Source organism: Coturnix japonica, chromosome 1, assembly GCF_054131305.1.
Source record: "Coturnix japonica strain WE chromosome 1, WE-NBRP24, whole genome shotgun sequence".
NCBI lineage: Eukaryota > Metazoa > Chordata > Aves > Galliformes > Phasianidae > Coturnix > Coturnix japonica.
Window position 1 is genome coordinate 173375881 of NC_140663.1, and position 71172 is coordinate 173447052.

Genomic DNA, 71172 nt, shown 5'->3' on the forward strand with positions numbered 1-71172 from the left:
AAATACCTGAGGGACAGGATACCATTCAGGGAGACCTAGACAGGCTCCAGCAGTAGGCCCAGGAGAACATCATGAGATTCAACAAATTCAAGTGCAATGTCTGCACCTGGGTCATGGCAACCTCCACTATCAGCATAAACTGGGAGATGTAGGGACAGAGCACAGCCATGCTGATAAGCCCATGGGGGTACTGGTGGATGGCAAGCTGGACATGAGCTAGCAATCTACCATTGCAGCCCAGAAAGCCAACTGTATCCTGGGCTGCATCAAAAGAAATGGGGCCAGTAGGATAAGGGAGATGATCCTGACCCTCTGCTCTGTGCCGGTGAGACCTCAACTGTAGCACTGCATCCAGATGTGGAGTCCTCAGTACAGGAGAGATATGGAGCTGTTGTAGTGCATCCAGAGGAGGGGCACAAAAATGATCCAAGGGATGGAACACCTCTCCTATGAGGACAGGCTGAGAGAGCTGGGCAGTTCAGCCTGGAGAAAGAAGGCTCCAGAGAGATCTGAGAGTGGGCTTTCAGTATCTAAAGGGGGACTTTTCTTGTCTTATGAACTTCATCAGAGCACAAACTGAAGCCAACCCTCTGAGCTTTCAAGCCAGTATTTAACCACAAACCAATTCTTTAAATAGAAGCTGGATGAAGTGTACTATGACTGTTGGAAACTCATCTTCCCTGGTGTACTGGCCCTTCATATCTTCTGAAATTGGAAAGGCAAGTGGTTTGGACTAAGAACTAGACAGAGGGAGCATGAGGTCTGTCATGTTGAGAAAGAAGTCCTCCAGAAACTCAAACAAGGGAAGGCAAAGACCAGTTTGGCCCAGCAAATTGATGGAGACTGAAGGGTTTTCCTGACTGATTCTGGTGTGGGTGGGAAACCTTCCTGTGTGCAGGCCAAAAAGCACAAGCTGTCTGGGGCCCTCACTTTCCTTGTGTTTGGGATGAGCTAGTGAAACGTGGCGGAGCTGAATGTGTAGCTGGCCATCTGGAGGATGTCAGGTGACAGCTGCAAAATGAAGGGGAGCTGTCTTCTCTCCATTAGCTCAAGGTCACTCGTGATGAGAAGTTAAGAACACTCACTGCTGAAAACTCCGTGCCCGCCCTTCATTTCTAAATCACAGTCATGATTTAGTCTTAATTAAGATGCCAATCTAAAAATATCCCGTCATATTTTAAGAACAAGTCAGTTCATTCTCCGTGTATGTCCTCACAAAGGTGTAAAATGCTTTTATCACAGCCTTGATCTTAGTGCACGAATTTGGGCAGCTGCAAGTTCCCAGAGCTTTTATTAATTGTGATCTACAGCCTTTTGGTCTGTATTATACACTGCACCAGCGGAGCCTACAGGAGGGACTGTTCCTAAAAACACTACAGTGCATGCACCAGCTTAAGCACCTCTCCTCCCCCTTATCTCTGAAGTTCATGCCAGATTAAATTGTAGATACAAAGGCAAGGTTCACTTCTGCCACTGCCCTCCAAGAAATCACTTTGCAAGGCTGGAATGCCTCCTCCAGGGAGGAAAGCTTTGGTTTTTCTTCTCTGAGAGAAGCAGATAAGGCACTGTGCCTGTGGGCAGATTACTTCCCCTATTTATCAGATATATATATATATACATACATACATATATATATATATATGTTTATATATAGGTTTTGTTTTTGTTTTTATTTTTTGGTTTATTTTTGTTTGTTTTGGTTTTTGTTTGTTTGTTTTTCCTCTGTTCGTTATTATTATGACTCTGGGACATGTGATTTTAGGAAAATAAATAAATAAATATCATCTGGCAACTGCAGTATTTTATTTACAGTCTGCAAGTGATAGGAACTTGCCATGGGGCATTGGAACGGGCCATTTTTCTTCTCTACCAACAGCATTTTTTAGATGTACTTTTTTTTCCCCCTCATTCCAGCCCTGCCTGGGTGACAGGGCAGGGAACAGACACCTCATTTCTCTATAGAGCATTTTGGAGAGCAAAAGAACCAAAAACGACTTTGTGGATGAGGAACTTTGTGCTCCTCACAGGACACGGGAGCTGTGGTAACCAGAACCTCGGGCTACTTTATATCCCATGAACGTGCTCGAAAGTGCTGGTCCAGGCCACAGATAACGGTATAAAGTGTCATTATGCTTTATTATGTTCATACATTCGATTATAAATAATAATAATAATAAGAGTAATTAATAGTTGAGTTAATAGATGGGCGACACCGCCCGCGCGACGCGGGAAGGAGGATTTTTCAGCAGTGTGGCAGCTGAGGGACAGCCAAGCGCGGTGCTGCTTTACGGCAAAGCATTGCGACGCCCCCCTGCCGCGCTTTACGGCTGCGTGGCGGTGGGCGGTGGGCGGGGAAGATGTCTGAGCGGGGAGAAACCCCGGCGGCGGCGGCTGCATCGACGGGAGAGATGCCGGCTAAGAAGCAAAAGCTGAGCAGCGATGAGAACAGCAACCCCGGGGATCTGTCTGGAGATGAGAACGTGAGGCTGAGTTGGGGTGTAAGCGGGAAGGTGGCGGTGGCGAGGCGGGAGCATGAGGCAGAGGGGCCGCGCTTTACCCCGCGTGCGTGAGGGAGAATTGGAGGCCCTGAGGTGTGAGCGGTTTTCAATGTCACTTTTTAAGTGGTTTTTATTGCGATGTAGCGAACGAAAATCTGCATTTTAGGTATATCTGTCGTTTTTCATCGCTGCCTCGGTGTGGGGTGTTCATTAACACGTTGTTCGGTGTTAATTTGTGCACACAGGGTTTTGGGGAAATGAAGGAATAGGGGGGAATCATAACGTTGTAGGGGTTGGAAGGATCCTTTGGAAACCATCCAGACAGACCCCTCTGCTAATTCAGGTTCCATGCACTTGTGTTCTCGTAAGTTGCTGTCAGCAGGAATTGGCTGTAAGGGATGAAGGCTGTTACCTCTCAACTGCACTAAATCAGAGTATTTAAACCAAAGGTCGTGAGATTGATTCCAAGTAACTTAACAGCTGAAAAGATCAACTGATTTGGGTCTGTACTGAGTCCGGTCTTGTTCAACATCTTCATCAACAACCTTGATGAGGGGATAGTGACCACCCTCAGCAAGTTTGCTGATGACACGAAGTTGGGAGGATTGGCTGACACGCCTGAAGGCTGTGCTGCCATTCAGCGAGACCTGGACAGGCTGGAGAGCTGGGCAGTAAGAAACTGGATGAGGTTTAACAAAAGCAAGTGTAGAGTATTGCACCTGGGTAGAAATAATTGCATGCACCAGTACAGGTTGGGGGAAGACCTGCTGGAGAGGAGCTCTGCAGAGAGGGACCTGGGCGTCCTGGTGGACGACAGATTGACCATGAGCCAGCAGTGTGCCCTTGTAGCCAAAAAAGCCAATGGCATACTGGGGTGTATTAAAAAGAGCGTGTCCAGCAGGTTGAAGGAGGTGATCCTCCCCCTCTACTCTGCCCTGGTGAGGCCTCATCTGGAATATTATGTCCAGTTCTGGGCTCCCCAGTACAAAAAAGACAGGGATCTCTTGGAAAGAGTCCAGTGAAGGGCCACAAAGATGGTGAAGGGCCTGGAGCATCTCCCCTCTGAGGAGAGACTTAGGGAACTGTGTCTGTTTAGCCTTGAGAAAAGAAGGCTGAGAGGGGACTTGATCCAGGTTTATAAATACCTGAGGTGTGGGAGCCATAGTGGTGAGGCTGGTCTCTTTTCAGTAGTGCGTGGGGACAGGACTAGGGGTAATGGGATGAAAGTACAGCATAGGAAGTTCCACACAAATGTGCGGAAGAACTTCTTTACAGTGAGGGTGACGGAGCACTGGAACAGGCTGCCCAGGGAGGTGGTGGAGTCTCCTTCTCTGGAGATATTTAAGACCCGCCTGGACGCCTTCCTGTGTGACATGGTGTAGGGTGCCTGCTTTGGCAGGGGGGTTGGACTCAATGATCTCTAGAGGTCCCTTCCAACCCCTACAATTCTGTGATTCTTTGTGATCGTCTGAGCAATCTGGTAGTCAGTTTATGCAGTTGGTGAACTGGGAGAGTTAATGACGTAGGAGTTCTGCATGATGTCTTTCTTGGTTAGAGCACTCAGTATGGGCGCTGGATCGCATTGCCCATAACCTGTGCAAGTGCTTCTGTTGAGGTGCTGTGTGCCACTGCTGCTGGGCCTTATTCACTGAACATCACTGGACATGCAGGCCACACGTTTGTCATTCAGCTTCTGCAGAACATTAAGATCATCAGAAGGGATAGAGAAGGAAGGAGGGGCTGTGTGGTAACTCTGGGTGTTAGGGATTGTTTCGGTGTTTGGCACAGACTGCCCAGGGAGGTCATGGAGTCACTGTCCCTCAAGGTCTTCAAGAAGAGTAGATCTGGCACCGAAGGATGTGGTTAGTGGGCATGGTGGTGGTGGGTTGATAGTTGAACTAGATGATCTTAAATGATTTTTCTAACAGAATCACAGAATTATCAAGGTTGGAAAAGACCTAGAAGATCATCTAGTCCAACCATTACCAATACTTCCCAGCTAAATCATATTCATCAACACCACATCCAAACGTTTCTTGAACACTCCCATGGTCGATGACTCCACCACCTCCCTGGGCAGTGCATTCCAATGCCTGACTACCCTTTCTGAGAAGTAATACTTCCTAATGTCCAGCCTGAATCTCCCCTGGCGCAGCTTAAAACCATTCCCTCTAGTTCTATCACTGATTACATGACAGAAGAGGCCAATCCCCAGCTCACTACAATCCCCCTTCAGGAAGTTATAGAGAGCTATAAGGTCTCCCCTGAGCCTCCTCTTCTCCAGGCTGAACAATCCTTAATGATTTGTGAATCTGGGTGTGATGTGGTGACAGAGGCTCTCAGGTTTGCTTTGGTGTCTGTTATAGGTTGTCTCAAAGGTGGAAAGTCTCCTTCTAAAACTTTGTTATGAGCTTTGCTGCTCCTGAAAGGCCTAAATTCTCCTTAAAAGTGGACATAACAGTGTTGATTTGCAAGAAGTCTCTTTTTTCATGGAATCATAGAGTAGTTAGGTAGGAAAAGACCTCAAAGTCATCTTGTTCCAACCCTTCTGCCATGGTCAGGGTTGCCAACCACTAAATCATGCTCTAGATCAGGCTGCCCAGGGCCCCATCCAGCCTCGCCTTGATCACCTCCAAGGATGGGGCATCCACAGCTTCTCTGGGCAGCAGTGCCAGCACTTCCCCAGGTACTCCACAGGTATCCTGAAGGCATGTTTGTTGGTCATGTTTTAGTTGTAGTTATGTGGTTGTATTTTATTATACCAATATAATGTGTTCTTGTATTGACTGCATCTGATTAGTCCAGAGGAAGCTTCAGTGCCGTGAAGTATTATGACTCTTGACAGCAAGTGCTCTTAGGAGACCAGTGTTTGGCAGGCTCTGAAACTGCTTAGGGTAAAGGAAAAGAAATAGCTAAATGTAAAGATTGCAAAACCTGGTTATGCTTGTTAGGGGGAAGTTAGCTCTGCTAGGATGCGGTATGAAGGAAATGACTGACCTTATTCCATATTCCTAGCGGAGTTCGTGATGCAGCTTCCTGTTATACTTCATGTCTCGGAATGACAGGCTGTTTGTTGTCTGCCTCTGTCTCCCCAAATTTGGGTCTTGTCATCATGTGGCTGTGAAATGAGTTTGTTGGAAGAAAAAGTTAGTTAATTTAATAAGCTGAACTTTTTCCTGTGGGTTTACTCCCCATAGCCCTCCTAATAGTTTTGTGTCCTTATATTATGGTTCCCAAACCTGTCTTGCACTACTGGAGATGAGAATCAGTTAGAAAGAGTGGGAGGAAGGGGTGAAAGTTCCTCTTCCAGTGGCACTGCTGACTTATTGCAGAACTGTGCTATTCCTGATGCTGCTGAGGGCCTACAGAGGACTTCAAGAGAGGTTAGATTCCTGACATGGGTAAATATATTTTTAAACAAACATTGTCTTGATTCATTAGTTCAGAAGTATTCATTCCGTGTACGTCAAAGATACTTTCTAGGAAGGCAATTACTTTGTATTCAGATATTTCTTAAGAAGAGCTTCCTGTATTCCAAAGAAGTTTCACTGTATCACAGTTCACGTATGACCCTTTTGGGTTAGTCCTTGTGTGATTCATGTTCTGTTTCCAGGGAGAAATGCTATTATGTTAGTAACAGGTTTAAGTATGTGAAGCTAAATAAAAATCAAGTCCTGGGGGATCTTTTGTTCTTGTGGAGGAGGAAGAGGAAAGTGAAAGGGCCAAGTGCTGCAGTTAGCTAATGATTTTATCTATCAGTTAATTACATCTTCATTTCAATCTGTGTAATTGGAATGTTTTCAGGATGATGCTGTTAGTATTGAAAGTGGAACTAACACGGAACGCCCCGATACCCCAACAAACACTCCTAATGCACCGGGAAGAAAAAGCTGGGGAAAGGGAAAGTGGAAGTCAAAGAAGTGCAAATATTCCTTCAAATGTGTAAATAGCCTGAAGGTGGGTATATGTAAACTTCAGCATGGGAATGTGGGATACTGTTTGCTGTCAGTGATGTAAATGTAGACTGTGAGACAGTCAGGACAATTATATACATATAATTTAAAAATACCTGTGTTTGGTGTTCATTTAAGAAAGTGTTTTTCTCATTGAGAATTGACCAAGTTTTGAAGAAGAAAAATGCCTATGCCATTCCTATTTCTCAACATTGCTGCAATTAGTCCAATTGCTTTACAAAGTTGTGTTTGCTGTTTTATGATTATGTCATTTATCAAAGCTGTAGTTACTGATGTGGTAGATTAACTGAACAGAACTGAATGTGTGACAGCTTGCTGCAAAGCACAGATTCCATACAGATTTTTCTTCCTGATGAAATGTATTAGAGAAGAAAACCACAAACCAATCACAATATTGGGAATGATTTTCTCCTCACGCTTTCCTTGTCACCCTTTTTTTTCTGTCATCACCATTGTCATTAATCAGTTGTCATGAATCCCATCATGCGGTTTGATTAGTCAGGAGGGTTGAGTGTGTACCTGATGTGGGTCATGTTTATGTTTATATACAGTACCTGCTGCTAGGAAGGAATATGGGTTTCTGATTTTGACTCCCTGTTCTTGTGTTTATTGTAGTGTTTTCTTCTGCACTAAGCACAGGGCTGTGAGGAATTGAATGAGTTGTTTTCACTTTGATTCTTGCACAGTGTCAAGATATTCTTTCATTCCCCAGCTTCGTGTGGGATATTTATATGTTAAAAGCAGTAAATATGCCAGTGGGTTTGACTTTTTTTATAAGATTTCTAAAAAAAAAGGAACACTTAGATACTGAAAATGATGGGGGTTGTGTTAAACTTTCTGTCTATCTAACAAGAGGTTATGTGCAGCTCCATAGTGGGTGTTTTTCTCAGAATTTCTTTAACAGATTTGTGTCATTCTCCCACACTTCACTGCTGGGTTTTGCTGATGTTGCTGTTTCTGAATTTAGGCTTCAGACTGCCTCGCTGAAATGTTAGGGTAGCTAAGTGGGAGGGGATGAGAGATTTGGATCATGGAAACCTCCTGAATGAGCTTTGCTGTGCAAGAAATTGTGATATGAAGTTACTCTGACACAAGTGTCTGGGAAAGCAGTTGATCTTAATGTGCTTTTTGAGGTGTAAAATAATCTCTGGTTCTTTCAGAGTGGAGGAGTTCTTTCATTTTCAACCAGGTAGGCAGCAGCTCTATGGTTCACATGAATCACCCCCACAGATGGTGCTTTCTATGGCTTCAAGTCTTGCTTCAAATAGGGCTGTGGGCCTTTCAGCACCCAAACATTTAGCAGTATCTGAGTAATGCTGAGCATATTTGTGTTCTTTCCACGGACATCCCAAACTGGTTAGTACTTTTCAAGGGTACTCTGGAATAACAGGACATCTCTCATACCTACTCTGGGGTGACCCAAAAGATCGCCCTGTGTGGTTAATTCCCAGCTTCAAGGACTTGGATCAGGGCCTGGAAACAGGTTGCTGTGCAAGCAGAGTCAAACACAGAAAGTAAATGTAGCATTTCAACTAAGTAAGATATAATATTTCTAAGTCTTCCAGTTTCTCTTTGAACTGGTTTAAAGAACAAATAGTAGCCAGGTTAGGTAATTCTTTTTACTTCATTTTTGGGGAAGCCTCACTTCCTTTTTCTTATTCTTAATATTTCAGATGCTATTTAGATAAACTGTAACAATTGAATATTGTGTGTTGGTCCAGAGGGACGTTAAACTCATTGGATCTCACATAATGCATCTCATTCTGTCTTTGAACTGTGCTGTAAGATGGACATACTGATATAAATGAAAAGTCAATGTGATTTAAAGACATAGAAATTCATTTTAATATTCTTTAGAGATGTATTGATTTTTTTTCAATTTCCTATTCTTAGTTTTCCCTCTTTCCATTGTTTTTCTTCTTTCCTTCTGAAGACAAAGAAACATGGCCATTGCTGACTACTTTGAATGTCAGATGGTTATGATTCAGTCTGAAAAACACAGTGCTTGCTAAATATGCCTTTTAACCACTAGTGTGGAAGCTATTTTGGCTGAAATTTAAGCATCAGGCAAACAAATATATAACTTGGAAAATAACAGGAAAGCAAAAAGTGCTTTATTTTATTGCTTTTTACAGCACTACATTACTGGAAGGTATACTGAAAAAATCTTTGCTGTCCGTGGGCTGAGTGGCGACACAGTTTATAAATGAGCACATACAACTAACAAAGTACATCCTCACTTCTGCATATAATTTTTCTTCTAGATCTTCCAGCAAAGAGGAATTTTGCTTTGATGTGCTCCCTTCAGAACAATGCCAGTTTGCCCTACCCTTCCCTCTTGTTCAGGGTGTGGTTGAATAGCTGTTAACTGTTGAATGGAGTATCTCAGCTTTTACTTGCTGTCCCTGGACCTGGGAATTGGATTCTAGTTTGTTGTCGAGTAAGGGAGAAGTAGCTAAAACCACTGCCAGTGGTAGTTTGCTTCCCCTTCAGGAACCAGGAATGCATGTGTGGTCAGTTTGTGCCTCACTAGCAGTGTGGGTGATGGCATTTTAAAATGGGCTCATGTACTTGCAGGTGATTATTTTGTGTTGGCTTAGTGTTTATTTCGCTGCCTTCTGTCTAAAAATGGGCCTAACCTTATTTTGTCTGGCCGAAGTTGAGCTGCTATTTAGTGAGTGAGGGCAGAACCAACTGCTGATTATCTGTTTACCTTTATAGCAACTGTAGGATCTGTTTCTTTGCCTTCTTTCTGGTGCATGAAGAACCCAAGTACTTTGGGTCTGTGCCCTTTATTTATACAAGGGTCAAAGTGGCTTTTCACCATTCTACTGTTATATCTGGGTCAAACTGTCTATAAAGCCAGGAGTCAGGATGTTGTGACAGATCCAGCCTCTCAGGATAACTAACATGCAGCACCTAACAGTGTAATGTTTTGAAAACCTAGTAAGCAGCAGGTACAAAGATTAAAACAGTTATCAGTGTTATCAAAATAGCACGTGCTGTTTCTGACCAGTGAGGATGATGGTAGTTTAAATGAGGTAAGCATAACTTCAGGCAGATACCCTGGTGTTTTCCTAATTCTGTGTCTCTTAATTTAATTTTAACGCTGTACTAGTGATGAATACCTCCTCTTTTTTCTTCTGTGCTGGGGTTACTAATAACCTTGCTACTTTTCCCACGCTCCCCATCAAACAGCTACCTGTTCTTTAATGTTACAGTGGCTAATGCTTAGAGTTCAACTTCAAACATGCTTTCTTAATCCGTATTCAGCTTTGAAAATTGTACCTCTCCTTATGAGATGCAGGAGGGCCTTCACTCAAAGGTATTTTTTTCACTTGGCTCTTCTAGCTGTCCCCATTGAGGTAACAACAGATACTGCATTTCCCAGTAAATATGGCCTAGTTCAAATTCTTCCAGACTTCCTTTTTAGCAAGTCTTTTTGTTTTGTTTTGTTTTTGAGTAGAATTGAATTCCTTACCCATACCCCCTCCTCAAATTTGTTTTGTGGTTCCTGTATGGGTCAGAGCTGCCAGGGCTAATATTTCTCATGTTGTCTCTGAAGCACTGCCATTTGAAGGCTGCTTAACAGCCATCATGAGACACTTCCTTCCTGCCTGTACTGTCCCAGACAGTCCCCTGTGGGGAGGCACTTTAATGAACATTATTCTTGCTGAAAACATCCTGTCAGGACAGGCCAAAATACTGTTATCAATTAATAACAAGCACCACCATATTCATTGTGATTTGTAAACATATCTGCTTCTTTCCCCCCTCCCTCCCCCTTAAACTGATGTAAAATGTTATAAAAATAATACTTGACATTCTTCTGATAAATGTTTGTGAAGGAGATTTGAAAACATTTTGTAGACATGAGCTTTGCAGCAGCTTTGTGATATGCTGGAGTTAATTCATTGTGCCTGTGATAGAGTTGCAAGACCTAACTGTGCTGTAATAGTGAAACGTAACCCTTCTCCACCCTAACACCAGTATAATTCTTCTCAATCCTAACAGATCTCCTTTGTGATGTTGTAAATCCTTGTGTGAAAGTAACTACAGCAATATAAAGTGCTTATAGACGTGACCTTAGGAGGTTTCCTTGTTGAAAGATGCAAAGCAGAGTAAGCAGTAGTTGGGCCAACTTCTGTTCTCAGCTGTGAGGCAACAGTTCTTCCCTTAGAATTTAAAACTTTGTTGAGAGGAAAGAAATACTGCTTTATCCTCTGTGAAGACAGCCAAATTAAAATGTGATGTTACAAAACTGTTCTTCTTAACTGTTGGCTATATGAAATTATATTGGGTGTGAACCTAGTAGTTTGGGGGGAAAACATAACAATTTGTTTCCCATTACAGCTGAATTTCACAGAAATAATGTGTTTGTGAGCTTTATTTTTTTTCTAACCTTGCTTTACATCTGCAGGAGGACCATGGTCAGCCTTTGTTTGGAGTCCAGTTTAACTGGCACAGTAAAGAAGGCGATCCTCTTGTTTTTGCCACTGTAGGCAGCAACAGAGTAAGTAACTTGTTTTCAACCTCCTGTTGCTTTTCTTTGCATTCATTTTTTTCAATGAAACCCCTTACCTTGTATAGTACTAACATGTGGTGACTTGCATAGAATGCCATATTTATGAGGTATGTAGTGTCTGTTATCTTGGAGATGTTCTGCCTCTGAATTACAGTATGATGCCATGCCTTAGCTGCTTGGGAATTAGCCTCTGTGGTAATTAAAATTTTGCTAGTAACATGAACATTTGTTAAAGAAGACAGGTGCATAAATGTATCTTCTCACTGAAATTCTTCTTAGATGTTACTGTTTCTAAAAGGCTTAATTGATAGCCTGATTTTATAGGCTTTTTATGAACAAGACTCTACATTGTTTTAGTCTTCAAGTTCCTTCTATGGAAGTGTTCCACATAAACAAGAAGTCTCTCATTTCCAGGTTTGTCCAACCTGACAAAAGTGCTAAACTAAAATTAACTGTATATCAAATGCTCATGTAAAGACTAAGTCTGGTTAGAGGTGATGAAGTAACTAGTTATAAGTAGAGAATATTCAAAGAGTATATTTTAATATCTGGGAAGGGCTGCTAGCAAGTCCTGGAATGCTGCTTTACTAAAACTGTTGGGCACATTGTTTTATTAAACCCACTGTTAGATAAACAGGTGAGATGAGAGCTTTTTCTTTCCCTAGGTTACTTTATATGAATGCCACTCCCAAGGAGAAATCCGCCTGTTACAGTCCTATGTGGATGCTGATGTATCCTTTTAAGTAAAAAAACACTTGCTTGATTCCTCTTCATCATAATAGTGAAGGCTTTGTAGGAAAAAGAACACAGAGGCTTTTCTGTGATTTAATACCCTGCTCATGTGGCACATTCCTCCTGTTGGGTCTTAGCCTTCTTTCGTCTTTCCCACATCCTCGAGTCTTTCGTATTGAAATAATATCGGAAATGCAGACTCATGTAACGTGCTGCCTTAAAGTATTTGAAAACTGATTCTCTGTCAGTTCAGTCTTCCCAACACCAATATTTGTGCAGAGTTTCACATTCCATGTTCTACAGTGGTCTCAGCTCTCTGAATTGGAACTGGATTTCAAGCCTAAGAATTATGTTTCATGCTCTGAAGTGGTAATAACTTCTGTTGATCAGTTGCAGTTCACAGGTTACTGATTTCTGACTGGGTCTTGATTCATCCTCATTTTTATTCCCAGTCTTTTGATATTTTGGAGAAAGATTGAAAAGTGATGCCAAGAGAAAGGTGTCCTTATGTGTTTTATAAACAGAAGTGAGGAAATCTCTAGGAAAGTCAGTGCTGATTATTATTTGCAGTTGTATGATCAAATATTCTTTTTTTGTTTTTAATTATTGTTGGATCCATTTGTGGACACATGGACAACAAGTTTACTTGGAAAAGCACTTTAAAAATATATTTAAAGTTAATTTTGCTCAAAACCAAAACTCCAGTCTTTTCTTTGTTCCTTAACGTAAGATGCAGGCAGATGAAAACTTTTATACCTGTGCATGGACATATGATAGTAATACAAGCCATCCTCTCCTTGCTGTGGCAGGATCCAGGGGTATTATTAGGATAATTAATCCTATTACAATGCAGTGCATAAAGGTAAGTGCTCAGAACTTTGAAATGAAGCTTATGTTTCCGTAAGGCATGAAACATGTCTTCTAAGTACATGTAAACGTGAGGGGAGATTATAACTCGGTCTCTGAATTCTATCCCAGCACTACGTGGGTCATGGAAATGCAATCAATGAACTGAAATTCCATCCAAGAGATCCAAATCTCCTTTTATCTGTAAGCAAAGGTGAGGAAAAAAAAACCACTTATGTTGTTGTATAAATCAGGATACTTTTGATTGGATTTTTGATCTTGAAAATGGCCAAAATCTCTCAATTCTTTGAAAATTTTACTAGTGGGATTGAACAAGTTTACCTTGGAAGTCTAGAGCAAGCGTTGGTCTTCTTGGATATGTATTAGATACATTTTAAATCCATGGCCTACAATAAAAAAAATACCTGTGGTGCGAAGGGATTGTGTACACCACTGTTTTTTCAGGAAAGAAATGCAAGCACTGGAGTTGCTTTTTCTTCATTACTTGGTTTCAATTTCTTTCAATTGTTGAAGTCTGGTGCCATCTAGTGGGCGTATTTTAGTGTTGCAGATAGTATTCACCACTGCCTGCAAAGGGAAAACTTCCTTAGGACTTTGAGTGAAAAGGGCATTAGTGAAAAAAGAAGCAAGTTTATGCTGTGATGTCTCATAGACTTGTCCAGTCTAAACAATCACAGCTTCCTAATCTGGACTGTTTTGTTAAGTAAGGGGATATTTGATTTGCCTCAGGAGCAAGCCTTCAGGAATACTAGAGCTGGTAACATAAGGGGGCTTCTGACTGAAGTGTAATCAGTGTCACTGATTGTTTCTTTATTAGAGTTGGGAACTTCTCTGATTCTTCCAACCGTCAAGTTTGTGCTGTGGGCCTACTTTTGAATTTCAAGACTTCTGTGTATTTTGTCCTTTTGATACCATTTTGACATCAGCCAGTAGATTTATGAGGTTTAATCTGGACAATGTATATAATTAGACATGAAGCAAAAGAGTAGTGGAGTCTCAGAACTGCTTGATTGAGAGATGAGTAGAAATAGTAGAAAATATTTGGGACTGAGTGACCCTCCAATTGGTATTGCCATAATTCAGTGTAGTGTGTATTTGTAGAATCCAAATGGGAAATGCATTAGACGTTCCTATTTCTATATGGGGAATACAGTAGAAGTCCTTAATTAGCAACTGTCAGAATTGTCTTTAAATAAGCAGGCTTATCTGACTGACTTTGGAATACGTATTATTTATTGAAACAGTTCCTCCCATCCCTCCAGTCTGTGGCTCATAAAGAATAGCAGTTAAAAGAAAAAAAAATTAAGATTAAAAAAAACCAACCCTTATTGAATGCTGTTGTAAGAATGTCTGAAAGGAATTTTAACACTTCTTTATTTGAAATACAAATTGCTTTTGAGATAAAGCTGAACAAAGGCATACTTGTTCAAGATCTACTTTCAGGTGATCTGAAGACCTAAGTATATTTTGGTAGGGACTGTCACTAGGGGAGGGGGATGGGCACACTATCTCAATTACAATTATTCTGACAGCAGTTTAGTTTTAATGGCAATTTAGTTAATGCAGACCCATTGTTTCTAACAACTGAAGAAAAATGAAGTGCCTTTTTAAATGTTTACGTCAACACCTGTTATTGAAAGTGGTGAAGCTGAAATATATTATTCTTATGTACATATAAAAAGCAGCATGTAATTTTATTTGTTCTTTATAGATCATGCATTGAGACTGTGGAACATCCAGACAGACACGCTGGTTGCAATATTTGGAGGAGTAGAAGGGCACAGGGATGAGGTGTTAAGTGCAGTAAGTGGAAGACTGTGGGGCAGTGATTTAGATTTACAAAGGGTAGCAAGCCTATAACATGCAACTTTTTATCCTCCTGTGCACTGTTTTGATATTTTACCTGCTTTAAAAGAGAAGTGCATAAGTAAAGTTTAAATGTAGTGGTTTCATTGATCTGGCCACCTTTCCGTAGTCAGGACAGGTGTTCACTTTCTGTATCTGTTTCAGTAGCTGGTTTTCTCACGACGCAGCCTAGAACTAAATAAGATAGAGCTTCATGGGGCTAGAAAGAGTTTATTATAGTCCCACTTGTGAAGTTCTTGTGGTCTTATCAAGCCAAAGCAACAGATCTTTTAGAGGCATGGTAGTGAAGGAAAGAAGTTCTTTCAGGTAAGTTATGCTGCTTTTCAGTGGCTACAAACAGATGCTGGTACCCAGTAAATACTGACTAGAGCAGCTGACTTTTAGCACACTTTTCATAACAGTTGTTTTCTTTTCTGTTGTGGGATTTGAATGGTGAGATATATATTTATTCAAGACCTGATGCTGTGTTCTCTTGTAGTCATATCCATACAGTAGCTCTGGAGTAGTGTCAGGATTCCTCTATAAAATGAAACCTAGGGAACTGACTAAAAGGGAGCACTAGCAGTAGATTTGTTGTTTGTCAGTGCTGCTGAATATGCCTCTGTTGATAGGGAGTAACTGTGGTTATTAAGAGATCGTGTTTCTTTGTACTTAGTGAGATTAACTTATATGCAGTTTTTATTGCATTCTTTACACAGAAAAAGCTGTTTTGATGGAAATGTTTGCATAAAATCTGAGTTGATATAATGCAGCTTAGGCTGGGGGTGCTCAAAATCATTTCATACACATAGGATTATGATCTTCTTGGTGAAAAAATCATGTCTTGTGGAATGGATCACTCTCTCAAACTCTGGAGAATTAATTCCAAGAGAATGATAAATGCCATCAAAGAGTCTTATGAGTACAACCCAAATAAAACAAACAGGTATGTAGTCTTCATCTTCTTGGCTTTCTGGGGTTCTTTTTAAAGATTTTAAAATAAAAACTCTCACAAATGGCCCAGATTCATTACTGTAGGCATTGGAAGTTCTTGGAGATAGTGACCTGGGGATTGTGCTGGACATTGAATCTCTTTTGAAGATCTCTCTTCTTGTTGTTTGTTTCAGTAGAACTTCATTAAATTTCATTAACATTCCTACCACTTTTATTTTGGAATATCTTAATTACTTCTTAATTATTTACTTGACTAGAGAACGTCTGGGATTATCGTCTTTATCAGTCTTAAAGCTTGTATTACATCATGTTTTAAGATGCGTCACTGCCTTTTTTCTTCTCACTTCCAAATTTCTAGGAGGAAATCCAATTGTTAAACGTAGTAAGCAATTGAGTTTTATATTGTGTAGTTATCTCTAATTATTGTATTTGACTCCAGGGCTGGAAAAAGACAACTCCTTATGTAGTATTAACTTTAATTTTTGTCATTGTCCTATCTGACTTCAGATTCACATAAATTGTCAGTTAAATACAGTGGTTAGTTATATGATAGATAAATTTCTCCTGACGAAGTTCATCAACTCTTTAATCTTAACTTCCAGTTAAACCATTGAGAGAATTGAAGAGTCTAAAACACACTGAACGTGTTCAGCAATGAGACTAGCTGTGAAAATGCTCTCGCTTTTTTTGGTAATGTTACCAAATATTAAATGATGCTTAAAAGAAAAAAAAAGTAAAAATATTTCTTTTTTTTATTGTGCTTTTCTGTTTAACAGTCTAGATGTTGCAAAATAAGCATCAGGAAAGTGGAGCTTTAATTAGTTCTTGAGGTACTTAGCAATGGGAGCTGTGCGCAGCACCTGAAGGAGTGGTATTGCTTTGGTACAGTCTTTTATAATCAAGCATTTGGGAAAGTAAATTATTTCAGTAGGAATGAGATGAAAATGGACAGTTCCCATTTTAGGGGACAAAATCTACTTTGCAGCAAAACTGTTAAAAGAACAAAAAAGACAGACCTGTCCTTTTATCATTGAAATATATTAAAACTGGTCATTGAAAATTAGGCTTGTATTTCAGTGTTTCCCTGAATCTTACATGGCTGTTTTTTTTCCATAGACCTTTTATTTCCCAGAAAATCCACTTTCCTGACTTTTCTACAAGAGACATACATAGGAACTATGTTGACTGTGTACGATGGTTGGGTGACCTAATTCTTTCCAAGGTAAAGTGCAAGCTTTTTCAGCTACCTTGCTTTTATTTGCTTTTTTAGGCTCTTAAACAGTAGTAGTTTCACTAGAATACGAACTGTAGGTTAACTTATTATGCTGCATGAAATGATTTTATGTTAAAGATTTTGGTGTCTGTTTGCATGTGTAGATAAGCAACTTTTACTTCAAAAGTAAAACGAGTTCAGTGGTCAGAACTGTGCTAGAAGTAGCAACATGTCAACTACCCGTGTTCTGCATGAGGAGTACAGAAAGAGAATGAATATATAGTTACTCATGTGGGGTCCTGCAGCTGAAAGGAGAAATGAGGATTCACACAATGGAGTTCCTTGGATTTGTGTGATAACACTAGCACTGCTTACTTGGAGACATTAAACTACATGGTGGCATTGCATCTTTGGCAGAAATTGGTGCATGTGTGTTCTCCTACAACTGAATGTTGTGCACTTTTTGTTGTTGTTCACTGTTTGTTTTTTTTTCCCCCCAAGTCTTGTGAAAATGCCATTGTATGCTGGAAACCTGGCAAAATGGAAGATGATATAGATAAAATCAAGCCAAGTGAGTCAAATGTGACCATACTTGGGAGATTCGATTACAGCCAGTGTGATATATGGTACATGAGGTTTTCAATGGATTTCTGGCAAAAGGTATGTGTGAGCTTGGGCCTTGCTGTACCTGAAGGTGTGTAGCCCTTTATTTATTCTATATTTCTGTGTATGGGAAGTTTTGGTACCTGTGATGTGGTGTCTGAGAAGCAGAATGGTCTGCTACAAGGGGCTTTATGGGAAACTGTTATGTTTATTGGTATCTTACTCCTCTAGCTGCAGAGATAGATAACAATAATATGGGAGAAAGGAAGCAAATTATTTAGGATTTCCAACCACTTCATCAAACTTGTTAAGCAATTAATGTTCAAACATTTAAACATAACTGTAGAGTCTTCATTAAAGTTTGAGTTTTTATGAGTTTCATATCTTTTGAATAATACTGTAAGACTTCTCTATCCTCTGCTTTCTTTTTAAGATGCTTGCTCTTGGCAATCAGGTTGGCAAACTTTACGTTTGGGATTTAGAAATAGAGGATCCTCATAAAGCCAAGTGAGTACTTAATGCTCAGTTTTCTTTTTGTTGAGACAGGAATTTGGGGAACTTTCCTCTTTCTTTTACTGATAACTACTGATATTCTTAAACAGTGGTAGCCACTCTTACTACTAGGTAAATAAATGTTCTGAGCCCCTGGAGGTTACTTATTTACTCTTCCATTCTATTATTCACATTGCAATAGTGCCAAGAGGTACCAATCAAATTGTGTTGAGCAGTGTATGAAGATAAAGTGAAATGATGCATCTTCCTCCAGTTGCTTGCACACTGACTAGGTAGATTTATGGAGCAATTAGGAGGAATAGATGGAAGGACTAGAGTAATGAGGGTACAAAGGTTAGCTATGAGCACAACCTGAAGGAAACAATATGGCTTTTCAGTTTCTTGCCTGCATGGCCAGGTAATTTTATTGCATGTTTGAACACATGTACAGTATATTTGTGTACATCCAGTAATGTCTGTGTGCATATGTAAAAATACAGACACACATATACAAAATTGCTGAAAAATGCTGCAGTCTTGAATTGCCCAGTGGCCATATTTTACTCCAAACAACTGGAAAAGAACATTGATTACAAAGTCCTAAATAACACAGTTCAATAAGATTTTAATCAGTGCTTCTGTGAAAATTGGGTGGATGAGAATTGGCAGTGGGTGAACCAGACATCAGTGCTTTCCCAAGTCCAAATTTGGAATACAGAATACACTGTGATATAATCCTGCTACCTTCTGAATTCAAGGTCGCATAAGTATTTGGTGAAACAGCACTCCATAATGTAGTAGCAGCAAGTGCAGGTTTAACATTGCAGCTGAATAATTTTCTTTTATTTATAGGTGTACGACTCTTACTCATCCTAAATGTGTTGCTGCCATTCGACAAACCAGTTTTAGCAGGGATAGTAGTATCCTTATAGCTGTGTGTGATGATGCCAGTATCTGGCGCTGGGACAGACTACGATAAGTTACTTTTTCTTAATTCAAAGTAGAAAATATATATTTTCAGATTATAATATAGTCTGTTAACTTGCTAGTACGGTAGATGCGTTTAGCGTAGACTTTTCTCAAAGGTTCAGCAGGCTGGAGCTGAACTTAGTGATGTTTACATTCTGTGTATTGTTCTGCTTGAACTTTTGCTGCTTTCAATAAAAAGAAGTATTTTTGTAAAGTTTTCTGAATTGTCCATTTTAATTATTTACCTCAATAAGCTTTTGGTTATGGCCCATGGAATCGCTCTACGTACAGCTAGTGTGTAAATACGTAGTAACTTGCTTGACACTTTGTGTGTGTGCTTGAAGCTCTATTCATCCTTTTTTATGCTGACTAGAAACGTAGTGAAGCTATTGAATATCATCCAGGGATAAAACATTTGTGTGTGCATAATTGAAACGTTAATGCTTGTGTGCTGTGTAAGTAGTCTAAGATGTTGCAGAATAATTGTGTGAACAGTGGGACTGTTTAGTAACTGTATTTACTAAAGATTAACCACCTAGGGCTTCTTTTTCCTACTGTTCTCTTATCCTTTACCCTAACATTTTAATGGAAAAGAATACATTAGGGTATTATGTACATATAAGCACAGTCTTTGGCAACATATTAGTGCTTTTTTTTGATTGAATTAAGGAGATAAATAGTTCTGTCTCCTACTGACTTTTCAAGAATATACTGATCTGGATTTTATCTTTCAGGGTATTGCATTTGCCTCTTCGTTCCAGTTTGGGAAGCTCATAAATTCTCTGTGTAGGTGGCCTACCTGTTCAGCTTGAAATGGTATTGACTAAGCTTGTGCTTAGAAAGTGGCAGAACAATGAGACCTGGAGCTGGCAAGTAGTTTGCAAGCGTTAGTCTGTAACATATGATTAATTCCCCCTTATAGAAAAGAAAATATATATATATATTGTTCTTATTCCTGGAGAACAGCTGTAATACCTTTGTAGCAAAATAAACTGATGAGGGGAAAGATGACAAGTGAGATTGGAGGTTTTAACCTCAAGTTCATCTGAACTGCTAGCACAGCATGAACTAGCACTTAGGTGGCAGCAGCAGTGTGGGCCTGTGTATCTCATGTGTGTGGGCCTGGTAGTGTGAAAAGCTGTAGGAGAGGAGAATTGAGTTGGAGAGGACTCCAAAAAGGCTGTGGGAATACTCAGGCTTTCTCCGGATGAGCTAAACCCTATTCAGAACATAATGTTGGAAACTGATAGCACTGAGTGTTTGCAAATGTTGAAAGTGAAAAAGGACACAAAAGCAGTTGTGACTTTCAACGGTGGTTGTTTGTTATATTTTAAGTTGCATGTTCTTACCAATGAGCTATTCTGTTTTTGAGAGGAAGGAAAGGTGGTACTTAAATAAAGGCCTAAATACAATTAGGGGTGGCTTCAGCTTTAATCAACTCATAATATTCTGACAACTGTTCTCTTAAAATGGAGGAAAATGTTCCAAGAAGTTTCCTTTGGAATGTGATTTAGGGTTGGGTCCCGTTTGGTCGGGGCTCTTTGTTCTTTGAAGTGCAGCGTCAGTGCTATTGCTGTATTTACCATTTCTTCCCTGTAATGGGACTGGACTCAGTTTCTTTCAGAGTCATAGAGCTGCTCACTCTTGGGACACAGCAAACAAATGTCAGAGCTAATAAAAACATTGTAAACCTTGACTCTAAACTACAGGTGGTTATGGTATACAGCATCTGTCATGAGCAGCATTAGTCAGACTGATCTCCTTGTCACACAGAAATACTACAGAGGGGTACTTATGAATGAGGGTACCAGCTTCTCTCTGTATTTGTAGCTTGGGAGAAACAAGGTATAGGTGCTTGCAGCATAAATTACTGCAGTTTTCTCAAGCATCTTTACTGTCATTTAAAGAGCTTGTCTAGCTGATTTCAGAGTTAGGTTGCACAGGACTTTGAGCACCTAGAATTGTCTTAAATTTCCTGTTTTCCCTAAGCATCCCCCAGGCCATATTTTCAAATCTTGTACAGCCAGTGAAATTCAGTAACATACCATAACCAGTATTTCTTACAGGAGAGCAAGAAAAAGCCACAGTAGGTTGGAAAGAAGAGGAAAGTAGTTTACAGTGATGTCCTGAAGCACATGCCATAATGACTAAGCTTAGAGAGAGAGAGGATCTGGCTATAATATAATAATAATAAATTTTTAATGCACGCTGCTGAATTAAAACATGTATGATCACATATGTTCAGTTGCAGCCTGCAAGACTGGAGCCAAGGCAACTTGGGGAGACTTAACAGTCCCACCCGCTTGATCTAGTCTGGCTTTCTAAAACCCCAACAATAAAAGCTCAGGGCTGTGGAATAACATGAAGGCAGTACTGATCTCATCAGAACAGAAGCAGCTTGTTACTATAGCTGTAGAAGAGAAGGCAGAGCAGCAGAGTGACTTCCTCTGCTGGTACAAATTGCCAAAATGAGGCCATTGCAGTTTTATCTATCTGCCTTTAGGTTATAAAACTCAGTTGTCACTAAGTCACATAGCAAGACTACAGAAAAATGCAAGAAGGAGCAAACGGATAACAGCGTACAGGAAGGCTTCAGCCAAACAGGGGAACTCTATATAATAACCTCCCCCTTGTTTTTTTCCCCCTATTCTTTCATTTTTAATTAAAAATATCCTTGGCTCCTTTATTAATTGGCTGACTTAGAGAGGCCATTAGGTCATGCTGACATGCAGTTCTTCATTAGTTGAGGCCTCCAGAGGCCTGTGAGGTGTTAATTTTACTTCCACAGAGGGCAGGCACTTGCACAGTAGTGTGAAAACGTGAGCAATCACCACCACCCGGCTTTCAGTGCTGTGCCATAACAACTTTTACTCCAGTCTCCATTTGTCTCCTCCATCTTCTTCCACTACCACCTGTGATGTTGTCAGCTGTATGTGGTATCTGCCATCTGCATAACAAAATCTGCCACATCCTATAGGAGGATTTGATGGGTCATGCAGAATGATTGCTATGATCCATTCCAGCAGTTCAGCTGCCTTCATTGCTGCTTCTCCACAAACGGACATCTTAAAGAAAACCAAGCAAGAGTTTGAGGGTTTGGGTCTCTCCCGAGGCTTCTGAAAAACAACTCTGGGCTGTGCCCAGTAAGTTCCCAAAAGCTACAATTGAATACAACATTGAAAACAGTTGAATTTGTTGAGGATCAACATCATCTTACTAAGTGTTTTTACAGTTAAAGCTGTCATTATAAATACAGAACTCCATAGAGTTTATTGCTGTTGTTTTGATAGAGTGGTCAGGAACATGGAACTCAGTTCTGGGTTCTGCTTAAAGTGTTGTTGTTTACCATCCAGTTCCTTACAGGATCTTCCCTCATCTTCATCCAGCCTCCAAAAGATCCATACCAGGAACATTTTGAGTGAGGCCAGGATGAGTTTGCTTATAGCTCATATTCACAGCAGAGGACCTGCTTCAGGTACACAGGGAGGATCTGTAAAGCTTTGTAGTCTCTTGCCTTGCTCCAACAAAAGTGAAGGCAAAAGCCTTGAGCTATGTAATGCAGCCCTGGTTCCAGGCTCCAAGGTCAGGAGGCCTTATTGGTATTGATGTTATCCCTCTAAAAGAAGCTTGCTGTGGTTCTGGGGAGCATGGGCTGACTTGAATTATGTTTTACCCACTCAAGCAACACCTTTCCAACTATAGCAAGAGAACTCCTTCATCGTTAGTTACCTCTGCACTCTGCTGGTGCTTGGCAAGAGCTGGAAGTATTGAACAAAGCTGATACATGCTCAAGGAGTGGTTCATAGGGCACTGAGACCCATCCTCCCTTTCACAAAGTATTTGTTGGACTCTGAACATTACTCTCAGAAAACAAAAAGAGCAGGCTCGTTCAAATAAAAGAATAGGAAAATAATCCTCAACTTCTGGAACAATTGTCCTCACTCAGTTACTAAACAGAATGCATTGGAAGACAGCTCAAGTAAAATGAAGTAGATCCAAAAGGCGTGAAAGAAGTTTGCTACTCACAGCCTGCTGCTCTCCTTGTGAGCCATAGTCTTTCAGATTTCACATATACACACAAAGGAAACCTCTTGTTCTCATACATACGAAGGCACAGCATTACCCTCCACCATTTCCTCCACAGACTCACCTAACGGGGGATTCTCTTCTCTTGATTTTCTCCCTTGGCTGTTCCTTTAAGTCGACAGCCCTGACTTTCACAGGACCACTATGAGGAAGAGCTGAAAGAATCCCTGTGGGTGTGAAACAACATCACCATCAGAACAACACCTTGCTGAGGATTCGCATGAGAACAACACACAGACACTCTTAGGTCATAAATACCACTGAGACTGTTAATTCCCAACTCCCCCAGTGTTAGGGGGAGAGTCTCTCTTGGAGAAGCAGCGTTACTTTACAGTTGTGCTGTGCCACATGGTGCCTTTTAGCATTCACATGAAGCACCTGAAGTCAGGACAAAAGGAGAACATACTGAATGCTACCAGGAGTCTTGCTCTGACATTACCTTTTCCATTAATCTTTTCCTTAAAGACATCTTTTGTCTTCTTCTCCTGCAAGGTTTTGGTAGGTTTTTCACGGAGGGATTTAAGGAGGAATTTTCCGTGTTCGGTCTTAAACTGCAGGCTGCAAACAAGAAGGCAACAGCTGTACGTGCATGAAGGGCACCACATTCCCTCTGCAGCTTTCATGAGTAACCTCGTCCTGCTGTAGAGATATCTTATGAGTACTTTGCAGTCTACCACTTAGAATGAAATGCCCTCAAATGCTTTGGGTAGGAAATGAAGTTACATGGGAAGGGACGCCAGTGCCTGTAGAAGGAAAGGCTTTGTCCATGCATTCTAAAGGTCTCACTTGACTCAGCTTGCTAACAGTGCAGATTAATGCAAAACCTAATCACTCCATCTGGTGACCTGTCCCACTATAAACATTCCTGTTGGCTTTCCTTTTGCAGTCTTATCAAAAGGAAAGAAGAATAAAAGCAGGTGAAACTTGAAGAAGTTGCCAGTATTTGCCTGTCTTCTTCTCTATGCTCCACAAATTCCATCTAAAGAATAAACGACATTTATTTTGCATGATTTATGGCTATGTATGAGAAATCACTTCTCTGTATTACTTCAAGTGAAGACATACATCATTCAACCCAAGGAACATTAAGCATGGAGTGTACTGTGAATGAAGTTTTCTCAGTAAATCCATGAGTAACTGAAAAACCCCAGTAATGTGCTGCCCATTGTGAGGCGAGAGGCTGCTCATATCATCAGTGAATGGTAACAGAAATAGCCTCACCTGGGGAACAGGATATCAGGTTCAGCACAGACATCAGAAACTTCAGTTTCTCCCTGGAAAATGACCCAGTTCATTGTCCCTTTCTTCCTCTGCAAAAGGGACAGAGATAGGCAAGATGATTCCAAGGTAATTAACATATTACTAACCAAGGTAGCAAACCTTTCAGCTGATAAAAGCAGCAGCTGCATTAACTTTAGCCTCTCGTGACAACCACCAGAGATGCAACTTAGAGAGTTGATTTGAGGTACTTAAACTGCCAGGCTTTCTGTGAGAGTGACACTCAATGGATTCACCCAGAAAACAAGTCTCTTGACTACTGGAGAAGTCAGAGGTGAGCACAGGCTGGTTCTTCCCTCAGCCTTCAGAGAGGGAACACTGAACTGAATCTCTCAGCCCAGTGATCAGTATTTTACAGCCACCATGACATGGTCCTTGGCAACCTGGTCTAAATGGCCTTGCTTGAGCAAAGGACTTGGACAAGAGGATATCCAGAGATCCATTCCAATCTCAGCTGCTCTGTGAGCCTTGGTTTGGCCCCATACAGCTGTGTTTCACATCTTACATTTCAGCAAGACAACCAACTATATAAGAAGAAATCCAAAGAGCAATTCCTCTGTTGTAATTTAAATCTAAGCCAAGTGGCTGGCCAAGTCATGGCACACCAGGAGGCACCAGTTCAACAGGCCCTTGAGATTCACTTGGAAATCCTCTAAGTTGCACTGCATAAGACTTACATTGATAATAATTTCCTTCAAGTTCCCTGTTGTGTCCAGGCTGAGAAGAAAATGTTCATAAAACCTCATTTTGACTTTCTTTTGCCTGATAAGAAGGACACCCACGTCCCTGAGAACAAAGTCGATATTCAGTCCGTTTGAGATACAGCGAGAGAGATACATCACGGTCTCTTTTATGCAGTTCTCCACAACGTCCAGGGAATGAGATGTCTCCCAGGCAATTGTGGCATAGTTCAATGGGACAGCTAGCGTAGAACCTATTAACACAAGAGGAGCACAGGGACACATAACTAAAACTCTAATTGCCATCAGCTTTCTGCAGTCTTCAGGCCCTCGGACAATTACATGTTACAGAATGGGCTTCTTGAAGTGCCATGATAAGGCCGTTTTAACTACCCCCACTCAGTGTGCAGGCACGGAGGGGTTGAGTGATGCAGCATTGCTCTGTCAAACATACAGTTAAGGAAAACAGAAAAGCTGCTCAGACCCTCTGAGAAACATTCAGACTAATCAAAAAGTAGCATAGATTTATGGGCCGATGTGGCAACTTTTAGGCCCAGCAATCACTACTAGACACCAGTCAGACGTGCCAAGTGTTTCAGAGGAACATCCTGGTTTCAGGCTGTGGTGATCTGATGCTGTTTTCATTCTAGGAGGAAAACAATGTTGTGGTTTAACCCTGCAGGTGTTATCAACAGGAAATACAGTTTTACTCCATCTTCTCACCAGGAATGATTCTTTTAGCGTAGCTAAGATCAAAAACGCTTCTGATGACGTTGGAGATTCGAAATACAGGTCTGTGAATGAGCACGCAATCATTCTTTCCTATGCGTAGCTCTTGTCTATGAACAGCAAAAATCCCCAGTCCAACTATTTCAATGTTCTAGAAGGAAGAAGAGGAGAAATGAAAGCAGGTGAGGATTCCAAGACAAATTAATGCAAGCATCCTTCAATTAGAGGGTTTCTGAAATCTCTAAAGGATCAGGTGAGCTGGGTGATCTGCTCTGGCAGCGTGGAATGGAAACTGAAAGCATCAATCATTGGGGTATACTAGACCTTATCTTTTTCTGTATATATTCAAAAACATCTATCTTGTGGCGCACGTTTAAACTGCATTTTAAAGCAGGAAAAGAAAATAGCAAAGGAAGAGAAGTGCAGTTGGATACATTAATGGTATTTAATGACTTTGGCAGGGTCAGGCTACCAAACTACCCAAGTATGAGAGGAAACACAAGGCACGAAGATCACCTTGCTTAGTGCCAACTGTCGCTGAACGTCAAGAGACACCTGATCCCAAATCTGCACGATGTCTGCAGAGCAAACAAAAGAACATCATGCTTGGTGTCACCAAGCTTACCACCACGCAGCACATTCCTAAACTCATTATTGTACTTTGAATCACAGAATATCCCAAATTGGAAGTGAACCACAAGGATCCAACTCCAAGGCCCATTGCCCTGGGCAGCCTGTTTTATGCCCACTGCCCTCTGGGGCAGAACCCTCCCACCCTTCCCCTGACACAGCTCCACGCCGTTCCCTCAAGCCCTGTTGCTCCGCAAACATCTTCCTCCTCAAAACCCTTCCCCACCTTTGTAGCCTTCTTTTCAATGCTTTCTAATAGCTTGATCACAGAATGGCTTGGGTTGGAAGGGACCTCAAGGATCATCAAAGCTCCAACCCCCCTGCATATCTACTACTAGATGTTCCTTATTGCTTTTATTATTAGATACCCCAAACTGCACACAGTACTTCAGGTAAAGCTGCAGCAGCACTGAGCAGGACGATCCTTTCCTACCACTGAATAGGCATTATGAGAGTATCATGAAAAAGTTCCAGATGCTCTTACCTTTGGTTGTGAGAGACATCAGTGTTGGAAACAAGGCTCCTTCAGATGCCTTCCAGTCACCTCTCCGTGGCCAGAAAAATGAAGCCATGTCTGCCATACTCACCCTCTAGGTTAACACCTGGACCTGAAAGTTCAAAGATGTTTCTCTTGCGCTATTCTAAATGTTCTCATCTGGATTTCAGAGGAGCCATCCAGTGCTCTCCTTCAAACACCAGCATCTTCCTCACACATTGACGTAGGGGTAGAGGAAATACAAGAAAGTTGTTCTGCTTTGTCACCAATTCCTTCTTATATGGCTTCACCAACATTACATGTAGGAGAACAGTGTGTAGCGATGGCAGGCCTACTTGAAATGAACTTCTACAACAGACCAGGGTGCTTAGAAACAAACCTTTTTCTTCATTGCAGTAGTACTAGGGACATCATGCTGTCTGGAACATTTAAATATTTGATTATACTGAAGAGAAGACGCTCTCTCATACTAAACAAAGGACAGCAGCTTCACCCAACACAACCCCCCCCCACCCCCAGCATCACTCAGAAACAACATTCCTTGTTTTGATGGAGACGCTCTGTTCTAGGTTCTGAGAACAGACAAGTTCTATGGAGAGGCTCATAGGATCAAGTGAAGCTTCAGTTCACTCCACATCAAAGAGTTTCTCTACGTAAACACCAATAAATTCCCCTCAAACACTGCAAAGGTACCTCACAGATCCCTGAAATGACTTTAAACACCTTGATGTAACCCATTATTCTCACAGAAAAAAAACCCGTCTACATACCAAGAAGCATTTTTCCCCTCTTTTCATAATTCATGCCACAAATAGAGAAAGCTGGATGGAGACAAAATTCACCAAGTACCTGCACTGTCAATGACCAGTCACCCCACAGCTCTAGGCTGCAAAGTACAAACCTATAAGTCCAAGTATGACCTCTAACAGCTGTTTCAAATGTATTTATTTGGCCAGCATGGAAGAAGTCCCAGGGACTACTCTCTAAACTACACTTCCACATAGGGAAAGTTCAAGTCAGATACCTGAGATTAAGCTCCACAGCACATTCCAGACAAAGGGAGGGAGGTGTAATAATCCATACAAGCTGGGGACAGGAATCTGAGCTGCCCACGAATTAAAAGCATTTACAGCACAAGGACCAGCAAGAAAAACGCCACCATGATGCTTCCCCATCATTCACCACAGTGAGATTAAGAGGGAAAAGCGACATCAATTTTACTTACAGTTAAACACACCTCAAAGCTTCACAAGTATGAAACTGCTTTTCATTTTTCATATTGTAGTTCCTTCCATTTTAAATACAGCTTCAGGAGATTCTTTCTACACACACAACACTGACTTTTGCTGTAGTCAAGTATTTCCATTTAAAAAAAAAACACACATAAGCAAGTAGTTTTCACAGATTTTAATTTTAAATAATTTGAGTAATATAAAAGTTACAGGTTGGTCTATTCAGACTAATCGTTTTCTTCTGCCTCAAGGTTCTTCCGCCAAGTTATTCACTGTATATACCAGATCAGAGAGCACTTCAAGCAACGTGATTCAAGCTTATGTTTTCCAGAAGAAAGGATTCTGTGTCAGGCGTCTCTGGAAGTTCTCATACCTACCGAAAATAAGTAAATACATAAACTCCAATAGGAATCCTGAGAAATTAGTCCACATTATTTTTTCATCTCCCCAAATAATTCTAGCTTCCACACTTATTATCCACAGTCACATTTCAGCAAAATCTAATTAAGTAATTAACAGTGTAGAATGAAGCCTGCCAATACATCATCCTAATTTCACTTTCCTAACCAGCAAAGGTGTGCAAACAATGTTGGAATCCATTACAGATCCAGAACACCAGGGAAGAAAAAAGCAAAACCAAAACCAGAGGAAGTACAGTTTGCATGGCTTTCTCAGCTTGCAGACTCTGAACCTGGAAAGCCCTTCAGATCAGCATAAACACAAGCTGTAAGATAACACAAGCTACTACTGCTGAAACAAAGACAATGAAAAACCTCTACATCTGGAAATTTCTAGGCCAATTCTAATTAAAGGATAGATTTTGAAAGGCTTTATTATCATCCTACTCATATTAAAAGGAAAGAAAAAGGCTTATTAATTAATGACATTGTAAACCAACTAAATGCATTTCTACTGCAGCCAGCCCAATGCAGAGACCTCAAATACCATTGTAGAAGCTATAATAAAATACATTATAGTGACTCACAAAACAGATGAAATAAAACATTTTCCTTTTGGCTGTAATCAGTTTAACAGATTTACATGCAGAAAATGTGTTTGCTTTATTGGAGTGACGCCTCACTTCACTTTACTGTTTAGAACAAAAGCAAATTCAGCATTACTCAGGGAGCAGCCAGACATTACCCTGCTTTTTCAGACTGTCTTCCCTTTGGTTTCCTACTGGAGAACCCCCACCTGTGGGATGTTTACAATTACCTTCTATATAGAAGAAATCTGGATCAAATTACATTTCCAGAGGAAACACGTTGCTTATGTTAACTGCTCACCTACTCATGCTGACCTCAACTATCCAGAAAGCCCAAAATACTGTTTTAAGAAGGGCTTACGCCAATAAATATTGAAGTAAAAGCTTATAAATTGTAGGAAAGAATTTTAAAGACATTCAGAAGTACTGCCTATAGTTCACCTCCAGACTGCAACCATCCCTGATAGGAATTCTCTTTTAAGCCAGTTGCTGGAAAACAGCACTCAGGGAGACTAATTTGTGCTGATGGCAGAACCACGTAAATTGGAACATGATTTCTCCATCCCTCCCACCTCCTTAAGCAACATAACCCTGATGGCACTATGTCTATGAAGGCTTCAAGCATAAAAACAACTCCTAACAACAAACTGACAGGCATCACGGATCCATTTGCCCTTTACTCAAAAACCTGCAGTCAGCAACGCACTGCAAACCGATATGTATAAAGGGTGACATTTCCAGATGCAAATGCAAAGGCAAAGGCTATAAAAGCTACATGAAAACGATGACAAGTTAAAAAGCAGTAGACAGAGCATCTTAGATCCAGAGCAGCATTTTTACATCATCTCACTGGAAGAGTGTGACACTAATACTTAGAAAACAGCTGTTTTGGTGCCTAGTAACTACACATTAGTTACTAAAGATCATTTCCATTACCATTTCAGAACGACATTTGCAGGAATAAAAGCCTCGGAGGGGTTTGGTGTCATCTGTGCCTGAGTAACAGCAAACGAGGATGCAAAGTTATAGAAGTTATCCAACATTTTCTGGGTGAACTGAAATAACAGAGAGAGGCTCAGTAAGTACTTGGTTAAATACGGTTTGTTGTGCAGTATTTCGGCAGATATACAACTCCTATGTGAAATAAAAACAGCACTGCCATCTAGAACCCAGTGGAAGTACGAACATTAGAGCAAGAGAAGTCAGTTTAGAAAGAGATCAAAAGATCCTAACTCTTAGTTTTGCCCTCAGATCCACCTGCTGTTTAGAAAACATTTTCAGATCTTCACTCGTGTCCCTTCCCCTGAAGGGAAATTTCCTTCAGCTATGTAGTCTGTGATTCTTTCCTCTTTCTCCTACTTGCTCTAGGAGAAAAATGTGATGTTTTTGTGGGGCAACAAATTATTTCCAGAGATAGTAAAATGATAGAGTAAAACAGAAACTGGAGCAATATAGAGAATCACACAATAGTCTGGGTTGGAAGGAACCTCTGAAGATCACCTAGTTCAATGCCTGTGCCATGGGCATGGATGTCTTGCATGAGCTCTAGTTGCTCCAAGTCCTGTTCAACCCAACAAAACAAAACACATTTCTGTGGGAGAAGGCATGATTTTATCATGCTGCAGTACTAGATCAGAAGGATTTCTTATGAGGCAGTGGTATATCTACATATTTATGTTAATCCAGCCCATGTATACCTTAACTTTTGTGTAGTTTTTGACCGTTCTTGCAGAATTCTGTGCACTTAAATTCCAGCATCTAGAAATCAGCAAAGATTCACTGTCTTACATGCATTTCGCTGTAGCTGCTCCTATATGGAAGACTCGCCCACTTTTTATACCAGTAACATAGGTATGGCAGAATACATTGGCTGAATACAATACAAAATCTGATTACTTTCAAAAGACAGCCTTCTAGCATAAGGAAAAGTCATTTCAAGTTTTCAAACTAGCTGATGACAACTAGGTTGGTTACAACCCTAAAACATCCCCAAACATCTTTGTTTTGTACTCTGAATTAGTTATTCAGAGCCTGTACTTTAAAAACTACGGAACTGCAGAGGATTTCTGAGAACAGGATATTTGAAATACCTCTGTGAATGAATCTACTGATGACACAGCAGCATTTGCCACAGGAGTCTGTTGTGCCAGGTTCTCCAGCAGCTCCACCGAGATGCCGATCTGGGCCACCGTTGGTGTCTGCGGGAGGTTCATGGCACCGAAGGGGTGCTGGCTTCCCTTCCCTGAAAGCACCACAAACAGCACATGTTAGACCTGATATATGTTTGAAGATAGTGCTACCGAGATTCCAGTGTTCCTTCTATATGAGGAGGGAGGTGTGGAACGCATCTCCCTATCACTGAAATCAGACAGTACAGTCCAAACACAATGGTACATGTACACACAAGCACATACATTACAGAAAATCAGGAAACACACAGCACTGCTGCACAACAGCTTGACTCACTCACTCAAACTTGGTGCTTTTGAATCTGTTTGTGCATGAAAAAACAGACCACGTTCCATCAAGATCACTCTGACTTGAAGCTACCCTTGAGCAGGTCTGCACAGCCCCACATATCAGCAGAACAGCTGGAAACCATCAAGGGTGAAAGAAATAACCATGGAGCAGAAAGGCCTCTGGTTTTGCAAAAGCCACAGAAAGAACAATACATTAAGCAGAAAAACACCCCCATGTTGCATATTGCTCTTGTAGGCATCATCACAGCCCCTGTCATCACTTCTGACTCAGTATTAACCAGCAGTTCCTGCCTAAGCTTCAGCTAGAATCTCTGCACACAGTGACAAACATCTAGAGACAAGTGGCTTTAATCATACAAACTTCTACAGGGGACCATGGTGCTACGAGGAACAACAGAAAAGTCTGCTTTTAGACTTAACAAGTTACTACCAAGACTACTAAGAAGCACAACCTGACCAGCTTCTTACAGCTATAGAGGAACTCTAGAGGAATCTTTTAGATGGTTCCATGGCATTTTTCTGAGACACCTTCAGAACCATATCTGGAAACCTCTTATTCAAGAAAGATTATCTGAGTAATAACACCTGTAATCAGGAAAAAGAGTCCAAGTTAATGATTCAGTTCCCACTCCACACATGATTTTTTCATATTGAAGTGCATTTCCTAAAAGCAATTTCCCCTTTGGTTCAGTCCTGACAAACTATTGGTACCAAACTTGGAAACACTTATGTTCACCAGCACTGGCCTTACTAAGTGAGCAGGGGACAGAAAGAAGAAGCAAACTAAAAACCCTGGGGCAACAACACTCCTAACATCACAACCACTCCTAAAAACATGCAACACAGGCAACTTACATTGCAAAACCAGCATTCCAGACACTATGCACACTTAAGAGCTATAAACTGTGCAATTAAACTTTCCCAAAGCTGGCGTGTTCACCACTTCAGCTGATTACTTATATCCACAGAGGTAATGCATGCTGGCCTTTATCACACAGTAGGAAAGAAACTCTGCTACCATCACTGCTTCACACAGTAGGAAAGAAACTCTTCTACCTTTGCTTCATCACAGGGGAACTGACAAACGATAAGGAACAGAAATTTGTTCCACATTCAATAATGGAATAAGCTGAAGACAACACAGCACACCACAGAGCAGCAGCCGTTAATACTGCTCAACAGCAGGCTCCAAAAGTTAGCCTGAGAAAATCAAACAGATTTCAGAAGACAGCGATGCCTCTCTGATTCCTTTCTCTATAACCACTTGCTTTTGTTTCCCCTTTTCAGCCTCAGCCTTCCTCACTGAACATGGCTCATTATCACAGCATCAGCTCGTTCTGACTCCTACAGCCTGAAATAAGCTGTAGACAACAACAGAACAGCTGATCAGAGCAAGCACAGCACCGCCACCTGGCATGGGTAACACATTCACCCATGCCACAAAGCTCATCCTCAAGAACAGTCCCTTGCACACTGATGCGACTGAACTGTTGAAACAGAAGTAAAAAGGTAGTTCAGAAGAAAGTGAAGATTTCTTCCTTGAAATATATGGTTAAAGGTACTGCTCTGTAAAAGCATCTGAAACTACCTTTACCTACAAAGCTCTCAGAATCATAGAATCATAGAACTACCCAGGTTGGAAAAGACCTTGAAGATCATCAAGTCCAACCGCAGCCTAACCAGTACCCTAACTCTAAAAACCCTACACTAAATCATATCCCTAAATACATACAGATTAGGAAATCTTTGGAGTATGATGAGCATGCTGCAAAAACTGACAGAAAAAAAACCTTCATTCTTTATTAGTGAAATGCTTTAAAGCTGCTTGATGGATGTACGTTCCCCTAGTGGCTCTGTCTTGGGGGTGGTTTGTTGTTTTTACAATGTGCCTAATAAAAAATGCCCACATCATTATGTATTAACAGAAAATACACACACACACACACACACACAGAGGTCAGGTAGCATCAGCCTTCTCTGAATCAGCTCAAAACCACTACAACATTTGAAAGACTGATAATAAACTCTTTACTGGACCATTATGTAGTGCACACTACCAGAGGCAGCGAGTTTTCTGAAGTCACCGTGCTACACTTTGCTTATTGCAAAACCTTTCTCTGTGCTGCAAAGAATACAACAGCTAGACAGCGAGAGCAAGAAGAAATACTGCAGCATTGTCTAGCTGAACTCATAGAATCATAGAATTGCCCAGGTTGGAAAAGACCTTGAAGATCATCAAGTCCAACCGCAGCCTACCCATAGTACCCTAACTCTAAAAACCCTACATTAAAATCATATCCCTGAGTACCACATCCAAACGGCTCTTAAACACAACCAGGGATGGCGATTCAACCATCTCCCTGGGGAGCCTATTCCAGTACCTAAATGAAAACTGCACCAAGGAATATACAGACTCATTCTTAATCAGATTCTGTGGAAGCACTGGAAAACATGTCAAACCTGTTGAACTGAATTTCCAGACTGACACTGTATATGAGATAAGAAGAGCAATAGAGTTGATTAAGAACATAAAGGTACATGCAGACTTTCACAGAAGTGACTGAATGCTTCTAGTTACTCATCTGCTACGGACTGCCTGAATACAGAGAGACACCTTTATAAACACCTTTAAAAAACACCTTCTGACATTTACTCCCTCATACACACATACAGTAACACACTCATTTTGCTGACTGCTACTTTGTGCTGTACTTACCAGATTTCAAACCAGAAATTTTAAAGATCGCACTTGGTTTCTCGTTAGTAACAAACCCCAGTAGCTGCCACACTGCCATCCCACTCTGGTCCGGGTAACAAAAGTAGACAGATCCTCCCATTCCTTCAGGAAATGGCACAGTTCCCAGCATGAAGACCACGACATGGTTGATGTTTTCATAGTCCGGTAAGTCAAACACAAATTTGTCTTCAGCCACTTGCTGGGGAGCTGCTTGTACCTATAGAGAATAAAGCCTTCGTTAACACGTTCCATTTTAGGCTAACTATAAATAGCCCTTTACAGAAACATACCTATAGTCAGACATAACAAGAAGTGAGGCGTGTACTAACCTAAACAGCAAATAGTTGGGTGAAAGGCAAACAAAGCAGAACTGCAATAACTATCACTGGAAAAGCACAACAGTCTTCTACCTACACTAAAAGTATCTCCTACCCAGCACTATAAGAGAATACCTTCACTCCCCACGTGTGTTAATAGGGTGCAGAAGAGGTTGCCAAGTCTATAAGCAGTGGCTGGTACAACCCCAGGAGCACGGCAACCTGTTCACACAGGAAACACAATAAACCTTCAGACAGGCGGCACGGGCGACCCCAGACAGATAACCTGAAGATAACTCTTCACCCCCAGATGCAACACCCTGCAGCCAATGTCTCTTTAAAGCAGCCTTTTTTTTCTCTGAGGATCCCACTAATTAGCAGAAAGGACAAGATCCACAACGGAATTGTCCGTGAGGACGGGAGGCGCGGCCCCTCGGGAACCACCCCCCCCCAACCCGAGCGGGCTGAGGGCCCCGCTCACCAGCCTGCCCGCCACCAGGCAGCCGAACATGGCGGCGGCGGCCACCACAGAACCCCCCTCAACCGCTCCGCTGCTGCCCAGCCTCCTCCATGAGCCACGGCTGCCGGAAGAAGCTGCGCCGCCGTCACCCCGAGTGCCTCCATCACATCCGGTGCCTGCGCAGACTACAACTCCCATAGCGCACCGCAAGTGCCCTGTCGATTCAGTCAGTGAAGACCGATGGTTTTATGTGTTATAACAAGTGCGTGGCCAGCAGGTCGAGGGAGGTTATTTTCCTCTCTATAGTCTTCCCTGATGTTGCTATGTTGTCACATATCCCGTTTCTGGGCTCCTTGGCCATGGAGATTATTTGGGTCCAATCTCCTGTCTGAAGTAAAGCTGAAAGACCTGAAGAAAAGATCACAGAATCGCAGAATTATCAAGGTTGGAAAAGACCTAGAAGATCATCCAGTCCAACTATTACCAATACTTCCCGGCTAAATCATATTCATCAACACAACATCCAGACATTTCTTGAACACTCCCATGGTCAGTGACTCCACCACCTCCCTGGGCAGTGCATTCCAATGCCTCACCACCCTTTCTGAGAAGTAATACTTCCTAATGTCCAGCCTGAATCTGCCCTGGCGCAGCTTAAAACCATTCCCTCTAGTTCTATCATCGATTACCCAAGAGAAGAGGCCAACCCCCAGCTCACTACAACCCCCCTTCAGGAAGTTATAGAGAGCTATAAGGTCTCCCCTGAGCCTCCTCTTCTCTAGGCTGAACAATCCCAGCTCCCTCAGCCTCTCCTCATATGGCCTGTGCTCCAGACCCCTCACCAGCTTTGTAGCCCTCCTCTGAACATGTTCCAGGGTCTCAATGTCTTTCTTGCAGATGACTGAGAGGGGATCTTATCAGTGCTTATCAATTAGGTGGAAGGCAGAGTGATAGAGCCAGGCTTTTCTCACTGGTGCCCAGTGACAGAGCAAGGGGCAATAGGAACAAATGGGAACACAGCGAGTTCCATATGAACACAAAAGCTTATTTACTGTGAGGGTGATAGAGCCTTGGAACAGGCCGCCCTGAGATGTGGTGGACTCTTCCTTCTCTGGAGATACTCAGAACTCATTTGAAAGCTTCCCTGTGCAACATGCTGTAGGATACCTGCTTTGGTAGGAGGTTGTGCTCCATGATCTCCAGAGGTCCCTTCCAAACCCATGCAGTTTTGTTATCCTCTAAAATGATTTATTTATTCACATGACACAGATTCTGCCAGTCATAAACACGGGAATTTTACATATGCTCAAAAAACATTGCATGTATTCAAAGGAAAATACAGTTTTAAACTGTAATTGGGGAGACTTAGATTAGATATAGGAGGAAATTCTTTACTCACAGTACAGTGAGACTCTGGCACAGGCTGCCTATGGAGTCTGTGGGTGCCCCATCCTTGGAGGTGCTCAAGGCCAGGTTGGATGGGCCCTGGGCAGCCTGAACTGGTGGGTGGCAACCAGCCCATGGCAGGGAATTTGGGAATGGATGGACCTTAAGGTCCCTTCCAACCCAAAATATTATGTTATTCTGTGATTAGATGAATAGTACTACAATTGCTTTAACTACAGAGGATGCAACTCCAAAGCAAACTGCTTTTACCTTGTGCTTCTACTCTTGTGTATGATTTCTGCAGGCCGGAGATGAGGCATTAGGATTTCATCAAGGCAGCTATTCCTTGCTCTGAGTTAAGATATGGCTGATGAACTCTGCATAGTGAAGTGCTGAGGGAATTTTGTATCTTGTTTCTGTATCTAGAAATTGAAGTTGATGTTGCTATGAAAGCGAAAGATGAAAGCCAGAGTGTTTAAATTCAGATAAAACTGGCCAAAGAAATTAGAAGCAAATAAAATCTGCATTTAGAAAACTGAGAAATTGAAAAGCAATGCTTAAGAGAACAAAAACAAAAACAGTCTGATTAAACATGCTGACATGCTCTAAAAGTACACTGAAAGAATACTGACCTAACAATATATGGAAGTGCATTAGCGTGAAAAAGAATTTGCCTTAATAGCTATAGTGCAGGAGCTGGCAGCTTCTACTGGTGAGATTTCTGCGCCTGCATCAAACCTTCCACAATCAAATGCCATGGTTAACATCATTCATCAGCTCAGTAAAACTGATAGGAACAATCCCTGTTCTCTGTGGGCAAGCTCAAGGATGGTCTTTGCTATGCCATCACTCCTCACTTGCTGCCAGTGCCTCTCAATGTTTTCCAGCTTTCTGTAAAAATAGAGAGGGATTGTGATAGCAATAGGGTTAACTTCAATACAGAAGGTCAGCAGAAGGTGACAGGGAACCTGTTGCTTGCATTTCACAGACATTGATACATCTCAGAGAAGATAAGGAGCAGATCTGGAGCCCTGTGCCACATTAAGAGGAAGAACCTTCTGGTGGCTGAAAATGTTTGCACTTTCTCCTTGGGCTATGGGTTGAAATTAGCATGTGGTAATTCGCTGCCTTTCTCTAACATACATAAAAAATATCTAACATTTAACACCTTTCTTAAGTCCTCGGTGCTCAGGAGATGATCTGCCTATAGAACAATGGAAAAATGGCATAGCTATGTCAAGTGATGTAAATTACATATGAACAAGACTAAAAAGAATATAGTGAACCAGCAGATACACCTTTAGGTCCTGCACAGCACCTCGTATATACTTCCTTGTAAGGAATTATCTCATTTGAATTTGTAACAGTGTAATAATGTGATCAGTAATATGCCTTATTACTATTTATCATTGTTGACTGATAATGCAATTTTTGTCTAGGCATATTTTCTTTAGGATTAACGTGATAATTATGTTTAAATAAAACACATTTCAAGTCATGGATTGATACTCACCTTTTGACAGAAAATGAAATGTGGAATGAAGAGAGTGTAAGCTTTGGAGGGGTGAGAAGGGACAGCTCACAGAGACTGAGTTTAAGTCTCTGTTCATAGGGACTTCCTCTGCCAAATTAATGCAATAATTGTTCATCTGCAACTGTGTTCTTTGCGATCTGGAGAAGCAGCATAGGGCCATGCCCACTGCCCTGGGGAGCCTGTTCCTTGCCCATCACCCTTTGGTGGGGAGTCTTTCCCTAATCCCAACCCAACCTTCCCCTGATATGGCTCAAACTCTGGACAAGTTCTGCTCTTAGGCTGGTCTTCAGCTGTCCACCAAAACCACCCTCTGTGAAGCTCCTAGTGCTGCACACATCGCTGCCAGCTTTGCAGCAATAGAGTTCTTAGCAAAGGGTGGTGTTGCCTTTCAAACTTCTGAAAACATAAAGCATGCAAAATATAAAATCCCTGGTGCCTGCTACCAGATGGAGTGACCAACCTGTGCATTGCAATGTGTTTTTGCATAGGAATTATGAAAGCAAGATTATTAAAAATCATGGTGCTGGCCCACTCTTTTTGTTTTTTATTGTAAATGGGTGGGGAAGGGGAGAATGGAAGAAATATTTGCCTGATTCAACTCTTAGATTTAGCAAGAAACCAGGTGTGAGAATTGTTAAGGCACTGGTGCAGAACTACCCCAGTCCCAGATCTCATTTTGGATCTGAACTTTTGCAAGTGAATTCTTCCACTTGGCAGGTGCTCTTCCAGCTGGCCCTGCTGATCTGGAAAGAAAAAAAGAAAGCTTGAGATGTTGCAAATTAGTGGAAGTTGGCCAAACTCTCTCTGGTGTACATTCACTGAAGCACAAGGAGAAATCTGCTAATTAGGCAAGAGCTCATCTCACACTGCCAATTTACTATAGACCTCTGAGATTAAACCATGTCTGAAAGGCACGGGGCAACCCTATCTTGTGTCTTGTAAGCTTGAGCTCAGTAGGACTCTCACGTGCTCTTGCTGAGTCAGGAGTTTTCTTCTTTTTACTCTCCCTGAGTTGCCCACCCCTTCTTCTATAGGAGGCAGATTCTCTTTTTCTTCGAGAGCCTCAGGAAAAGTTCCCAGTTCGTCCACACTGATCCTCTTCCCCACCAGCTCACCTTGCAGCACAGGGGACATCCTGCACCCTGGATGTGTTTAAGAGCTGTCTGGATGTGGTGCTCAGAGATATGATTTAGCAGTGTTGTTAGAGTTAGGATACTGTGGCTAGGCTATGGTTGGACCTGATGATCTTTAAGGTCCTTTCCAACATCAGTAATTCTATGATTCTATGAATCTTTATAGACAGCTATGTAATATTTTATCCATGAAGTCGAAAGTTTTAAAGCTGAAATTAAATTCATATTTTTAAGTGAATGGCATTTCATCTCCAGCAGATGGTGATAAAATACCAGGATTTGGCTTATTGGATACCACATGACAAAAGCTGAGACTGGCTCTTATTGTGTCTCAGGGAAAAACTGCTCAGTTTGAACCACAATTGCGATGTAGTAGTTCATAAATGTATTAATGAGATGTAATTAATTATCAACCAGTCAACTATGTTCTCAAGATCAAACTGCTAATACAATGGAGATAAACGACAGTGCCAGACCCTTACAGAATGTTATCAATGCTCCATCTGCCTTACTGCAACTAATCCCAAGAAGTTTGAGTCCCACTCATGCCACACACACATACAGGCACACAGTTACCAGCGTTCTGAAGCTGCACTGATTCTTTCCCATATAAATGAATAAAAAGATACTGGCATACAGCTATGTATGGAAAAAAATTGTATTCATTTATAGTGTAAGCAAGACATTCATTGTCTGGACTTGATTGTCTTACTTATGTGCTGTTGGTTTTGCTTTATTCTGGGCAGAATTGCCCCACTTTTCTTGATGGTCAGAAATGTCTGAATAGAAAATTCTACACTAAGATGACTGCATTTGGTGTTGGAGATGGGAGGAATGTGTAACTTCTTGAAGGTGAGGTGTGAAATGTTCTAAAGGGTTGGTTCACAATATGGCAAGAGGTTGAGCTAGTCCGTCTTGAGATGATGACAGGATCTGAATCCAAGGCCGTCATGTACGAGAAGTTGGTGAGAAGCAAATGGTGCTTTTAAGAACTGTCAGTGGGATTCTCCATGTAGTAGAATCAATATCTGATATGGAGACTGTAGGCCATGGATGTCCAAACTTTTGGCTTGCCTAGGCCACATTGGGAGAACAGGAATTGTCTTTGGCAGCATGCACAAAGGTCACTCCAAAAGTAAAAAGAAAAAGAAATCCTTTCTCTGGGGAACCTTACCTCCATTCAAGACAGGCCAAAATACAAGTGGCTGCGAGAAAACAGCAGCTCACCAAGTGGATGGTGTATTAGCAACTTGAACAGAGTAATACTTCCCACCCAGTGCTGGAGAAAGGACAGAAGGCTGAAGGATGGGTTAGGAAGTGTTAGAAGTCCCTAGACATTTAACTCAGTGAAGTATACCAGTTTCCATCAGAGGAGGTTATTATTGTCCACGCGTTCCCAAATTTACTTCAGAAAATCAGCACTTGTGCTTTCAGGGAGCTTTATTATTTACAGTTTCTACTGTTAGAGTGCTTGTAAAATGATCGTGGCTGGTGTTTGTGTACCAGAAAAGCAGCAGTCCAAGTTCAGAATTGCTTTCTGTTTTGCAGCCAAATTGTGTATCTCTCCCATGAAAACACTTTCAGCTTCTTTTTTCTTGTACTCCAGTCAATCCTGCTGAGCAATCCCTCAGAGAGCTCACTGTAACTTAGCCCTGTTTTAAACTCCTTTTAAACTCTGTGTCTTTATTTCAGATGCAACTAATATTATTCAAGCATTCGCATGCATGGAAGGATGGACACAACCACCCAGCATTTATAAGCTCCCTTAGGGAGAAGTGATGATTTTTCCTCCTCATCTGACAAATCCCTGTCATGTTAGAGATGTTGTAATTGATCTTTGTCATTAAATTCAATAATGTCCAAATTTACAGATCTACCTCATTTCAGGCTAATGTAGATAAATGAGGTTCACGGTAAAATATTGACTTTTACTTGGCACCTATGCACCTCAGCACTTTATGCGTTTGATTAACATACAAGCAAGGCAGTAAAATCAAATAAATGAATACAAGGAGCAATGTTTTATTCTCCTTAAATGATATATGAGGCTTAGCTATTTATAGCAAGGAGTTTGGGAGAGAAATGTAAAGCTAAGCCAATTCTAAGAATGCTGATACAGGAGATTTGGTGAAAAATTGATATTTGTATGAGGAAACTTCTGTAGGGAAAGTCAGAATTCCACACAGTGGTGTAAAGCTCATTTGTCTGTGCCTTGATTGTGGTCTCTACCAAATGCAGTAGAGAGTATTTTCTTGCATAAGAAAAATTTGGGGGAAATAAGGCATGTGTTTTTAATTATTAGCTACTGGAATACCACGCTAAGGGCTGTGTTAGGTCATCTGTATGTCTTTAATGCAAGATTTTATTTATCTCTGCAGGCATTGCAAACTTAATGGCTTAACAGAGAAACTTCTTCAGGAGATGATCATTATGCAGGAGCCCACGCTGAGTGATCTGTGCATGGATGTGACACATCTGAATCAGAAAAGGTTTATGCTAGTGCAATGATCTGCTGACATATTAAAAATGAACAGAAAAAAATAAAGGAAGGATCTACTCAAAGACTTTCAAGATTCCCTTGAAAGAGTGTTTATCCATCGCAGGAAGAATTGCTCATATCTCATGGGTCCGCAGCCAAGGGAGTTTTCAATGTATCTCAAATGAGTGCTGGAAAAATCCTGACACATTTCAGACTTGTGGGGATACCCCTCTTTCAGACTGAAATGATTTCATTTCAGACACTTAATTTGCTTCCAAAACAGGTTCAGCTCTCAGAAACAGAGATTCTTACTTTGGAGTAACAAGTTCTACTAGATATTTGCTGTATACCTCAAAGTCCCTGTTTCTTTCCACTACCACAAAAGGAACAGAGAGAATTAGGCTGAAACCTCGATGACATTTAAAATCTTTTTAAAATGGAGCCTATACCTTTTAATTGTACAAATAAAATAAAAGGATATGAAAAAAGATCACATGTTCCCCCTGGATGGGATCACGTATTGTTCCCATATCGTCTCAAGGTCATCAGGAATTAATTTTGGTGATCCATGGACTCAGTTGTCTATGTCCAATAAATTAAGGCAGGTAATTAAGCTATTAAACATCACCGCTTCTCTCCAATGTCCTTGTAGGTCTGCTACTTTGAGTGTTTTCTTTGCAATAAAAGATTTGAGTAGGTAGTTCCCCTGTGTTTTGGTAAGAGTGTTGTTGGTGGTGGTAAGGCACATCAGGGCTACAGTACCAAGACATGCATTCGTTTCAGCTGGTGCATTGCTGCTTGTGTCCTTAGGTGCTGTAACACCCACAAACAGGACAGCGCTCTAGCTTCATAGGGAGATGTGGCAGGACAGAAATCTGCCTAAAACTGGCTTTGTAGATTATAGGCTCCTACTGCTGGACCTGTTTGTCCCCTCTTTCTTCTGTTCCCACACACTTGCTTCACTCTGATCTACCTTTTCATCTTGCTTTCCCCACCCTTCATTTCTCCTGCAAACATCCCATAATAAGCTGTATACCTTTCAGAGTGCTTTTAAAATGATTTTCTCTTTTCCAGTCTCAAGCCTCCCATAATAAGTCCATCCCCAATCTGGCCAACATCTACTTTCAGTTTGCTCACAGAAGCAGGGGATTCGGTGCTTCAAGCTACTGGGACTCTTCCAAGTCCCATTTGTCCTCTGATCCTTCCCAGATCATTTTTAAATACAATTAACTGTTAGTCAGATAACCTAACAGATACTTTAGCTACACTGATTACATTTTCCTGAATGTATGTAATGTAGCATTTCTGTGCTCATTTCTTTACAGTACTAAATATTCTTTTCTTATTGAGTGTATCTTTTCTTTCTCATGCTGTGAAGTAGAGATCTGGACCTACATGATTTGGAGGGTTTTGGTGGTAGGTTCACAGTAGGATTTAACTCTAGAAAGATCTCAGATGCTGCAGTAACCACTAACAAGTGTGTTGGTGTGTTACCCTCTGAAATAATGAAGCTAATGTTCTTTCAGGAAGCCTTTTAGTCCCTTTGCTCACAGAATTGATGCCTAGAGTGTGTGTAGAGGTGCCATTGGTCTGTAACAGTGCACCGCTGGGGCTCTGTCCTTACTCCAGCACCCAAATAATCTATTAGGTTGGAGGGGACTTCTGGAGGCTATTTAGTCCAAACCTCTTCTCAGCTTGTCAGATTGCTCAGGGCTTTATCTATTTTGAGGCTTGAACATCTCTAAAGATAGGGATTTGGCAATCTCTTTGGCCTTCTCTTCCAGTTCTTGAAATTCTTTTCCTAGTATTTAACTGAATTTTTTAATGTTCTTCTTGGATCCATTCCCTCTTGTTTTACCATTGTGTACCTATGAGAAAAGTCTGGCTCTCTGGCACCAGCATCTCACTGTTTTTCCATTAGGTAGCTGTAGTCAGTTGTATCATCTCCCTTTTGCCTTCTGTGCTTTACATTGAATAAACTAAGCTCTGTTGGAGTCCCATTTCTCATTCATTTTCTTTGGGACTTGGAGAAGATTATTTAGTCTCATTCTGGACTCATTCTCAAACAGGACCTGAGGAAATGGCCACAAGTTGTACCAGAGGAGTTTTAGATTAGACATAAGGAAAAATTTTTTTCTCTTTGAGAGTGGTCAGGCACTGGAATGGCTGCCCAGGGAGGTGGAGTTGCCGTCTCTTATGGTGTTTGAGAGGTGTCTGGATGAGGTGCTAGAGGGTAGCAATGGTGAGCCTCATGGATAATAATGGTGATGGGAGGATGGTTGGACTAGATGATATTGTAGATCTTTTCCAACCTTGTGATTCTGCAATTCTGTTCTTATTTCATAAAGCCTATTTATGTATTTATTTATTTATTTCCAAGCTAAAGTCCTTGTTTGTCCAGTTTCTCCTTGCAGAGAATCTATACCACAGTTCTCATTGTGTCTATGCATTTCCTAGTTTGTCTCTAATCCAGCTGAGAAGGGGTGAAGGTGCAGTACTGACAGTGAAATTTTAGCATTGTTCAAATAAAAGAGAGCAAAAGGCATTACAATTCCCAGTATGAAGCTTTGACTATCCTAGTTTGATCAGAATTAGTTCACTTTAAACTAAAACAAAAAAAAAAAACAGAGATGAAAAAAGGATGAAAAGATCCAAGTGAATAACATCATCTTCATCATGACCCCATTAAGGTTAATAAAATGTTAAAATGAGACAGTGCTCACCCACTGTTTTATCTTTACTTCATTGCTTTTTCCTACTAGCAGTGCATCAATAACCTGCAGTATATTCTAATTGATTGAATAAAAAGTTATATTTAATTGGGAAATCAATGAGCAGGAATAGGGCACTGAGGTCGTATAGATTGTATCATCCTGACCAATCTAACTCACTTGCCCTTTGAGCTGGTCTTTCATCATTATATTTCACTTGCCAATTCCTCAACGGTCTTAATTATGGGCACAGCAATTTGCCTTCAAATATCACACTACAGTGAAATCTATGCATCAATAAATACAGCTCAAAAGCTGTTTTCCACACTGCTGGAGAGTTAATTGCTTCTATGGTTAAAGCAAATGCTATAATTCTTTACGATTCTGGTGCTTTTCAACATCTTCAAGTGACTGGAGGCCATTCAGTAAGGCTAAATTAAAGGCAAATATGTCTTTGAATATGAAGATTGGTTCTGAGCAATTTTGACACTTTATCTGTAAAGAACATTCTGTCCTTGCCCTGCAGTCCAAGGACAGCTAAGAAATAGCAAAGAATATGTTAAAAAGCAGGACTACTTTAGTTGGAAGGATCTGCTGGCTGTTCATTTTCTTCTTACACTTTTTAAAACACCAGTTCTATGTAAAGGAAGTGATGAAAGGCCACCTTGGCACACTGCTGGTTCATGTTCAGCTCCCTGTCAACTAACATCTCCAGTCCCTTTTCTGTCCTTGTAATTAATGACTCAAAGCTCACCAAGGAAAATTTTTGGTGGAAAAGGAAATGGAAGGAAAACTTTCATTTCTGCCTGACTCTATTTTTGCAAGGGTGGATGAGTCAGCAGGAGGCCCGGGACCTCCAATGCCATGTTGCAAATGTGCTCCAGGCAGTGGGCTCTCCTGAGTTTCCCTACCAGGAATATCTGCTGAATACTCTGAAAAAAAAAACATTGTGTGGGAGCATAAATTAAACTGCAGCAGTGAGAGATTCCATGCTATGTTGTACTGTGGATACAAAGAAGGAAACAATTTTGAGGCAAATAACTCCACATTGTCCTTAAGGGTGAAGAATAAGCTCTAGGCATTCTTGCTGCTCAGGTTCTTGTCTGTAGGCAAAGTTGGTAATTTTTCCTTCTCTGAATCTTTGAGGAATCTATTTTAGGAACAGGCAATAAATGATTTTTTTAATGTGTGGATTTCTCAACTCCCATTCTCTGGTATCTTCAGCAGAAGCTGCTTAATTATAGGTGAAGAACAAAACTAGCATTGTCCAGTTAAACATATTTGACACTTAAGTGAGCCAAGGTCAAACTCCAAGTCTGAATTATGTTGCAAAGAAAGAAGCTCAATCCTAAATCTTCACTACACTACAAAAACTATCAGCCCACGCATGGAAATTGACAAGACAGGTGTGCTTTAATAAAAGAAATGCAGTCTTTACCCCTCCAAGTTTACTAGCCCACAAAACTTGTCACAAAATGTGACAGCCTCAGGAGAGGTTTGGGCTTCTGCCATTATTGCATTTTTGACCTTGGAAATCCTCTACACTGAATTTTTGAACATAAAAACCTTGTGCTGGATGTACTCCACATTATGATCATGAGCATGTCTAGGAAAAAGATTGAAAGAGACTTCTTGCTACAGGGGTATTAATACTGTTGTATTTCTTTCCTGATGTATTCACAGTGTTTTGTTAAGGATCTTGACACCAATATCTTTGAAAGCTCTGAGGGCTAAGCATTGCCTCCAAAAAAACCCCCACCCAAAACAAGCGTGAAGCCTATCACAGAATACATACATATGGTTTAGGTACTGTGCTGGCAGATCGGCCTGATGGAACTTGTCATGAAAAGTGAAGGAGTCCACAGAAAATTAGGCAGCTGCAGCACTGATACTTACAGAATATTAAACATGGACTTTCATCCAGAATATTAAATCCCTGCCAAAGGTTTGTTGGTTTTTTTTTTCTTTTTCATTTTCTGAGTATTTATGTCAGTGGTTTGTAAATTGCTGTCCAAAAAGCAGGTCCATCCCCAACATCTACAGTTTTGGCTGATACACAGAAAAATCAAGTGTTCCTTTGGGAATAAATCCCTGTGGTTGGCCCCTTGCTGCTGCAATTACTTACTGAAATGCTGAAATGCTGCATCAGCAGATATTATTCTTGATTTTCTCTGCCAAAGGGAAACACACACTCCTCGTTCTTCTTTCTTTACCCACAAAATATTGTTTTATCTGTTTATGGAGCTCCAAGATCCACTCAGGTTTGTAGGCTTTGTGCAGAGTTATTATCTGGTTGTTCTTTGTTTTGCCAACGGGGATTTGGCCAGATTACCTGCCCTCAGCACAGAAACTCTAACTGTACAATTTCTATGCACAACCGATGTGATGTTGATATATCATCCTACAAAAGCTGGAAAGACTGTCGTGTGACTTTGCTCGGAGCAAACTGACCTTCCTAAAAATGAAGCTTCACTTTTGTGAATGCTGCTTTAGTATTTCCTTTGTAAGATAATTCTTTTCATGGGCGACAAGGTGTATAGCTGTGCATTGCAACACTTTCTGCCTACAAAGAATTCAATCTTCTTAAGGAAATAGCCATGGTTAAATGTTCATTTCTTTCACACAGTGCAGGATTCTCCAGTAAATTCACTGTTTTTCTTAAGGTCTTCTCTGCTGGTCTCATGTAGTGAAATAGATAAAAGGTAAAAAAAAATATCATTGTAGACAGCAACTGGAGAAATGATTTTTGGAATAGGTCACCTATTGCTAAGACACTATTCAGATGTAGTAAGGATTATTTGGACTTCCATGGAATAGCCCATGCAATTAATGATACTGCTAAAATATTATGTGTCTTGATTACACAAACCATTTCTGCCATTAACCAAATTCATCCTTGTGCCATTAGGAATTGCTATTATTAAAAGGATCAGTGAAGGAAAAGTTCACGTTCAGTACTGGTCTTGTCCTAAAGGTACTGAAAGATATTACTACTGCTGAAATACTTTCACCAGTGTTTAATTTCTACTCCATTCTCTGGTCTCATAGTCCAAATCACTAGACTTAGAGACATTAGATAGAAAAATGTTTGTGCAACAGTATATGGTATGTCATTCTAAACTTGAGCAATGACTTGTGGAGCTGCTCTGCTCCTTGATATCTGAGGTTATATACTTTCATTTCTCAGAAGTCCCATAGATGTAGCAATTGAACTCAGGTCAGACCTTGGTTTGGGTTATTAAAGGAAATAGATTTTTGTAAGGAAGCAGCTGGTGAGGACGTGGGATTCTTCATGCTGTACTCAAGCAGGCACAGAACTAGGAGAATAACAGTAAATATATTACTTTCTAATGGTGTGGCTTATAATGATTTGAGGCCAAAAGAGTGGTTTGGAAAAAGAACTGTGGCCTGGTGTCTGTGTCCTTTTGCTTCCAGAGGAAGCTGCAGCTCTTCCTAAAGTATCAGCTCTTGGTGCATCCATCATCAGGCAGAGATCAGGCAGGATTAAGGGTCTGCTGCTCTTCTTCCTCTGTGGCAGATATATGAGTGTGTGTGTTTGTATTTGTGCATATGTATGTCCAAAATGGAAGTCAGAGAGTTACCTGGGCCCCTACCATTTTCTTTACTGGACAGAAAAAGCAAAACCTTCTGGGAAAATTCGTTGTCAATGTTCTAAAGAGAGTACGGAAGACCTGTCCCTATAGAGAAAGGCATGAGTCTGCATACCTGGGCAAGTCTCAGCTCATTACTGACTCCTCTTCAGTGTTGGGATGTCTCACCTGATCTGGGACTAAGCTCACAGGTCTGAAGAATGGGAAGAGTCCACAGACTTCTCAATGGCCATCACAGTCTGTTGCGATGATCTGCTGAGAGGAGACAAAATGTTTTTTGAACATAGGAAGTTCTGTACTAGCATGTGGAAGACCTTTACTGTAGGGGTGATGGAGCACTGTTTGTGCAGAGAGGCTGTGGAGTCTCCTTCTACGGAAATATTCATTACCTGTCTGGACACCTACCCATGCTGCCTATTGTAGCATCCCAGCTTTAGTAGGAGGAGCTGGACTCAATGATCTCTTGAGGTCCCTTCCAATGCCTGCAATTTTGTGATACTCTGAAAATGAAAGACGGGGGTTAAAGAAAAAATGGCATTCTGGAGCTGTTTGTCTTTATGTTGCCTCAAAGAATGGAAGAAATTCAGATGCTGTCGGGATACATTTTGAGCTTGGAAAACTGCTTGTGTGCAAGAAAATAGGAAGAAAGGACACCCAATACTGTATCAGGGAACTGATCTGCTCCTGAGCTTTATATGAAGGCTTTAAGATGTTTTGTGTTAAATTTACAGGCCCCTTTTTTATCCCCACAAAGGTGATCTCTCCCCTGTGAAGCAATTAGCTATTAAGAGTCAGTTTCATCATTGTCCTCATGATTCATGTCACTCATTTGTGTTCAGTACAGAAAGCAAGTTAAGTCCCTTATGGAGAGAAGCCTATATAATTTTATAGTCATCTGTGATAAGAGCATAACTCAGTATAATCTGTGTGGCACAGCTCACCTATTTGTATAGCACTGGGTACACTTACCAGGCTATGCATTAGGAAAGCTGTCATGATGGTTGTTCAGGAGGATGAACTGAATGCCTGCTTTTGAGAGGCAATCTTGTGAAACTTTGTTGTATTTAGTGAATGAGAATGCTTGGGGATGACTCCAGAGGCAGACAGTTATTCTGCAGCTGGATACTCTTGCAACATATTTTCCAAATAAATTGTGTGTAATGTTAATATTTTTAACCACCAGGATCACTGTAGAGGAGACAGAGGGATTTTAGTGGGCACAGAAGTGTTTCCTAATGGTCAGCGGCAACCTTGTGTGTTCTAGTTTGTGCCTATTGCTTCTTTTCCTGCTTTTGGGCATCACTGACAAGAGCCAGGCTCCTTCCTCTAAGGAACTGATCCACACTGTCAGACTCATTCTTTCTAACTCTCAGTAAGAATAGGGAAGCACACACTGTGGGTTATTCTTATTCATCAAATCTCATTCATTAAATCACGTTGTTCTCTTCAGGATGAAATCACTTGAATAGTTAAGAAATGCAAAGTGACTCTCAGCTCTGAGAAGCTTTAATAAGTAAACTTTAGGTTTTCATTTCAGTAGGTAACTGGCTGCAGTGATCAATTCCAGAGAGGAGAAACTGAAAGGGATTCAAACCTGTATATAATCAGTATGAACAACTGATTTCTGGAAGTTACATTTCTTGCCCCAAAGACTATACTCTGCTGTATTTCACATTTTAGAAGGATGGTATGCTAGCTGTTCTTTAAACAGTAAGCTCAGCATTTCTGTAATGTCTTCAGATCTGTTTTGACTTTTCTTGCATGTTCATACTTATTTCTTCCTCTTAATGTCTCCCAGATAAGAAACACTGACATTTAAGTCCCAGGAGAACAAAACCTTATGCTCTAAACAACTAGATCTTTTGAGGAAACACTTCTTTACGGAAAGGGTAGTTAAGCACTGGAATAGGCTCCCCAGGGAGGTGGTTGAGTCACCGTCCCTGGATGTATTTAAGAGCCGTTTGGTGCTCAGGGATATGATTTAGCAGAGGGTTTTTAGAGTTAGGGTACTATGGTTAGGCTGCGGTTGGATGTGATGATTTTTGAGGTCTTTTCCAACCCGAGTAATATTATGATTCTGTGATCTTATTAATTTGGTTCCTTAAGCTGACTTTTATTTTAGCCAAGTAGCACTACACGTACTACTTGGCTGATACTTCCTAAATAAGGAATGAACTGCAAAGTCCTTCCTAGTGTTCTTTTTTTTTTTTTTTTTTTTTTTTTTTTTCCTATTAAGTCATTTTCTTCTTCCTGTGTATTTGCTGTATTCAGACTACTATTTAGGATTATTAGGATAGCAGCTGTACTGAAAAAGGGAATTGTTTTGTGTGGTACCATAGCTGGACATATACTTTTCAGTTTGTAGCAGAGAAAATATAGTTCTGTTGACAAGCATAATTCTGCAAAATCTGTAGTTACAAGTGGCTCTTCTTGAACTATTGTTCTAAATAACTTGGGATGAGATTCCTCTCAACCGATATCTAATAAGGACTTACACCCAAGCTAATCATGCTGGATTCCCTGTGTAGCCTACAAATTTATTTGTACTGCATGCTTCTCAGGAGCAAATACGTGCCTTCTGCACAAGCTGAACTGAATTTACCTGTTTTTATTGGAAAAGGAATTTGAAATGTGCTTGCACTGTAATGCCTGTGTTTGATCAGGTAAATCCTACCTTTGTTTTTCTGTAGCTTGCTTAGAATTGAAAACGCAACAGAGTGAGAGGGACAGAAAACAGCAAATCCCAGAAAGTTGGATCCAGACTGGGAGAGGATTAAAAATTGAGATGTGGCTCACCCTCATTTTTCTTCAGGCTAAACACGCTCTGCCTTTTTCATCTTTTTATTTTGAGCTTTAGGCTCTTTCCATTCTTATGCTCTGTACTTTCTTCCAAAGCTCACATATTTCCTGAAGTGCAAACTGAAAATCTGAAGATAACAAACTAGCCAAAGCCATCTATCTCTGTGGCACTTGTCATCAGAGATAGTATTCCTGCTTATGTCTCCTGCTACTGTTTGCCCTGCTCATGCCATTGCTGATATTTTCAGATCACGATCCACTGCAATGCACAGATCGTTTCTGCAGAACAACAGTGAAATTTGTTGGTCCACTTCAGTGTGGGCACTTTTGGTTGTGGGCCTCATCTTTTCCCCTGCTAAAGAGAGGATCTTATATATATTTGCTCCCCTCCCCCCTTCCCCTCACCCCATTTTCCCCATTTTTCAAGTTGATTTTCAATAGTAAATCTGCTCTTGAATGGACTACCAGTTCTTTCCAGCATAGCAACACATGTCATTAAATATCTGCCTTCCACCATCCAGATCTTTAACAGTGGTGAATAATGCAAAACCTAAGACAAACCTTTGTTTCATAATATGGCACATGTCCTCCTGTTTGTCTGTGAGACGTTTATTTCCCAAGATCTGCAGATGGTGCCACGTCCAGTCAAAAGCTGGGGGCTGATTTTAAGCAAAAGTGGTCCTGTGATAAAACATAAAATGAGGGTCAAGTAGACATTAAAGCTTTGAATGCTGGTTCCAGATCTGGATTGGGATATAAGCACAATTGATGAATCTCATTTTGAGTAATTCTATTCACAGAATCACAGAATCATTAAGGTTGGAAGAGACCCTTAAGGTCATCTAGTCCAACCATTGATCCATTGCTAACATGCCCACTAACCATGTCCCCAACCCATGTCCACTGCAGCCTGGAAGAATCACAGAATCATAGGATGGCCTGGGTTGAAAAGGACCTCAAACATCATCATGTTTCAGCCCCCCTGCTGTGGGCAGGGTTGTCAACTACCAGACCGGGCTGCCCAGAGCCACATGTATGTGTGTAGCACACAACAGAGAATAAGAATATATGGTAAGAAGACAGGTTACAACTTGTTTCTAAATTTTCCTATTTTGCCTTAAGTCCATCTTTTAAAAGAAAGTATATATTAGATAATGTTTTCAAGTATAAAATAGTGCAGCACTGTTAGGACAAAGGAGGACTGGGAGAATATGGTCTCCAAGGAACATGACAATTCCTCGCTTTGGAATATGTTTACTTTTTTCTTTACACAGCACTTTTAACACAAAGAGACTTAACTCTAAATAACTTGCAGTATTTTGTTGTGAATCAAACACTGATTTTTGATTAAATAACATTCCAATTCAATTATCTGTAAGTTTTTTATGTAAGTCCATGACAAAAAGTGCCCTTGCCTGAATAAATTGAGTTAATTCAAAATGATGCATGTTGTCAATTCTAATAATAATTTAAATCAGTAAGTGAGGCTCCTTGATTTAAATAATCTATTATAATCTTCTTTGGAATTTATACTTATAATTGCTTTACCAAAGACAAGTTCTTCCTTACCGATGAGTAGCCGTTAAAGCATTTTGATTTAGGAATGAATTGATCTTTAGAATAAATTTGGTATTTTTCTGCTATCTAAGACAGTATCTTTGTGCATATACCACATGTGTGTGAATACACAGAAATATCCATTTTTATGCCTAAAGTTGTATATCTGTGTATATGCATTATATGTATCTGTAAAAAATAACTTAATGTATATGTATATGATCTTTGTCTCACATCTTTGCTGTGTAAGATGATGAAATACTTTTACTCTCAACCAGTTGATTAATGTTTCATGTGCATTATGTATCAAACTACTTTTAAATTGAATTAGAATTCAATTAAATGCACAGAAGCATTTTAATGACTAATTTATTAAAACTACCTTTGGAGAGGGAGATATATCAGGAAAAAAGTTGATGAAAAAATGTTTCACATTTAAAGCAAATTATTTAATAAACAAATGAAGTAGTACCATTAATTATTTAGCAAACATTATTATTTCTGGTCACAGTGCCCTTTTAAGACTCTAAAACCACTGAATCTCATTTGTTCTGGTAATTTCTTTTGTGCTAAACCACAGGAAGAAAAGAAGCTATTCAACTATTTCTATCCATAGTTTGAAAGAAATAGTTCTTCCACTGATGTAATTGATTAAACATAAATTAGTATTCCCTTTGCACTTGGAAAAGAGAATCCAAATGTCAAAAATAATTTTACGACCTGAATAAATTCGAGTTTCAGGTAAGAAGTCAGTAAATTCCACCAATTCAGCAGTCTTTGGAAATTTCATTGGTAAACATTTATTTTAATTTAAATGAATGTAATTATATTAGTTTAAACTTCGGCACAGGTCGCTGTAATTTTAAATCACTAATTTTAAGGCAAAACACATTTCTCTGAAGTAAAAACTGATTCAAATAATAATCAGCTTTTGTCTTCTTCATTAACACACGGACTTAAAGTAATTGAAAATGACAATTAAAATGAAGGGCATTAATTTAATCTGAGGAAAGCAGTCCCACAGTTCATAAAAAAACACTTTTTCAAGGGAAAAAAATTGTATGTACAAAACAAACCCAGTGGTGAGTAACTGTAGACATCAAAGGTTCCAGGTTACCTAATGCAAGCCATTTGTTAGGACTACTGGACATAGATTTGACTCTGAAAATAACTTTGTTGGATGAGTTATTTCTTCTCTAATCTTGCTGCAATAGAGGGGGATTATGATTATTTTATTTATTTCTTTCTTTGTTTATTTATTTATTGTTAGCTTGAGGCTTCTCTTTGCGTAGTTATCTGTAAATTGGGGTGAGGTGAGTATAGGATTGGGGCACGCAGACCAGCCTTTGCCCTGCTGCTCCAGTGCCAGGAGCATGTGAACAAGCATGTGTTCACCAGCTGAGTGATTATCTGGACATGACAAGCACTGCTATGATGTATTTCTAAGGCTCTTGGGTCAGCTTAGTGGCAGCTTGCTGGAGTTGTACTGGGCTGGAGCTGAGGCACTGAGTGAGCAAAAATCTGTGCAAAAACACACACACACTGTGTCTGTTGCACAGTTGCACCTCATATTCACTCAGATGTGATATGAGCAAATAGCAGGCATTTTAAGATGCCTGCAGGTCATGTCTGAAACCTTTCTGATGCCAAGTCAGTGCTCTTGGAGATGTTCAGCCTGGTGTTTTTACAATGTCCTTAACCACCCAATGTATTTAGATCACTCTGAAAGTAATACCTCCTATTTATTTCCATGGAACCACAACAGCTACAAAGAGCAAAGTAACACTGTTTGATAGAGTGAACTCTCAGCTACAAACCACTATTGTTCAACAGTCATCACCATTAGCTGTGCATGTTTATCTGCATAAAGCGACAGCTTGCATGCCATACTCATAAAAATTGGCACCAGTGGAGGTGACCCACTGTCACCATTGTCACTGCTGAAATACACCACCCACTGCGCTCACATTCACTGTCTGGTCTCCATAAACATTCAGTAATTGTTGATGAATGCCAGTGGGTGCAGATTTTTCCACATGGAGGGATTCAGCTCCACACCTTTACTTCATACACACTTCCATGTCTCAGTGTTCTCCAAGCCAGAACAGGGGTGGAGAAGTAGCCATCAGGAGTAGAAAGAACTACTTGGAGGGATGTTGTCAGGTTAATCTTTTTCTATGTAGTAAGGGAAGAAAGCATTGTCAAAATACAACTTTTATTAGAAGGACTAGTTCAGTTTCACAGTTTGAACTTCATTATAAGTTTTATTTCAAGACCCAAAGGAGTGAATTTCTGGCAGAAATCAAAGCTATGGAAACTATACAGCTTCTTCAGGAAGGACACAAAGAACTGATTAACATGTAACAGTCTAGTAGTTTGTTTTACTTGAATGTCAGCAAAAGCAAACGGACTCTAAGTAAAAGGAAAAAGCAATGATCTCAATTTCCAGTTGCTTGCTTTGCTCTTGTTGTCAGGCAGTTGGGAATGATGCGGTCTGATGGATGAGTGTATTTAAGACTAAGTGTGAAAATCAAAGTTCTCATCGTGACTGCAAAAAATGAAAATCTGCTTTCTAGGACTTCCCTGCAGCCTTGATTTAAGATTTGAGATCCTTTAGACTGTGATCACTGTGGAAGGCATAGCATAGCTTTCTTATGATTTTTAGATTCTTAATCCCTGGAGGTGCTCAAGGCCAGTTTGAATGGAGACCTGGGCAGCCTGAGCTGCTGGGGCCAACCATGCTCATGGAAGGGGGTTGGAGCATGATGATCTTCAAGGTCCCTTCCAACTGAAGCTATTCTATGATTCTCTGATTCTGTGATTGGAGTCCATAGGAATATAAGATCTGTCTGTGAGCTAGATTCTTACTGCTGATTCTGTATAATATTCTATCATGCTCAAAGCCTGACTTCTGGGATTTTGGCACAGGAGAGATTTAGGATATGCTGACTGACCTCTGGACAGCAGCTGACTGCTCATCCTCACATCTCTGTTTATTTAAAAATGGTGGCAAACGCAGCTCCTTACTGTAGCTGAACTTTGCAGTTGTGATTTTCTTTGATTTTCATTTCTGCACCTTATTTTCTAATCTAATGGCTGGCTGAACGAAATATGGGAGCTTTCAGGTTTTAATCCTGCCTAGTAGATGGGGAAAAAGTCAGTGCATTTCAGTACTAATCTACTAAAGAAATCTATTGTAGATAAAACAATTATGTCTTTCATTTGTTCCTTTTTTTTTTTTTTTCCCTTGAGCCGACACACAGTTCTTTCCAACTCTATAAAGGTGTTTTATTGTACTTACTAAAAATGTCAAGGGTACTAAACAGCAATGCATAATTTACAACAGACTTCGAAGGCAATGGAGCCCTCACAGCCACAGCTTCCTGAGAATATATTTATTGCTGTTTTACTGCCTGCCCTGCTCTAAGCTCAACTTCCAGTGAGTTTGTCTAGTGGAAAAACAGAGGGAAAAGGAGAGACGTTGGATGGTTACTGGACACCTGCCAGTTTACATAAGGTTAATCTGTATTGTTAACTTCATTGACCATCCTGTTAAACTTCAAATAGAAAGTTCCCTAATTAAAGTATTCAACTACTACTGCCATTCAGTAGCAGCCAGTATTGCTACAGTTAGGGCAAGGTGATACTCACAACTAGCTGTGCACTTCTGTGGTGATTTTGTTTTATGAAAAGTACACTGCTAAGATTTGAACTGCAGCTCGGAAAGCAAATAGTATTCTTGGCCCTATCAGAATTGGGGTAGCAGCAGGGACAGAGAGGTGATTGTCCCTCTCTACTCTGCCCTCATGAGGCCCCATGTGGAGTATGGTGTCCAGGTCTGGAGCTCTCAGTACAAGAAAGACAGGGAGCTGATGGAGAGGGTCCAGAGGAGGGCCACAAAGATGATCAGAGGGCTGGAGCACCTCCCCTATGAAGACAGGGTGAGGGAGCTGGGCTTGTTCAGCCTGGAGTAAAGAAGTCTGCAGGGTGACCTCATTGCAGCCTTCCAGTACCTAAAGAGAGCCTACAAATAGGAGGGGAGTCAACTCTTATAGAGGGTAGATAGCATCAGGACAAGGGGAAATGGTTTTAAGTTGAAGAAGGGAAGGTTTAGGTTGGATGTCAGGGGGAAGTTCTTTACTATGAGAGTGATGAGATGCCTGAACAGCTGCCCAGAGAGGTTGTGGATGCCCTGTCCCTAGAGGCATTCATGGCCAGGTTGGATGGGGCCCTGGGCAGACTGGTCTAGTATTAGATATGGAGGTTGCCAGTCCTGCTTGTGGTGGTGGAGTTGGAGCTTGATGATCCTTGAGGTCCCTTCCAAACCGAGCCATCCTATGATTCTACGATGCTATGACCACGCTGAAGTATTTTAGTTATGCAGGAAAAAAAACCACTGAATCAAAGAAATGTGCCTGAATTGCAGTGTTAGGTGGCTGAGAAAAAGAGGTCATTCCAAAAAAAGTTAAAGTAACCTTGGTCAAATGAAGAGTAAGTTGGTTTTAATGTCTGTATTCTTTGCTGGAGCTGGTGTTGGTCAGTAGTGATGTACGAGAGTCAGCTGAACAATACATGATGACATTGTAATATGTTGATGCCACATTGATGAAAGTGTTTTGTGTAGGCACTACCATTCCAATTGTAATGCATTAACCAAGGATGTTAAGAATTCTCTAAGAAAAGAATACACAACTAGGTAAAACAGTCTGCAAGCTGTTTTTGAAGGGCATGCTTTATGTGTGGATGTTTTTAAGTACCTATTTCATATATCCTCTGCTAGGCTTTTCTGAAAGAAAGATATTGCGGTGATTTCAGTCAGAAATAGAATTGTCTCTCTATCGATTTCTGCTTAAGCTGCATGTACAGGTTTGTCATAACTTTTGTGCATTTGTTCAGAAAAGAAACTGGCTAAAGTAACAAGTGTTAATTGGGCCCCATTTAATTTTAATTTACTCTGACAGTCAATACCTCACACTCTGTGTAATAGCCCTTTATTTACCACAGGAAATGTCTTCAATCCTGAGAGGAGTCAGCCTGAGCAGATGAATATTGAGGAAATGTGTTCACATTTGAGTCTGCCTGGGTTTGTGGTAGCCCAGAACAAGCCACCATTTGCCCCTATTTACCAGGGCTCACAGTCCTGACACAATCATTTAAATGTTTCTCAAACCGGATAACAAGATCTGTCAATCCATGGCCATGAAAATGGAGAACTGGAATGGAGGTGTGTTATTCGGAGCAGTAAATAAATGGTGGCTGTGGGGATTGCACTCCCAGCTGGTGTCATCTTTCAGTACAAGCTGAGGATCAGTCTGCCTTTGGGAATTAATTCCCTTATCTTACTATTTTAATTAACATGGCTTGAAGGACCTATAACTACAATTGGGACCACCTGAATGTGTGATAAAAATGCACTGGTAAGTGCTTGCTGTACTGAGGCCATTGGCTGGAAAATGGGACAGAAAAATGACTAGATGATATTAATATCCTAGAGCCATTAACTCCTTCACATCAAGTCCTCTTCTTCCATAAAAAATCCTTCTTGGTAATGTGCAAGGTAATCAAAGTAAGTTGGGCATTTTATTTCATTTGTGTGTTACCTGATTCACTTTATAGTTGTACATTTATATCTCCAAGTAGAAGAAAAAAGTATGGCTATCAGCACTCAAAGCAGCCTGAACCCAATTAGACAGTGAATTTTTCAAAATTATTCATCAAGATGAGTCTAAATCTCCCCTCTTCCAGTTTAAAGCCATTTCCCCTCATCCTGTCACTATGTTCCCTTATAAAAATTCCTTTATTGCTTATAAAAAGCAATTAAGCTGCTTAGATCATGCTGCATTGATCAGGCAATTAATTGATTGCTGAAGACTTAACTTGAAACAACAAGTCAGCTCTTTCCCTTCACTACAAGATACTAATCCCTCATTTTTTAAAAACTCAATAAAACCTTAGAGATATAACATTCGTATGTGGTTTAGTATAAGCTGGCATCCTTTGGCTTCTTGTTGCTTGTCTTTATTTCCCAACTGAAAGGAAAATATGGCCTTACTTCTAACACCAGAGAAAGCTGAAGGATGGACAGTTGTAAATTGCTCTGTGTTTCTCTACTTCAACTAATGCAAAAACCTAGTGGTCTGTAGGTAAGGGCTGTAGCTGTAAGCGTCATTAAATTGTGTTCTACTGTGGTACTGTGAAAACACATACTTCATCTTTTGTACTGTTATGGGATAAGAATGTCTTCCTTTTTCTGATGCTGTGGGAAGTTATTTTCCCTGTAGAATCATGGAATCATTAAAGTTGGAGAAGACCTGTAGGATCATCCAGTTCTATCATCCGCCTACCACCATTATTGTCCGCTAACCCCTGTCTCTAAGTATCAACCACATCTGCACAGTTCTTGAACACCTCCAGGGATGGTGACTCTACTACCTCCCTGAACAACCTGTTCCAATACTCCACCACCCTGTCTCTGAAGAAATTTTTCCTAATATCCAACCTGAACCTCCCTTGGTGCAACTTGAGGTGATTCTCTTTCATCCTATCATTATTAACTATCAGAAGAGGCTGATTCCCTCCTCAATACAACCTCCTTTCAGGGAGCTGTAGAGAGTGATAAGGTCTCCCTTGAGCATCCTTTTTGCCAGACTAAACAATCCCAGATTCCTCATCTCACTCCCCATAATACTTGTGCTCCAGACCCCTCACAGCTTTGTTTCTCTTCTCTGGAAATGCTCCAGGATCTCGGTATCTTCCTTATAGCATCTATTTGTTTAAAACGAAGACCTGTTTTTAGGATAAAAGGATCAGTATAGAAAAAGACCTCAGCCTGCAAGCAATTGGAATAATTGCACATTGAACTTATGTGCTCTAAGCCACAACAAATGCAAAAATTAGTGTCTGTAAGACACCAGGCTTGGAGAGCAGATATCTGGGGGCGAGGATTCTGGTGGCCAACCAGCTTAGCACATTGTACTTGCTGTTCTCTAGAGGTTCAAAGCAAATTAAAACTAGAAGGTACTTGAAGATAATGTTTGCAGTAATAAAAACCCAAAGGTAAGTATATGAAAACTAGGCAGCTTTCTTGGAGTATGCTGCAGCCATTGGGAATCCTTTAATAATCTTTAGAGGTTTTTTGTTTGGGCTGCCTGTGAGCTGAAGAAAGGGTAATATAAACAGTGATATTCAGATCTATGGTGAAGGATGCTTAGACACACAAAGAGAGTGAATTAATTCCACAGAGAAATCAGATCAAAGTTTAATTTCTGTTAGATCTGTCATGAGAAGCAGCTGAATGCTCAAGCCCAGTAAAATGTCCATAGCTCAACATGTGCCTGTGCTGATATTGGCAGAAGACTGTAGCTGTAGATGGAGCCAAAAATAGGATTTGGCCCTTTTTGATGATAAGTTTTGAACTGGAAAAGTATAGCAAGTGAACACTACTTGTTTGGACAATACAGATCATGGAAGGAGAAGCTGGCCATTAGGAAGAAGTATAAGACTGTTGTCAGCAGATATAGGGAGGCAAATAGGAACGCTCAGGCCTCCTTAGATTTAAACCTTGCAAGAGGGGTCAAGGACAACAGATAGGGCTTCTTCAAATACACTGCAGATAAAACTATCACTAGAGGCAGTGTAGGCCCACTGATGAATGAGGTGGGTGTCCTGGTAACAGAAGATGCAAAGAAGGCAGAGTTACTAAGTGCCTCCTTTGTCTATACTGCTGGAATGTGTCCTGAGGAGCCCCAAACCCCTGAGGCTCCAGAGGAAGTCAGGGTCAAGGAGGAGTTTGCCTTGGTTGATGAGGACTGGGTTAAGGACCAGTTAAGCAAGCTGGACATCCATAAATCCATGGGTCCTGATGGGATGCACTTGCAGATGCTGAGGCAGCTGGCAGAAGTCATTGTTATTACACTCTCCATTATCTTTGGAAAGTCATGGGGAATGGGACAGGTGCTTGAGGACCGGAGGATAGCAAATGTCACTCCAGTCTTCAAAAGGCAGTAAAATGTTAGTAAAGCATTTTACACTGTCTCCCACAGCATCCTTGCATCTAAACTGAGGAAGTGTGGTCTGGTTGATCGGGTAGTGAGGTGGACTGTGAACTGGCTGAAGGAAAGAAGCTGGAGAGTTGTGGTCAATGGGTCAGAATCTAGTTGGAGACCTGTATCTAGTGGAATCCCTCAAAGGCTGGTACTGGGTCCAGTACTATTCAGCATATTCATCAAAGACTTGGATGAGGGAATAGAGTTCACTGTCAGTAAGTTTGCTGGTGACATAAAACTGGGAGAAGTGGAATAACATCTCTTGAATCCCTCATAGCCACAGTAAGAATCTAAGTTTTATCAAAGGATAGGAACCAACTTTTTGGAAACAAGCATCTTGTGTTTCTGTGATACTAAGCTGGGGATTTATGATCCATATATGACTTACGAACACATTTCCCATTACTGTTGATCAATATTTTCATATTTAACTATCCTACATACACTAAATGCCTCAACAATCATGCAAGGCTTCTTCCTTGGGCACTGAATGTGATTCAAGTGATAAATTGGAAAAGCTGTTTGTTATGCAGAATATTTCAGTGGGCCGCATCTTCTATGGCTTGGAGTAGAATAGGTCATTTTTGTGAGTCATGCTCGAGATTCTGAATACACTGCATGATGTATCTGTTAAAATGATCATCAAACCAGCACCAAATGGACCAAGCCATCCTCAGTGGTGAGTCTCACCTCAGACCATCTTTCCATAGATTCTATTGTAGAAGACAGAAAAAACAGGAGTGGTGTACCATAAGCAAAATTATTCATTGAACCGATATGCATGGCATATGTTTATTAAATCATGCCTTATTTTAGTTTCTGGTCAGGATCTGAGTGGAAACCTGAAATCCTTTTAGAAATAGATGTGTGAATTTCCAGCAATTTTGAACATAGAAAAGCTTGATGTCTTGCATAATTACACATTTATTATTATTTTTTTCCAGAACTCTTTTTATTTTTAATAAGCTTTCTCATTTTTAGGGGCTTATCTTAGTCAAACGAAATTCCAAGTGTTATGTTCTCCATTTGTCTTTGCCTTTAATATGAAATGAAAACACAATAGGTGTTCATAGTCATGTCCTTCTTTTCTGCAGGAGTCAGGAAAATTAATATCTATGAGAATTTAAAGAGGGAGTCTCTGCCTATGACCTGTCAGGCTTCTGTAAATGTAGTTTGTATTCATTTTGATTTAAAGCAAATCATTTGTTCATAAACCAAAGAGGCTGAGAACAAGGGCTTCATCCTTTGTACCATACTCTGTGTCTTTACAGCCAAGTTCTTAACTAATGACTGTTTTTTCCTCCTTGTGCATGCATAATGCATGCTCCCCTGCTTTATGTCCTCGTGTTTATTCCGTGACATCCCTGGGGGCTTCATTTGTGGCCATACATAGCAAAACACTCAGTGACAGCAACCTTGCCACTCTGCTTCTCCTGCCTTGACAAAGTAACTTAGTGTATTATTGGCATGTGACAGTTTAATCAGTCCCACCTGTCTGTTGAGCTGCGTCCTTTACTTGTGACAACCTAATATGGGGGGAAGGTTAGCAGTTTAAGCAACGACCTATGTCAAACCAACATTTCGACTTTCATTTGCTATTTTCTTATCTGTATGTAGAACAGCTTCTGTATTAACTGGAGAGGGCTGTCTCTTGTATTTGGTTCCGTCCACTGCTAAAATGCTTAGTTGTAAAGATGGGATCATTTATTGAATGTTCCACTCATCTTAATCTTAGATATATCCAAAATTGCCTTTTGGGTACGAAGCCGAACAAAAGGTCAAAGCAAGGACAGAAGCAGAGCACCTCACTGTGGGGAGTGATGGGGAGTGGGGTGCAGGAGGGCAGCCAGGTGGGCTCCCACTGCCTCAGCATCCTTTAGATCCTTTAGGAATTTTTTGATAATTCCTTCAAGCTTTCAGTGAGGTACTAAGTGGAAGCAGTTGTGTGATGACAGTAAGAGTATTTCTGGACTGACTGAATGCTGACTACAGATTACTTAGAAGATGTGTTTGAAAGATGTGTTTCTTTTCCTAAAGATGCATAACCTAGTCCATTTATTGACAGTTGTGAGTTCTTAGATTTCTCCAGACATCTGCTATTCCAGATACTACCAGTACTTGAACTTTCCAGAAGTGCAGACCTGAAGCACCCTACAGATCCAAAAAGAGATAAAAGAGAATCTTCTCTCTACAGTCTCTGGGTAGGAACTACAGATCTATTTATTCTGTGCATTATATCTTAACTTTCTGACTGCTCACCAGATTCCTACAAGCATAAAGTCCTTTGTGTCAACATGCTTAGAGATATTTTTTCCCAGAAGTTCTGTGTTGTTGCTCCACAGTTAGCACTCTAGAACTCTTTGGTATCTTGTGGTGTCCTTGTGACTCAAAAATATAATACCTTTATGTATATCCAATGTCAAAAGCAATACGAGAGCGGTATTACAGTAAGAATTGTGTTTTCATAGTGTAATATTGAAGCCATGTGCTACGTGCTCCAAGACAGGTCACAAGGGCCTTTGAGGAACTTTGTCAACATGGAGCTTACTGAAATTCTGTTGGAAGACTGGGGTGGAACTACCTTAATCTTATCTGTGCTATTGTTTGAAGCTGTCCTTACAAAGAAAGATCTCCCAGATTGCTCCCAGGCTTTGTCTTTGAAAGGGAGTTCATTGGGTTGTTCAAAGAAAACGAATGGGATCCAGTATTCAAGCTCGATCCTTGGATTTATGTTGCTTAGTCAGCAGTATTTTTCCTCTGAATTCAGATACTGGCAGATGAAAGTCAACACGAGAGCAGATGAGGAGGGAATATAAATAGAATGGCAGTGGAACAGCTTTCCATGGTTTGTGCAGAAGGTAGGGCTTCTGAAAAATTGCTTGGTATGCCACATGCAAAAGAGGCTTGAGGAGAACTGTGAGCTGCAAGAAAGACTGCCAATACCTGAAATCACTGTCCGTGATGTTCTTGTCCAGAAAAACAGGAGGAGGAAACCCAGCCAAGCTGTGATGACACTGCTCAAAGCATGCAGGAGCACAGCTTGGAAGGGATCCATTCAGAGTAAACAAATTATTTTGGTCTCATCCTACTCAGTGGACTCAGTGGACCTGATCCAATTTAAGTGGAAGAAGTGAAGCAGGAAGAACTGAAGTATTTCCTACTGCTGTTCTTCAGCAGTAGCAAGGGTAATGGGATCTCCAAAGTTCTGTATGAGGTGAAGGGGAAAGGATTAATGTAGATGGGTGTCTGTCAGATGGTATCACTCAGGGGAGGAAAATAACTGTGACATTAGGAAAGTTAAGCCTGAAAAGGGACAGTGAAAAAGAAATATGGACAGATGCAATAGAAGGAAGCGGTTAGTCCTGGGAGTCTTTTCCATTTGCAAGGTCAAGAGGCTAAATAAGCTGTTTAGAGAAAGGTGAGTGACCTCTTAACATTCTGATTTCTGTGACCTCTTTAGGGAAATGAGCATTTACTCTCATCATTATTGTCAGTGTAAATATAACAAAAAATGCAATCAACTTCTGCAAGGCTTCACATACAGTCTACCTGTCCATCTTCAAGGCAACGTGAGAAGAATGGACTTTAGTTAACTGCCCCTGATGAGGTATTTTCAAATATAGACTTCAAAAGAATGTAAAAACCTTGGTAGAACACAGAACTGCAACAAAGGTCAACATTAGAGCTGAGAGTCACTTCAGATTTGCAAATGGCATTGTCATTCTTGTAAAGGCCCTGGAGAGAAAGGGAAAGAGTAATTAGGGAGAAGTTCACAGTAGGTGAGGAATAATTAGGAGCTGCTGAGAAACAGTTGATGAGGACAACTCGGACAGTGCCTGGGAAAAAGAGCACTGGAGCTCATATGCACATAAATGAGGTACACTTCTGATCTGAGGTTAGAGGGTACAGGGTCTCTTTTTGTATCTGTCAGCACTCCTTGATTTGTACACTCTTCCTTGTTTTTGAACCCCAGAACTGTAATTCTGCTGAAGCATCGTTACCCTTCTAGATCTGGTAGTAGTTGAACCTGTGGGGGACCAGAGATGAGAAGAAAGGTGAACCCAGAAATTAGCAGGACATGAATGTTGACTTGGTATAAGATTCTGAAATATAACTTTAATTGCTGTCCTCTGTGCTCTCTGAGGCTGATCAGTAAGAAGCATCATGATGGCTGTCACACATACTTTTAAGCTGATGTAATGATCCAAGCAGATGAAACATACAGTCCCACACTACTCTCCATACAGAAGTCATGCTCAGAATCAAGGGGAGACTTACCCAGTATCTGCAGTGCTTGTGGCAGTGCATAGTTATCAATTTGTCACTGTAAGAATACATCACTGAACATCATAGGCCATCTTGTCTTACAGCTCAGAAGAATAGCATGTCAACAGACCTTATTGTGAATGAGTGGTACAAACAACCTTAAATCTATGCATGGTATGTTTATTCCACTTTACTGACATAGAAATAGAAAGTGATACATCAATTTTCCTCTAATTTTCCATACTGAGTTACACCTAACAAACAGGTAAGAGATAATAGATCTTTTTCATCTCTCAATAGAGGGAGATTTTCTAGCCAAAACATCAAGGAGACTCTTTTGTTTTCCTATTGAAACAGCCACAGGAATTATTGGATCTACCTGCAGATGACATAATTGATTTCCTATTAATCCGTTCAAGTGATACATATAAGATGATACAATGAAAAGAAACAAACAAATAAACAAAACAACTCAGAGAAAGAGTGTAGTCAATCAATATGATATAAAACCTTATGGACTCAGGCATGGAAGTTCCTTAGAAGGTGATCTCCGAGCAGTATTTTTGGAGTGAAATTCTCACCAATGGAGGCTGAGGGTAGAGGTTGGCACAAGTCACTGTGGCTAATATTTCTAGGCAGAGTTACTACTAGCATGGCTGTGGTAATGTCTGCAGCTATTTTTAGATCCTCTAAGATGGATTCAAATGATGGTGGCAGTATAAATGAACTCAGTAAATCCAAGGCTGTTCATCAGAGATGGAATAGCAGTTGTGTGCTCCTAAGTAATGACTTTCTCCATCTGCCCAGTCTAAAAGATGGAGGAAGTCTTTTCTGCTTTCTGGCAACAGATAGACAGTTTTGGGAGGGAAGAAGTTTGAGCAATAGTATCAAGTAGAGTAAGAGATAGGAATAGCTGTGCAAAATGGTATCTTATCATCACCTTAACTCTTGTCAGGGTCCCCAGTGGGGCCATCCCAGTGTCATCAATGAGACTGTAGCAAAATTTTCTACTTCTTGTGTTATCACCATCATGCTGCCTTCTGTCCCTTACTCATGCAGATGGGAAATTGTTCCACCTGTAAGGGCCAGCTTCACCTACCCAAGCCAAAAATGATAGGCTTTGTACCTCAAGAGCAAAATTTTCTTTATCTGCCTATTTTATTGTATTTTTCCTCATTGCACATTGTACTGTCATTACAACACTGCAAAATGAAAATTATGTTATCTTCATCTTGGAGTTATGCATCATAAAAATTCAACTTCCCTTATTAATCTAGTATGGACACTAAGGCATTATGATGTCTCTTTAGGAACTTGTGTTTTTTTAGGTAATTTCATACTGTTTAATTTACATTTATTGTTAATGGCAGGAGCAAAACTGTTTTCTACACAAGAATCCAAACCCATCCATTCTTATGATAGATGATCTTTCTATTTTCATTGTACTTCTATGAGATGAGTTTATTAAACTGTGAAAATAAAGCTAAGAACCAATGTTTATTTACTATCAACATGAAAAAGATTTTTTTTTTTTAAATTAATTTATTTATTTTTCCATCAGGCTAACTAACTTGCTTTTCAAATTAAATGTCGAATATCATGTCCTCCCTAGAGATTCCAGGTATACAGCAAAGCTTAGAGTTGTCAACTACAAAATTATATTTATCTTAATGCTTATCACCTATCAAATTACTGTGCCGTAACATGAATAAATATTGGATTTTAATGTTGTTCCATTCAGAGCTCTACTGAAAGAAATTTCACTACTTTAATGCAGTTATTAGGTGAGCCAAAAAGCTCATGTATTTTAAGGGAACATTCAGTTAAAAATATAGATGTCCTTAAATAAAACAGTATTTCTTTTGTGCCTGATTATTCAGCACATTCGTTGTCAATGGGTTGCATCTGGGCACCTTCAATCTGTATTGCAACTGCTTATAACACTGTTAGAAGGCAAATAGGTGCTGTATTTCTTGTTTTACCAAAGGAGGATATAAAGCATGTGGACAGGTATTCAAAATAACAATTTGCAGTACCTAACTGAAACAGGATGTTTCTCTGCCCGTGCTCTGAATGAAGATGCCAGAGCTGTTCAATTAGGATCCTACTTTCAAAGGTTGGAGTTCGAAGGGAGAGAGCTGTGTGGCTCTGAGCGATTTGTGAGGGGTACAGATCTAACTGAATGCAGGGTAGAGATGCCCCTGCTGTGGATTTGAAAATGTGCAAATGTAGGAAAGAAAATAATATCTTAAGCTACAAGAAGGAAAGTATCACAGAATCATAATGGCTTAGGTTGGAAGGAACCTCAAAGATCTGGTTCCACTCCCCTGCCATGGGCAAGGTTGCCAACCACTACTAGATCAGGCACCAGATCAGGTTGTCCAGGGCCCCATCCAACCTGGCCTTGAACACATCCGGGGATGAGGGCATCCAGAGAGAACACTGGCTATACTCCACCTCTTCTCTTGACCAAACATCACCATCCACGCTGCTTGTTTGCAAGAACAGATGTAATCATTGGATGATCTTTACTTGTTTGGCTTTGATATACATTTTCCTTCCTATACCCAGGCTCAGTCTGTCAAGTGTTGGCCTGCAGGCCAAACTTTATGCTGAACACCATACTTATTTATTTATTTTAGTTGAGAGGGCAGTGTAAAGAAAAGTAGTTTTGCTACTTTCTTCCTTTTCTTCTCGACCACAACTGGTTTGATGAAAGTCTCCTGCAGGTCACAGTAGTTAAGTTATATAATTATAGATCATTAAGTTAAAAAAGACCACTAAGATCATCTCGTCCAACCATCAACTCATCACCTCCATACAACTAAGTCACGTCACTCAGTGACATGACGCTCAATGACATCTACTCTTTTCTTGATCACCTCCAGGGATGATGAGATGTGAGTTCAGAATAAGATAGTGTCATTTTTATTCATTAAAGGTCATATAGAACCGTGAAAAATGAAGAGGAACCTTGGTGTTTGTCAGCTGCTGGGACTGTCAGACCCTGATCTGCTGTTTCAGGCTTCCTGGGCCATTTACTTTGATGTGATCTCTTTCAGGGTGATGATCTCATAGGACTTAAATTGTCCTTGCATGATTAACTTCTGATTTATGGAGGACCACCTCTAAATTTCACTTCATGTTTGCATCTGAAAGAGACTGCTTTAATCCTGTTACCTAGTATTAAGTTTTAAGACTTTAAGCCAGGCGTAAAAGTGGCTTGAACAAAAATAGTACGACATTATTCCATTAATATTAATTTTAAGGAGATGTGCAATCTTACCATGTGTGCATCAAGGACATCATATTTATATTGTTAACTTTATTATGCTAGTTAATGCAATTAGTGTAGTGTCACTAATGTAGTTAAAATTTTATCAGTAATCATATAATCTCCAATAGGATAAGTATAAAGGGTTATTAATGCAGTAATTTATTATTAGCAAGTAGAAGAGCAGCAGAGCGATAAACTTAGCCTTGCTGCTGCAATGACTTTGTATGCCAGCACATTCTGGTTTTCATAGCATTTGCGTATCAGTTTCTTACACTGATTAGTGGCTGCAGCTGGATTTTGTCTATTATTATACAAAAAATAGACTTAGGACATTTTAAAGATCTCAGTGTCCATCAGCCAGTTACGTGGTGTATAATTTTTTTCCTATTTTTTTTTTTTTTATCCATCATTTTGACAGCTTGCAGCAGATCTGACTCTTATCTCATCAGGGTTCCTGTCTGTGGGAATGATCTTTAAATACCTTCAGTTCAAGGACACTGTAGACTCTTTCAAATAATATAGGGTACCAAAACAGTGAAATTTAATGAGGTAGAACACCAAATTGATTGTCTCAGAAGAGTACCTGTGAGAGTAATTAAGATGGTGTGTCACTCACTTTTTCCTAATAGTTTGTACCATCATCATGTGACATTTCTACAGAATGACATGAATGTAGTTGGTACCAAAAAACTCTTATTTGCACCTGTGATTTAACAAATGGTCAACAGCCAGTAAAGGCCATGCCCTGCTGATTGAGAGGTCACAGTTTGTGTGCTTTTGAATAACCTGAAGAATATTAATGCACTAATTTTATGACAACTTTTTGGCTCATTTTTCCATCAGAGGTGATAAAATTTTGAGGAGAGCCTGGTAACTTTGTTCTGCATTAGTTGATATCTGGGTGACAGAGGTGTACCTGCCATATTACAGAATGGTTATCTAGGGGCAAAAAATTTAGTCAAGTCCGTTTATGTTTCATGACTCATTGCTAAGTTGCTGTACTGGATACATTTATGTGAATTAACAAGAAACTCCACAACAGTGAACACCTTTGGAAGTCTACAAGCAGTGGAAGGCAGAATGAAGTTAGCAAACTGCACAAAATGTGCCTGACTAATATAAGAAGGTGGTTGATAAATGACATTTAAATTGGCAAAACTCTCATGGTAGAAGTTGAAAAGGAATTTGGGTTAATTTATAAAGCAGGTTGTATTATGTGGTTGTTTGGATAGGGAATTTGGAATCACTAAACCAGTCTGTCTTCTGAAAAGCTTTGAGTGAAGCGTTATAAGGAGTAGAGACTAGGAATCTCAGGGATCAGGACCAAGCATTTGAATATTACACTGAAGCATATAAGATCTCTTCTTAGGCGGATATTTATTTTGTAATTAGTTAGTTGTGCTACATTGTTGTAAATTTGTCAAACCTCAGTTTGGATGCTTTCTATGCCTAATAATTATGGCAGTAATATATAAGATGGAATTCTTGTAGAGCTGTCCATTCAGAAAGATCCTAAAGCATTTACATCCTCCTGTGTCTAACGAGAATCACAGGCTTGTCATTCCTTCCAGTGAAATAGAGCTGTCAGATGCTCGGATGTAACAAAAGAGAGAGGAAGAGAGAGCAAGAGCTACTTAGTGACATTTAAAATTCCTTTTGAGTAGTAAAATGCCAGCAACAGGGTTAGACAGGTTCGTAACAAGCCTCATAAATGGGTCACTCTAAATGAGAATGTGGAGGCCTCAATAATAAAACCCCCACACTACTTCCTCAAAACGAACCTTATAATTGAATTTTCTGCTCTTGTCAGCTCTTCTTTGAATCTCTTTCCCCATCTCTGAGTTGTAGCTGTGCCCCCAGTCTTGATCTGAGCCATCTGTTCCACTTCTAATATTAACATCTACTATCATATAGCGTAGTGTACCCAGAGAAAAAGAAGAGAGAAGAGCGCTTTCTCCTGGGAGTAAAGCTTATATTTCAGCAAAAGGTTCAGCTGTCACTTTAAGCCGACACCTTCCCACACACGAATACACACCTGCCACATTAGAATATTATTAATAATCCAGCCTTCATGTGCTTGACAAGCTAAACAAAATTAACCAAAAAAATGTGAAAAAGTCTAAGAAAGGTGAGAGCAAGTCAACATTTCTTTTCAGAATTGCAGCATACAAACTGATCCCCAGTAGAAAGCAATTACATTTTAAGTGAGGTGTTCTAACTTAATTTAACCCCTTATATCTCATCAAATTACTATTCATTTCCAATTACACAAATATGAACTTAAGCGTAGTGAAGTTGTTTTGACTGTTCTTACTCCCAGTTTTGACCCTGTTTCTTCCCTTCTCTGTTTCTGTGGCTCTTCCCTAGCTAATAGTTTCCAACCGACCTCTGCCACTCCAAGTGTAATCCCAAATCCATAGGGGATTGATGGGGTGGGGAAAGAGGTGGCAGTGTTAACTGCTCAGTTTTGAAAGTAACTGCAGGTTCAAGCTGAGCTAGAGAGTTGACATCCTATTAAAAATGGAGCAGTCATGGAAAGAAATAGATCCAACTTTTGGGGTCGGCCCTAAAAAATTAGGGGAGAAAGTTGTAGAGGTAGTACCTTAAAATGAGATTAAAACTGGCTTCAGAAAACTCTGAGACAAATGGGATTAAAACCAAAACACTGAAATTCTCAGAGAAAAATAAATGTAAAATTTTCACATTTGAATTATTCCAAAGGATGTCTGGATTGAGTATCTGGAGAAGCTTTTGTTTTTATTCTTTTGTTTTTGACTTAGAGTTATGTTAGCATTAGATATGAGGAACTGTGTAATGAAATCTGAGGCATTTGGGTGAATTTGATTCAAAGTTCCTCTCCGTGTAGTTTATTTCAGTTGGTCCTTCTTCCTAATCTAGATACTCTTTGTGCCCCTTGGGGAAGCATGAAATATCATAGTGACTCAGAAGTTGGACTGGATTCCTATTTGCAAGTAAAGATTTGGATGTCCAAGCTCCATAGATTCTCAGGGAGCTGAAGACCAGAAAGGTACATAGAGGTTAAAACTCTGAATGTACACTAAAATAATTATTCTGTACTAGTAGTTGTGAATGGTCTGTAATCTAAGCTGAAGAAATGCATATGTGGTCAGCTAGTTACTACAGACACGAACTGGGTGGCAGAGCTTCCTGCATATGCAGTTGGAAGAGGTGAACATATAGAATCATAGAATATCCCAAGTTGGAAGGAAGCCACAAGGATCAGGAGTCTAACTCCTGGCTCCATGTAGGTCTACCTAAAAATTAAACACTGAAGGAAGTTCAGTCCAGCTCTGTTGCCAATGTTCCTAATCTTCCTCTGAAGTTTTCTTCTATTGATTACAGAGTATGTTTACTGAGTGCCAATGGTCATTTAATCTTGGCACTAGGCTGAAATGATTCCATTGGCACTGGGGAATGGCATGGACCAACTCATTAATTTCAGTCCAACCACAAGTATGCTGCCCCACAGACAACAGTTTATGATGTCAGGATAGTTGAGATTTAGAGTCCCATCTTGGTTCACTTCACAGTGGCTTTGAATTTCAGGAAGGCCTGGATCACTTTTGGAATC

General features: G+C 40.4%; 3 protein-coding genes across 6 annotated transcripts; 1 reads left to right on the forward strand and 2 right to left on the reverse strand.

The window, feature by feature from the left end:
- The first annotated feature begins 2339 nt into the window (after window positions 1-2339).
- EED (embryonic ectoderm development) lies at window positions 2340-18886 on the forward strand. Of its 3 annotated transcripts, XR_014942269.1 has the most exons (13): window positions 2340-2480; window positions 6303-6455; window positions 10893-10985; window positions 11663-11728; window positions 12466-12591; window positions 12708-12789; window positions 14308-14399; window positions 15254-15387; window positions 15998-16085; window positions 16512-16617; window positions 17110-17268; window positions 17645-17718; window positions 18556-18886. XR_014942269.1 is itself a non-coding variant. In XM_015852399.3 (12 exons), exons 1-12 carry the CDS (start codon window positions 2358-2360, stop codon window positions 18680-18682), a joined length of 1335 nt encoding a protein of 444 aa, XP_015707885.1. In that variant the 5' UTR covers window positions 2340-2357; the 3' UTR covers window positions 18683-18886. The 3 variants fall into 3 exon arrangements, 2 of the variants coding, with proteins under 2 accessions (XP_015707885.1, XP_032298150.1); XM_015852399.3 differs by lacking the exon at window positions 15998-16085; XM_032442259.2 differs by lacking the exons at window positions 12708-12789; window positions 14308-14399; window positions 15998-16085.
- A 2634-nt stretch (window positions 18887-21520) lies between these two features.
- On the reverse strand, window positions 21521-27037 carry CCDC81 (coiled-coil domain containing 81). The gene is made up of 9 exons (XM_015852400.3): window positions 26951-27037; window positions 26560-26683; window positions 25962-26023; window positions 25440-25596; window positions 24714-24970; window positions 23980-24068; window positions 23198-23316; window positions 22823-22925; window positions 21521-21737 (listed from the first exon to the last, which is right to left on the reverse strand). Exons 2-9 carry the CDS (start codon window positions 26654-26656, stop codon window positions 21710-21712), a joined length of 912 nt encoding a protein of 303 aa, XP_015707886.2. The 5' UTR covers window positions 26657-26683; window positions 26951-27037; the 3' UTR covers window positions 21521-21709.
- Window positions 27038-27963: 926 nt separating this feature from the next.
- HIKESHI (heat shock protein nuclear import factor hikeshi) lies at window positions 27964-34920 on the reverse strand. Of its 2 annotated transcripts, XM_015852402.3 has the most exons (6): window positions 34804-34920; window positions 34458-34544; window positions 33985-34222; window positions 30879-31030; window positions 29725-29843; window positions 27964-28176 (listed from the first exon to the last, which is right to left on the reverse strand). In XM_015852402.3, the coding sequence occupies exons 3-6, from the start codon at window positions 34133-34135 to the stop codon at window positions 28122-28124; spliced, it is 477 nt and encodes a 158-aa protein (XP_015707888.1). In that variant the 5' UTR covers window positions 34136-34222; window positions 34458-34544; window positions 34804-34920; the 3' UTR covers window positions 27964-28121. The 2 variants fall into 2 exon arrangements, with proteins under 2 accessions (XP_015707888.1, XP_015707887.1); XM_015852401.2 differs by lacking the exon at window positions 34458-34544.
- Window positions 34921-71172: the final 36252 nt, after the last annotated feature.

What these genes read in the sequence shown, in the direction of transcription:
- EED (XM_015852399.3), top strand. Translation starts at nt 2,358, where the DNA reads ATGTCTGAGCGGGGAGAAACCCCGGCGGCGGCGGCTGCATCGACGGGA. An exon ending in AATGTGTAAATAGCCTGAAG is followed by an intron (nt 6,456 to 10,892) that starts GTGGGTATATGT and finishes TTACATCTGCAG; the next exon opens with GAGGACCATGGTCAGCCTTT. An exon ending in CAATGGATTTCTGGCAAAAG is followed by an intron (nt 17,269 to 17,644) that starts GTATGTGTGAGC and finishes TTTCTTTTTAAG; the next exon opens with ATGCTTGCTCTTGGCAATCA.
- CCDC81 (XM_015852400.3), bottom strand. Translation starts at nt 26,656, where the DNA reads ATGGCAGACATGGCTTCATTTTTCTGGCCACGGAGAGGTGACTGGAAG. An exon ending in CGCTAAAAGAATCATTCCTG is followed by an intron (nt 24,971 to 25,439) that starts GTGAGAAGATGG and finishes TTGTGTTAATAG; the next exon opens with GTTCTACGCTAGCTGTCCCA. An exon ending in TGAAGGAAATTATTATCAAT is followed by an intron (nt 24,069 to 24,713) that starts GTAAGTCTTATG and finishes TCCCTTTTGCAG; the next exon opens with AGGAAGAAAGGGACAATGAA.
- HIKESHI (XM_015852401.2), bottom strand. Translation starts at nt 34,833, where the DNA reads ATGTTCGGCTGCCTGGTGGCGGGCAGGCTG. An exon ending in GCCTGGTGGCGGGCAGGCTG is followed by an intron (nt 34,223 to 34,803) that starts GTGAGCGGGGCC and finishes TATTCTCTATAG; the next exon opens with GTACAAGCAGCTCCCCAGCA. An exon ending in CAGTAGATTCATTCACAGAG is followed by an intron (nt 29,844 to 30,878) that starts GTATTTCAAATA and finishes CTGTTATTTCAG; the next exon opens with TTCACCCAGAAAATGTTGGA.